The sequence below is a fragment of the Cinclus cinclus genome, chromosome 13 (genome assembly GCF_963662255.1).
Source record: "Cinclus cinclus chromosome 13, bCinCin1.1, whole genome shotgun sequence".
NCBI lineage: Eukaryota > Metazoa > Chordata > Aves > Passeriformes > Cinclidae > Cinclus > Cinclus cinclus.
This window is the reverse complement of record NC_085058.1, coordinates 10,275,954-10,348,042: the sequence shown is the minus strand read 5'-3', so window position 1 is coordinate 10,348,042 and position 72,089 is coordinate 10,275,954. Positions and strand designations below refer to the sequence as shown.

At 38.0% G+C, this 72,089-nt stretch overlaps 1 protein-coding gene across 7 annotated transcripts; it reads left to right on the top strand.

Annotated features, from left to right (window-relative positions):
* Positions 1 to 22,471: 22,471 nt before the first annotated feature.
* DMXL2 (Dmx like 2) lies at positions 22,472 to 70,678 on the top strand. Of its 7 annotated transcripts, none has more exons than XM_062501756.1 (44): positions 22,472 to 22,558; positions 30,745 to 30,870; positions 32,594 to 32,665; positions 33,349 to 33,427; positions 34,060 to 34,216; positions 34,595 to 34,661; positions 35,401 to 35,579; positions 35,899 to 36,082; positions 37,374 to 37,548; positions 38,332 to 38,565; positions 38,681 to 38,958; positions 39,138 to 39,834; positions 41,500 to 41,621; positions 42,666 to 42,755; positions 44,102 to 44,219; positions 44,946 to 45,065; positions 45,524 to 45,751; positions 46,483 to 48,162; positions 48,459 to 48,569; positions 49,316 to 49,485; positions 50,043 to 50,140; positions 50,302 to 50,467; positions 51,428 to 51,692; positions 52,340 to 53,427; positions 54,490 to 54,681; positions 55,410 to 55,486; positions 55,760 to 55,887; positions 56,521 to 56,769; positions 58,355 to 58,536; positions 58,849 to 58,979; positions 59,478 to 59,563; positions 59,800 to 60,001; positions 61,201 to 61,318; positions 62,105 to 62,167; positions 62,562 to 62,648; positions 62,728 to 62,849; positions 63,505 to 63,643; positions 64,036 to 64,096; positions 64,173 to 64,300; positions 65,911 to 65,988; positions 66,575 to 66,666; positions 67,224 to 67,276; positions 67,900 to 68,117; positions 69,209 to 70,678. In XM_062501756.1, exons 1-44 carry the CDS (start codon positions 22,472 to 22,474, stop codon positions 69,416 to 69,418), a joined length of 9,207 nt encoding a protein of 3,068 aa, XP_062357740.1. In that variant the 3' UTR covers positions 69,419 to 70,678. The 7 variants fall into 7 exon arrangements, with proteins under 7 accessions (XP_062357740.1, XP_062357739.1, XP_062357742.1 ...); XM_062501755.1 differs by having other exon boundaries at positions 55,757 to 55,887; XM_062501758.1 differs by lacking the exon at positions 62,105 to 62,167.
* The last annotated feature ends 1,411 nt before the right edge of the window (positions 70,679 to 72,089 follow it).

The window sequence follows — 72,089 nt, the reverse complement described above, 5'->3', positions numbered from 1 at the left end:
AAAACATTCTATATGGACTAAGAATGAAAATAATATGTCAAATATTTAAACTGATCTGGTATTTAAATAAGTTTCCAAAGCTTAATTAAATAAAACAAAACACTGTTGTTGACTAAAGCAGTTTCAAATCTTCCCGTTTTATACTTGCCCACTAACAAAAACCTCCACTTCCCACAAGTGAACATAGCAAGTCACTGCTGGAATATAGAACACTGTTCAAAAAGCTGTACTTTTATCAATGATATGAGCTGCCCACACACTGAGGGTGATGTCATTAGAATTCAGTCAGCTGTTTCATTACATAAAACAATACAGGATTTTTTTCTTAAAATAAGTGGGCAAATACTAGCAAGAATTCAAAGAGCAAGATTTTGGTACTATACACAGCCTCCTGTAGAACTCCAGATATTGCTGCTCTGGTGCTACACTAAAATAAACTCTTATGTTTACCTACACCTTTCCCTCATCTTATTACAAGTTTGATTTTCCTATAATTTCTACCTAAAGAGTTTCTTTGAGATTAATATCCAGTATTTCCTACAATTACACCTCAATAACATCTACGCAGACATTTTGCTTTAATTTTTGAAGAACATGGTCTGGCCAAGAGAATCTTCCCACTTGTACCTAACTATTTCAAGTGAAAATAAATGCAGTCCAAATAATTAAAAGCCTCTGCTTATGCCTACACTTACTCTGAGCATTGCTCCCATTTGACAAAGGGTGTCTCAGCAGCTTTCCTGCACAAATAGTTACAACAGTAATCCATGGGTGACAAGAAAATATAAAGAGGCCTTGAGCATAGCAAGCTGTGGTCAGTAAGACCTTTTGAAAACAATCAAGATTACTGTTGAAGTGTTACATTATAGTTTCCTCCCAGTTTGTGTATGTGTGAGCAAATTCTTACTTGCTAGCAAAATACCTCTGAAACACTGAGAAACACAGTATATCACAGAATATCTCTTGAAATAAGCCTCAAAGGGCCCAAATGATGGCATGGAGCTAGGATGAGGCACCAGACTGTTTTGCTTTATCAAGAACACTGAACAAAAACATGACCAAGGATTTCTGAGAAACATTACTGACAAAAAATGGGTTTTGTCAGGGTTTCGAGCAGACTGTTACAAGCTGTGGAAGCAAATGAATTTTTTTAACAACTATAGTTTAGGACTGTACTAATCCTTTTATTTATCCATATTTTTATCTTATTTTGCTCAAGCCAAATCCCCAATATGATTTTAGGAAAGTTTTCAGTGTCCTCTAACAGAGATCTAATACATGCTCAGTGCTGCTATACTCAGTATCTACCAAAGCTGCATCCCTGCAAAGGCCTCAAATTACCTAAACAGCTGTTACATGCAAATTCCCTGTAGAGGGGAGGCAGAGGGATATATTGTCATTTTGTATGAACAGGCAGGTTCATCTCACATAAACAAGAGCCTTACTACAGAGCTGCAGTCCCCCCAGAATCAAAAAGCAAAATACCCGCCATGTTAATAAATCCCAGATAGCCTATGAATCCCAAGAACTACTCTGAAATGAGTTTCCACCTTCACAGGAACTACATTATTCAAAGGACCTTGCACTTCTAATTTGTCATTGTAATGTGTTCTTCAATACCTTGCTCTGACATTGTGTAATTTGACAGTGCTACATGAATTGCTCTCCGAGGACAAGTTATCCAGTAATATTCCCAGTGCCAGTAGTTTAACTGCTGAACATGGCCACTTCCACAAGAAGGACAGAGCATGTAGTTATTGCAAAATAATTATTTCAATACTGGTTAATTTTGCTATAGAGAGTAAAAGTGGCCTCACTGAAGCTTAAATAGCCTCCATCAGCCCCTCTCTCTGACAGCCTCTTAAAACAAAGCTGAAACTGCTGAGACAGCAGTGATCAAAATTTATCATCTTCTGCAAAAGAATGTTCTATGGCTGAAAAGTCTTTGGGGATGACACTACTCTTTCCCATAAAATAGCACTTAAAATGCTTCATACAGTTGCTCCACAGAATAAAACACATCCTTTAAACCACACATTGCCAACAAATCACCAACCACCAGTAAGAGCACATGGCTTAAGTGCTTCACTGAGCAAGGAACGTGGAAAAGAACAGATCTGAGGCCACTAGAGGAAGCAGTGATGACAAAACATATCCACTGTGTCTGGCACATCCAGGGCCTTGCTCTTCATCTGGAACATGCTGTACTCTTCATTCACATTTCTCTTCTAACAACACACTGTTCTAGCACAGCTCTGGGTTGTGGTGGTTTGGGGATTTTTTACAGCTGTTATCCATACATTACTCTGATAATGACTTGACAAACAATGTTATCACACACATGTCCCTTAATGCATATTTTAACATAGTTTAACTAAGAATTAAGAAAGAGCTATCACTGCAATCAGTGAGAAATAAAACTCATTAGACTAGACCATTATGGATGTGGAAATAAACCTTATAAAACTGGCATGTAGCTATTCAATTATGCTTCAAAAAATAACAAAACTATAGTTATATAAAAATTACAGATAAATTTAGCAGAAAGATATTGACATTTCAAAATAACAGCAGTCAGAACAAATAAATATGTCTTCTAAGCAAAGTATTAGGGATTTTCATTAAACTAGAGGTTGCAAAATTATAGCTCAGTTCCCAATAATACAGTATACTTCTCCCTCTGCTGGAAAATCCATACCACTACACAATCCAAAACTGTACAAAGATGAAGTATTAAGTATTATTATAACATACTTCTCTGACTCCTCCTGCTGGGAGAGGTAAAGATTGTAATAAAATACAGCTCAGTGTTTTTATAGTGAATGCTGCATTGCCTCAATTTATTTATTTGGGTAAGCACTTCATTTTTGTGAATGACTTGCAATTTGAAGTGATGGGATTGCAATAGTTACTACTCAAACTCTTACTTGATGACAACTTTAAAAATTGTCATGCTTGAATTTTCATGGTTAAATTGTCTCCTTCCAGACAGATTATTTCTCAGAAAGAAGGGAAGGAATGCTGTATTTCAGCAAAATTCTATAAGCCCATATTCTTACTCATACTGGTAAAAAAATGAGTTGGTATGCAATTACTTTCTAAGAACTTCCACACACAGACGCATACTAGAAAAACTCATGATTTTAGCTTCTCTAGGTTCTGAAACTAATGCTTAGGTGCCAGCTGATATTTGGAGCAAGTAACAAGTGCAGCAAGCAATGAAACTAATTTGGAAATAACTGTTGACTAAGATGAAGGACTTATGGGTGGAATTAGTTTCTCTGTGGAAATATTTCACAACTAACATAACTCACACAACTATTTAACAATGCTAACTATTCCCCTAACTTATTAAAGTACAGAGGTTCTGGGGAAGCACTGCTGAGCTAGCCTCTTAACAGAGGAAATACATATGCATACATTATTTTTCAAGACATTTATATTGTTGCAAGTGTCTGCTGCAAAAATCCAGATATTGATGAATTTGAGTTGGATACACATCCGGATTTCCAACCATTCCAATGCCTCCAAAAACAATCACAAAATTTCACTCAACTCAGAAGAGCAATCAGAGAAGGGGGGGAAAAAAAAAAAAAAAAACCACATCAAAAAGCAATTCCTTAAATGTGCACCTATTTTGTTTAATAGCTACATAACACATTTTAGGATGGCAGTCTTCAACTTAGTTATCTAAATTGCATCATGATCGAGCCCATTTTCAGAAAAGAACAAACTCCAATGAGCTTCACAAAAGAGTAGCCTACTTGCAAGTCAAAAAGATAAGATCTTATTAAATGGAAGAGTAGTCCCCCGTGAAATTCTGAGAATTCCTTTCAATTAGCAAGGCCCAATTCAGACACCTTCCTGTGTTATATCTCGTGGGGTGGGGGGAGACAACTAAGAGGAAAAAAAATTGTTATAATTCCAGGTCTGCAGTCCTTTAAATCCTTAGGTTAGCAGCCATGGGTCACTGGTATGCAGCCAGTTGAAATAAAGCCCACTTTCCACCAGGTCTCTTGCTGAGAGGCTAAAAGAACAGGAGGACTTCAGCCCCAAGAGACAAACATTTTCAAATATCTTCATTTTTCTCTAGTCTCAATATTGTCTGCTGTTCACAATAAATAAATAAATAAATAAATGCCAGACAAATTCAATCTGGATCAACACAAGCCTTGTGACAGCCTCAAGTCTCTGGTCCAGGGCTAAACCCGAAAGCCACTTATAGGACAAAGCCGTCCCGCTCAGGGGGCCCCGCTCTCTCTGTGCCCCAGGCACGGCTCAGTCTATGAAGCAGCCAGTGTGTACAAGGGGCTGCGCTCTTCAGCCCAGCTCAGCCCGGGCTAGGTTTTGTCAGTGCTGCCCCAGAGCGGGGCAGCCACCTAAAACATCTCATCTCTGCTCCAGAAGCCTTAAAACGAAAAAGCTTCTATTCTAGCAATAACCATTAAACACTATAAAAGCACATTTTAAACCTATCTGACTCACTAGTTTTCTGTTGCAAGTGGAAGATCCTCACAAGGCACACAAAGTAAGCAGTTCTGAAGACTGGCGAACAAGCTCACCAGAACAAACACAGGCAATACTGAGCAGTCCCTGAGAACATCCAAGAACATTGGCACCTTTGCAATTAGCACTTCTTCAGTCCAGGCAATGGCTCTTAAGCAGGAGTTTCAAGCTGATGCATTTGGGATGTATGATAGACTAGAAACAGGAAACAAAACCAAATGAAAAAGTACTCACAGACTCATTCGACTCAGAAGTTAAGGGAACTTAAAAATTAATGAAGGAGATCTGAAAATTGGATAACATCAACAGAAACACGCAAAGTGAACCAAACCAGAGAGGAATTGGAAACAAATCACCCTGCAAGCTTCACACACAGCTAGCTGCACAATGTTAAAAACAGACACCTCTGAGCAGAGGATACTTCTGCAGAGCTGTTTCAGAACAAGTCCCAGCTCTGAAATGCAGCAGTTTGGCAGTTAGAGTTTACAGATTTAATTAAAGAATATAAGAAAATACAGTATATATTTTCTGCCACTTTAAAGTGTGATCACAAAAGAAGTTTCTATAGCTGCCCTTCAGGGATTTATTCCTTTTTTTCCAAAGCACCTCAGATTTGCTCAAATAAGGTATTATAATAGGAATCAAAACTCATTAAATAATTTCAGTGCTATGGTAAAACTGCCATATGTCTTTGACCAAAATGTGACTTAACCCAAAATCAAAAAAAGGGTACTTAAAACAGGACCTGGAAAATATGACTGGTCTAGGAATTGCCTGCATATACCTTTAATCACCACACTGGTCTGTCAGCCGCACTGAACTAATGGCTTTCACAAGAAAAAAAAGAAAAAACCCAATAAGCTACTTCTTCCAATGAAGTACACTGGTGATTTTCCTTTCTTTGTCATTCCTCAGCTTGTTCCCCTATAGTGCTTCCGAGGTTTATCATCTTTAAAAACAAAATCAATTTTCCTTTAAACCAATCTTTTTCAGATTACATAAATAGAACAGATGTCCATCCAAGTAATCTGAACATTTCCTGTAGACAGCCCCTTTTTAAAAAGCTTTACCTTAAAGCATGCCCGGGTGACTTTTTAATTAAAAGGGATGGTCAGTTCAATTTGGGCCCATTTTTCCAAGGATGCTTTTTTGGAGGACATAAAATAGCCATCAGTTATTAGAAGTTTAATCCATTTAGCAAACCTGTATAAGCACTCTATTGCAAGCATGACTCCTCTCAAGGGAATGTTACAGTGGCTGCCCTGCAATTCAAAGTAACAATTCAAATGTGCATTTCAGTTACACCTTTTGTGAAACAATATTTTTAGAGCTTTTAAAAGTCTCTAGGGTGATGCCAAAAACTCAAGTATAAAAGAATACTATCAAATTACTAATCAATCTTTTTTTATTTAAATAATCTTAGGATCAAGGTCCAATATAAAAAAAAGCTGCTGAGCTTTTTCCTAATATCATTTTTAGGATGTGATAGAATATGCCATAAAAATATGGCACATTAATGGATTTTGTTAGAACAGTAAGTTCTTTTCAAGAGTTTCAGTAAGTATTTTAAAATACTATACAAATAATAAATTATATGCTGAATCTCTGTTACTTAATAGCAGAATATCTCTGAAGTTATCTCAATTCTAAGTCCCATCATTTTGGTTTCGACATTACATTTTCACATCTGGAAATATTTTTTCTCCATAGCAGTACCACTGCACTCAGCTGCTACTCCTGGGCTGGGTAAATCTGTGACTATGCACTTGTCTAAATCTCATATTTTCTTTTCATACCGTTCACAGAAGTAATTCAGAACTAGTAGGGCTTATTGCATAATTATTAGCTCCAGTAGGAGATTGTGTATGCATAAAGAGACTTGGAGTTTTTTCTTTAAGGACTACTTCACATCTAAATCTTGAGGTTGATTTTTATGTTTAATTTCATCACTGCAAAATGACTGAAATGACTGCTGCATTTGATAAATGTTAATATTTCCTTCAAAAATATTTAAACCTGTAATTTTATAACTTAGCATGCTGATTCACTTTGAGAAATACGTATTAAATATAAATAAATACTTCAGAAATCTCTATCAATGACTTATGTTGTGAAACAGTTTCTATATATCAGAAATTAGGGATACTATTATTTGTAATTTAAAAATACTTTGCCAAGTTTAAACCATTTTCTCTGGAATTGCTCCCACTGAATATTATTGAACAACCATTAACTGTGAATAATGAATGAATATTTGAATAAATATATGTGAGCCTAAAGATTGATCAAGAACTGTGTGCTTTTCTTTCTCCTGCCTTTAATATGGTGTAATTGTTACCAAACTTGCCCCTTGACAGTATGATTTATTCTTCTGAGTTCAGAATGATAATAAGACAAATAGTTTCAAATAAAGGTAACCAATCCATGTTCCATGCACATGTATGTGTTTCTTCATACAATAAGGACTGGAATTTGGTGTACCTGAAGACAGAAATAAATAGAAATGTCCTATGCAGGACCAAGCAGCTGTTTAGAATTCAAGCTGAAATGACACTGTTGCATTGGCTCCAACCCAGCAGAAAAACCCCACCCATTTGATTTATATGCCACATTTGTTATATGCATTCTTTTTAAGCATAGGGCTGAAATTTTTCAGGCTTCCCCTATAAATAAAAAACCACCACACAGTCTCAGCCATTTCCATTATCTGTCTTCTGCTAGTGCCCAGAAACGTAAACACATCTCTAAAGAAAGATACCACTGCTTGAAAATTGGATCCTAGATACCAACTGCACCATCTCTGCTGGCTGGTGCCTATGTCTGATTTAGACTCCAAAAAAGAGTAACAACACCTAAGAACTGTGCTTTGAATGCTCATTAGTTAAGACTTAGAATATTGGTAGAGCCTAAAAAATTATTGAAATAACCCACAAGCTCCTTACAAAAAGTTATTCAGACCACACCACTCAGATGTGCTTTTCTTTTGAATACAAAGTGGTTGCTGCAGAGGTACTGTTGAAGATGCCTGCTCCTCCTCACAGCTGTTGTTCTTCCCACTCCTGTTCATGCATTTCTTACCATTGGCCTCTCTGATTGTGGATTCAGTTGCCAAGTCTCTTACCCACATTCCATTTTTCCAAATAGATGAAACTAGCCAAGGATTTTAAATACATCTCCTCAGCTGAAGGCTTTTCATACAAAAGAAGAAATGATCTGACAAGGGAATTTCAACTTTTCTTATCAGATATGATTTGAGAAGAGAAAGGCTCTTATTTAGAGGCATTAAAATGCAATTTAAACTTAGAAAGCACACACACAATCAGCCAGAGCAAACATCTTATTTCATTAATGGCAATAAGTCTGTGCTGCCTGAACTGAGACCTGTGCTCCCGTCCAAGCTCCGCCTTGCAGCTGATCTAGCTCAGCACAAACCTGCAGTCATTGGATAAAGCCAAAACATTTAATGCCACAAAACCAGGGCCTCCACATACCCATGCAGTCTTCTGGTTACATCAAGTTATCAACAGCAGGCAGATATACAATTTCTATTTCATAGAAAGATCTCCCTTGAAAGATCTGGCAATCAGATGAGATTTATACACAAGCAGAGCACTGACTGTCTTTGTAACACCAGGGAATGTCACACTGAGTGACAAAGTCCTGTAGCTGTCACTGCAAAGCATCATTGCTTCATCCTGCTGAGGTGCACAGCCATGTTGTTGCACTTGATCTTCCATTCCCTCAACTCTTGTCTTTAAGCCATCTCCCACACAGCATCCTCTTTTTCACTGAAGTCCCTGTTGTGCACAGGAGTCCTTACATTTGTAAGCTGATAGCCTAAGGCCATGTCTATGTCTCCATCACACCTGTGTGGATGCTGCCAGCTGTAACACAGACACCTCACACCTTCACAAGTGCAGCTGATACCAGCTTGGTTTTACATGACAGCAAAACAAAATACATTATGCAACTATACCACAAACTGCTAAAAGGCAGAAGAGGTTTAAGATGGAGAGGCTTTAGAGATTTGGAGCTGATTGACTATGGCAGTCTATCAGCTTTCATAGCCTGACTGAAGATATGCTCTTCCAAAGTGAAAGAGGATTAAATAACTCAGTAACCTTCAGAATATTCTTAATTCCAGTCTCCCTGACAAGGCTGGATCCCAGTATTGTACTAGATATCACAAATAACTAAGTTAAAATTTTAGGTTTTTATCTCTAAATTTAGTCAATAAGAACAGATTGTGTTGCTTTTCTCTATTTATATCTGTTTGTGTTGTTTGGAAAGTATGGGCTATGTTAACTGCTTTGTAAGTAACTATGAGTCTAACACCTCGTTTCCCAGAATAATTTTTCTTATTCCATGTTGACTGGCACTGTCAGAGCACTGCAATCTACTGAGCAATCTCCATGCTCATGATTAAATAGCTCATGGTATTATTCATTTCTCTGGTAGACATGATAAATATATTCTGTACTTAAAGGTATGAATCTGAAAAAAACATGATATTTGAATATTTCAGCTCAAGTCTTGATAAAGATAGACAGATATAAGAAAAATCAATCCCCTACTGGTCTCATTTCAATTTCATGGATTCTCCTCTGCAATCATAAAGCAGAGTAGTACCTGTCTGAATGAAAATATTACATGTTATGTTCTAAATTGTTCAGTGTTATACAGAAATGGACAGTAAGGGCTATAGATACTATGTGCTTTGAGAGACAAACTTTGAGATCTGAGTGACCTTCCAGTTTGTGGTCAGTGCACTTTGCTGCCCATTCCAAGACTGACAATCAGCCCCTTTTTAACAACATCATCTCTTGTGAAACACATGCTGAAAAATGCAGCCATGGTCTGTGGGATTTCCCTTAGCATCTCCTAAAAAGGGACTAGCACACTACCAGGCAAGTCTTCCCTAACAATACTAGGACTTGATCCTGATGAAAAATCAATGAAAACCTTCTCACTCTCCCCTACAAAGCCACTCCTTATCCCCCATCAGTAAAAGAAGAATTTTCCTTTCTCAGTTAGGGAGAGGGCACAGTTTAGGTCCACCATATCAAGCATGTGCACATTGCACTGGCCTGGCTCCATACTGTCTCTAGGCTTTAATATATTTATTCTCAAAGCCTGGGAAACACTGACATCACCATTTTACATATCATGGCCAGACATATGCACTTAAAAGTAAGAAAGTGATACAAATTTCCCTCAAGAAGCCTGAAGTTTACATCATTGCCTAGCTGTACATAGATAGGTTCAGAAGCTAAATTTCAATATTAATTAAGTTACCTTCCACCTCACATCCCCACCCCAAATCATCCTTTCTTCCCTCAACTCTCCAAAGCCCAAAAGGGTACTAGTAAGAATGTGTCATCATTGTGTCACTGGGGTACAAAGTCCTGCTCTCTGGTCTTCCTGCATCCTCTGCTGGAATAACTGTCCTTGTGACCACCTGTATGTAGGAGAGTAACTTTATGGTTTCATACAAATGATCAGACCTCCTGCTACAGAGTGAATAAAAATAATTAATCCTAACAAAATTAGTAGGACTGGCTTCAGGAACAGGTTTTGCTGGTGAATAAGGCAAGAATTGACACAAGATGACAAATAATTATGACCTATAACTTCAAAACACCTTGAAAACATTAATCAGTTGCTACATGCATTTGCAAAACAATCGAGGTGGAGGAATGGAAAAAGGGAATGAAAATAGACTAGAACAGGAAATAAGCTTTCTGTAAAGAGCTAGCTAAGCCATAGCAGAAGAGAAGAATAAATCATACATTAATACAGTGTACTGTTTTAAAATAATGTCAGATAAACAAGGGAGGTAGCAAAGAGAAAAAAAGAAGGAAAAGTAGTGCATTCCTCACAGCACAAAATTTTTCCTTTCTCCATTGTCATTAAGTCTGTGATAAAACAAAATCATTTCATAACATTTTTCCCTCCTTCATTCCATTATTTCAGCTTATTTAAACTTCGGAGCCTGAAGTACAGGCAGCATATATACCAGACAAACACCCACAGACTCAAAAGGTTTTTTCATGGGTTCTCTGACCTCCAGTTTTTATAAGATTTGATAAGTTTGGAATAAACTTTTTAATGTCTATTAGTCTATGACTGAATATAACCACTGGGTGTCACTAATGCTCTATCAAAAACGCAGCGCGTTTCTGCATTTCCCGGTGGAATTACTGCCACATGCTTTGGCAATCCCTGAGCCTTCATAAAATACCCACATATTTAGGGCCAGCATTAAATTTAAACAGCTGACTAAGTGGGAGTAGAGACTCTCAGGAGGTCTGTGCTTCCCTGAGAATCAATATTATCTCTGCCCCAACTCCGACTGAATAGGATTCAATTTAGTGAGCAACAAAATCCTGCCAACAGGATTGAACAACAATACATGAAAGTAACTGTTTCTGTGCAGTCATTCTGAGAACAGAATTAATTGGTGTCAAATAGAACAACAAAGCCAATGTGCTGCTAGGGTAAAAAAATCAAGAGATCCTTTGTTATCATTTTTTATCAACTGATACTAAAATCCAGCACTGACAAGAACTATTCACTGTGTTTTGTATATCTGTAGGGTTCATCTGTAAGCGAGGTTTAGAGGTGAGGTTCTATTAACTAGTTTGTTTTTGTTTTTTGGGGTTTTTTTTCCCCTGCCAGGGAATAAACTTTCTACTAGCAAAGCTATTTTGGCCTGAATAAAGCAAATTAATTAAAAGGATTCCTTTCATCAGGTTTAGGAAAGGGCTTTTTTCAAGTGTCAGGTTCTCAGCTTTCTAATCACTTAACAAATGATAAATCACTCAGGACAAAAAAAAAAAAAAAAAAAAAATCAACCTTTTTAAAGTGTTTTTGCTAGAAATAAAGGTACGGTTTCTGCCAGAGTAGAACTGTATTTAACACTCAGTTTTCCAAGTGCAATACTAAATAGCTCCTTTAACTTGGCATTGGAAGCATCAGCTGTGAAAACATCACTCTAAATATAAAACTACTGAGACCAAGTTTATCATTCAAGTTTAAGCACTTGCTTTTTTCATTAGTAATTCTGAATTTTATTCTTTGATCTTTTCAGTCTATAAAAAGTAGCGCCTCACCCTTTCCCTTGATTCTTGAAAATTGATTATTATTTAAAATGAATGAATTTTTTCAATTATTTTGCAAGATTGCTACTTGCTAATTACTAGCAAGGATGGACAGATAAGAATCCGGGGACACTAACATAGAAACTGAAAAATAAATATTTGAGAATAGAATAAGTGAGAACTAAGCATACAAAAAGGCTGGTTTGTGGGTATTTAGGCTAGCATAGATTGTCAGAATACCACCTTGCACACCTTGTCCCCTAAGTGTTTGCAGAGGAAAAGAATACAGCATTTTTCAGCCTACACCCTTTTGTTTTGATCCTTCTACTAGACATTCCATTCCTGGGCTACTGCTTGTTCAAATATGGGGAGGAAATGATTAAATGAAAGTTAAATTCTCCTTTGTTCAGTTACTGTAATCAAAAGATAAATCTAGTAAATGCTTAATATTTTTTAGGAGACATGTTAGGTTTTTCAAAGAGAAAATGTAAGGTCTGCTAAACCATAAGATGGAAATAAGTGAAAAGAATTATCAATTACGTCTCACTGGGTAAAGTAAGCAATCTGAAAAGCATCATGAGACATTTCTTATGTTCAGCTTCACATCTAGTGAGAGCAGTGGTGGTTTCTACCACTGTCTGGACCAATGAGTCAGAGGCTCCTCAGTTGCCATGACAAATATTTTACCAAATGAATCACAGAACTTACTCACAGCTAACGCCATCTGGCAGAGCTCTGAAACTCCGGTGGTTGTACTACCCTGTGGATACAACCCTTGCTAAATACAGTAGCAAAGATTATTTCCCTTCCCTTTACATCCAGGTAGGAACTGAGGAAATTTTTGAGGCACAGAAAAACAATGCTCCAAACACACTTGTATATTTTTGCTGCCTTTTTGCAGTTAATGCACTGTCCTCACAAATTAAAAAAAAAAAAAAAATCAAAAAAACAACCAAAGAACACCAAAACCCAACAAATTATTCACACTGTCTGCACTGGCTCTTCATTTTTCTCCCACTCCCATCTGTTCAGTTTCACTCAGCTGGAAACAAGAGAAAAAGCCAGCAACATTCAGCCACTCCACTCCTTGGGAGTTGGAGCAGTCAAGAGACCAGAATTTTAAAATGGGCTCATATTGTAGATATGTCTTTTAAATGCATCGACAAATTATTCATATATTGGAAATATGTATTTTATGACAAAGAAATTACAAATTGTATTGCCAGGTGAACAGGACTGTAAAAGGACTGGAAAAAAATGCAGATAACACCATAATTCCCTAAGGCTTTTTGGTTCTATAATGCAAAACATATAAACCCATTATCACCTTTCATGAATTAAAAAAAAATATTAAGAGCTCATTTTAGTCTCTGCAGTTGGAAGTGGAAAGGATTTCTGGTGCTTTTCCAGTATCAGCTCCCAGGTTTCCTAAGTTACCCCCCTTTAGAGGTAGGAGGAAACTACATTTCAAATAGTTCAGTGTCTAGTACTCAAAATAATAAAAATTATATTATTTAACATTTCTGTGTTTTCTAATTCCTGTTCAATAGTTGTTTTGATTTATTTTCCAAGAAAATGTTTCATTTTTCTTCAGATTAGAGATTCTGCTCAACACCCAGGTCTGTAAATTTATCTGGGTTCTTTACATTAGTACAACTGCACAGATGGAGAATTTACACTGGTGCTAGAGGTCTAAGCATCCAAGCATCAAATTAAGCTGTACAAACCATAATAAATAGACTGCAAAGTAGTTGATTTATTTCTACTGCATTTCATGGGGATGGCAAGACCAAACAATCCAATCATTTGCAGCGCTGATCCAAGTCTCCTAAGCATCTCTCCTTTTCAACCTTGTATGCATTTATTCAGTACCAAGACATAATGGAAATAATTAATCTTTGTACTGGAACTGGGCCCAATACAAGAACCAAATGGAAACCACTTGGCTGCTTTTGGGCTTATGAGCATTACTTTGACTCTTCAATACAAAGCAGGCTAAATTCAAGGTTTACCTAATCCACTGCTTTCAGGAACAGTCGAGTTGTACCGCAGTGCTACCAGTAGAAAACTGTTCATCCTGGATGTCTCCTGCTCCCTGAATCCCCAGAAAGAACAGGCAGAAGGTAACACATACCAACTATTCTTCTCATCACCAGCAAAATACTGATAGATTCTTTAGCTACATGAAGGCTGATGACTCCAAAACAAATTAATGAGGCACAAAGAAGCGTTAGGACAGAGAAAAACAGACAGCATTTGAATATCAGAATATAATTCCTACAGATATCATAGGCTGTGAATGATATCTTTCAGCACAGTTCAGTAGCCCAGCACAACTGGCCCAAACAGCTCTTTGCAATAGTCTTTGACACTAAGCAGTCTGAGACCCCCTACAAACAGACCACCCCATGGACTTACTTAGGTTGCACAGCCAGTACTCAAAATAAAAATGTTTTAAACAGGTTATTTGGCCAAGAATAATGGCAAACACCTGCCATTAACAAACATGGCAGCATTTGTAATTATTCTATTTTATCAGCTTAACACTAAAGATCAAAATACAGACTGTCTGATAACAATAACTACAAGGTCATTCTGAAATGATCCCTTGTGGTTACTTCATCAGTAAGATATAAAAAATACTCACTTTACAAACTGCTTGTCCTGCTGTCATAATTATTGCAATTATGTATTTGCTGGAATTGGGAAAAAAAAAAGTTGATGAGGTCTAGAAAAAAAGTACTGTTTACTTAGCTGAGGCTCCTTTACCTAAATTTGTAATATCCAAGGAATTTCAAAGTATTGTGAATAAAGACACTTGACCTGAATTCAGAAATAAACATCCAGAGAAAAAACAAAAGCAAGCTTTTCCACCGGTTTTAACATAAGAAAATGAAACAATTTGTTTGCTTTTCTTAATGCAGCAAACCTTTGTGAACAGATGGCAGCAGATCTGTGTGATGCAGTGGGCAGCATTTCCATATCATGCTGCTGGCAAATATCACCACCATTTAACTCATTTATTCCTGTGCACACCCTCACAACACATGGACACATTGCTATCTGTCAGAGGTGCTCAGCACCTGCCCCTCAAGAGTAATTAGTGCTCAAGTCAGGCTTATCCCTGGGTTGTACCTGATGAACAGCCACTTTTTTATCACTCCTTCAATAACTGCAAAATTTACAGTGCCCTCTGCTTTTTGGGCAAAAGCAGATAACCCAAATTCAGCTATTCTAGTTAAACAAAGAAACCAAACTGAATCAAAAAACAGCTGGCCTGTGCTTCAGACTGGTAAAATGAGTGGAGCCCCTTCTGTGAGATGAGGTGTTACATGAGGAATACAGTGAATAAAGCCTGTCCATGGCGCAATCCTCTCATGGACCTCCTCAGTCCCCTTCCTACTGCCCTGCCACAGCCCTTGCGACATCAGCCTTCTCTAACAGCATCACTTCCACTAACTGAAGGTACTGACATTCATTTCTCTCCTGTGCCAGACTTCCACTTCCACCGTTTTTCCAGGAGCGGGGGCCTAATTAAAGTCTCTTCTCTGTGCTGTCCAGAATTTCCACAGAATGTACAAGGGACTTCAGCATTTGTTCAAACTGAGTTAGAGAATTCAGGAGTTTAGGGAGACAGAGAGGGGAAATGGGAAACTGATGGGACAGTGGGACATGAACTACAGAAGTACAACAAAATCCCAAAGAAATATATATAAATTAAAGAAAGCCTGCACTCTTCCCAGCAGCCAATTCACTGGCAAAATTATTTGTCTATTTAGGCCCAGATTTCACCCTTTATCTTGCCCTAAGGTACATGACTGGATAGCCAGAGCGCACTTCCAGTGTATTTGTTGCAGAACTTAATTAACCATGGCCAGCATCACATTCATTCCTCATATCCTGTGTGCAGCTGTAGGATGAAGAGGACATCTTTCACAAGCATACATCTTTATTACAATCTCAGCATTGTCTGCAAGATCAGAACACACAGTTCACATCCCAAAATAACCCTAGAGAGTCTCAGTACCATATAATATGAGGAATCAAACAAATTTCACTTTTACGTGTACTGCAGCATCCTGCAGATCAGTTTGAAGACCAGGGAAAATCCACATGTTCCAATGTGTTGGCACAGGAACCAGCAATCCTCAACTGTCTCTGCATTGAGAAGCTCCAGTTAGAAAACCCTAGAGACCTCTTGCACTCCCTGGAGAGAAGGTACAAAGAACTGAATTGTTGCACATATAATCCTCTTCACCAAATATTTATTGTCAACAGTTACTTGCTTTTCATTATTTATTACAAGTAATACAAATCCTAAGTAATTCAGCCACCAGTTTGAAACTATGAAGTCCATAGAGCTTTGCATACCCCCTGTCAAACTTACTGCTACCTCTTAGAAACCTCACATGATTCATTATTTGTTTTAGTAACTGAATACATAGATAGCACCTTGTTCTCAAGATACGCTCCATAGATGCCACTTTTAGAATACTGCATATACCTGAAATATTAATTCTCTTTATATATTATTGCAAGAAACTTTCAAAGACTTTTCTACGGACACAAATTATGAGCAGGTGTTATACTAAGATCTGCAAGGCAGCCAAATTGGAGTGGGGAGTATATGGAATTTTAAAGTTTCTTATTTTAATTTTCCATTTTCCAGAAGATTTTGTATTTTCAACTTTTTAGTTTGACTGGGAGGCAGAAGATGTGGAGGAGAATATCAGACTTTCACACAGCCCTAGTTCTTATTAACTATGTGGTCTGGTTTATATCCTCAGCTTTATAAAAGTCAATTAGACATAAACTCCCTCAACATCTGAAAATAAATTTCCACAATAAGCAGAGTTGAGGAGATGCCTCAGAGTTATGATAGTGAGATGGAATACTGATAATCACTTCAAGTGATTCATAGCTGTACTGACAGACTGCCTGGAAAAGCATAAAGCAAATAAAATACTTGTGGTCTCCAAATTACCCACAGCAAACACATTCATACTGCCCAAGCCACAGCCCATAGAGATAAATTGCACTGTTGAGCTCAGCACAAGACAATGCCATTGGGTTAATCAGCAGTGGTTCAGCTTGAGTGTTTATGCAAGAGACAGTACTCAAGAGTTAATTATTAGAGCCTCAAAAAAACAAACTAAACCTAAGCAACTAACACACAGTGCTTCAGTTACACCTAACTGTGATGTGTTGCACAGGGGGCAAATTCAGTGTTATTTTGCACACTTCCTTTCATAATGCATCCCCTGTACAGACAAGAAAAGAGAGATGTTCCAAGGGGCACTTCAGAAGACTCAGCTAAGTACTCTGCATGAGGTGCTGTTTTCCAAAGGCTCTGCTGAGCATCTAAAGAACAAAGCAAATAAACAGTGTGGATACTCTTTCCACTCCTCTTCCTCACCAAATTCAAGCATAACTTTAGATTAAAAGACAGCATTTATTGGGTTTTAATACTGCAAACAGAAGAATATAATAAGAGGTTCACAGTGACTTTCAGCAGCTAAATGCACACATTATTTGCATCAACAGTTGAAAGGAAGCAAAACTGACAGCTTGGCTGGTTTTACTTCCAAATTAAAAATCATACGAAAATCCTCATAATCATAGATAAAATTATAACAGCCTTAAGGTAGTTAAGGTTTTACCAAAAGCAAGTGAGTATTGAAAATGTTGGATTAGGATGCATTAAGGTACCTGCAAAAAGTTTTGGGCAAAAAGCCCACAGCATGTAACATGCAGATCTGCATGTTGGTTCAAAAACAACCTACATGGGTGCTAGGAAAAGTCAAGAATGGTGCCACATGGAAAGCTAAAAGAAAATAGCATAAGAGAAAAATTCCTCTGTTACAGATTCTTAATAATGCTTATAAAGTGAGGATGTACTAGCAACAGGGCACCTTGAAGTTGAAGAAATACTCAGTACCTGAGCTACCAAGAAAGCAACACAAACCTAAACTCAAAAGAAGCTTTTCAAATGTCAGTCTAAAATATTTTAGCTAAAGTTTCTCAGAAGGGATTTTAAACTCAAGCCTTTCTCAGCCTTCACTGCAGCTTGTAAAACTGTTGGTGTTGAAGACCTGGCTGCACTTGAAAACAGTCACGAGGAGTTTATAACTGGAATCTTCTTCTGAGCTTCTCCAGTTCCTGAATAGGCATTTGCTCCACAAATTCATGCAACCCTTGCAACCTTTCATTACCTCCTTAAGGACAGAAATGTCTGCCTCTGAAACAAAGAGCCAAAATCCTGAGTAGAATGTGACTCAGAACACTTCTGGGACTTGTTCTGGGGTTTTTTTTCCCTCAATGAAAAGGCATGGGAAAATTCCTCAAACATCTTTTACATACACCTAGTGCCATCAGAAGAGTCAGTCTGAATGCTTATTTATGTACTAGCAAAGTTAGTGTGTAATTGACAATAACATTTGTCATTCTTTTAAGTCATCTTTTAGAGTGGAGGCTAAAGAACATGGGGCATGAACTAACGCACTCGAATGAATTGCATGTGGTCATTTGTGACTTCATTGGAGGGATTCTGTTTTCTAGTTGTTTGGGAGACAACAACAATAGAAAGGCAGGATACAAAAATGAGCACTAATTATTCTACCTAAAGAAAAATATTTATGTTAAAATAACAGTGCCACCTACTATATATTAGGCTTCCAATGCTCTGAAAATTATTCCGAGCACATTTGTTCAGTAAAAGGCTCGTTAAATGTCTCTATAGGATAAACATTGAACAGAGTAAGCAAATAAATTCAGCCAACAAAACTAGTTAACAATCCTATCATTAAAGTCCAATGTCATGCCACATGTCACTATTAGAAGTAATTTATGTTTATTCCATTTCTGTTTTTCTTAACGTTAAGTAGTTACAACTAAATTGCCAAACAACTCAATCCTATATTTTTGTTCTTTAAAAGTGGATTTGTGGACAAGGGGTCAGAAAGGGAAATATTTAGACACTTATGCACTGCCAAAAGCATTCAGCACTCAGACACCCCGAGGGAGGCAAGACTATCAGTTACCATAAGCCTTTAAAAAAAGGAACAAGCAAAAGCTGTATTGTAGAAAGGTCTTTTCAGGAGTACAGTAGAAGTGACCACCCCTCACAGGTGAATGGATACCTTTAAGGCTTCTGGAGAAATACACAGAGAATGAACAACAGAAATAAAAAACAGTTTACAAATTAAGATAATCCTAAACACAATCTTGTTCAAATGAAGATAGAGAGAAAAAAACACATTACAGCTCAAAAATTAATAGCAGAGAACAGATGTTGCATCTTATGAATTGAAGAATGTTATTTTCTCCAGGTTAACACCTGAAATTGAATTCTAGAGAAAAACAGACAAGCAGCTTTTCCAGAGGGGAAAATATACCTTGTTCAAGCATACCCAGTGAAGAGTTGAGACAACCATTTAGAATAATGAGGAAAATATTGACAGAACCACAAAAACACGGTGCTCAGAAGCTCTCTTTCCTGTAGAACGACAAAGGCTTTCAGAAACACAAACCCAACTAAGGGGCTGAAAGAAGAGATGTTTAAGTTTCAAGATACCAAGGCAGCATTTCACCTTTGAAATAAAAGGCAGTCCAGCACACATATTTACCTGGCATAGTGCCTCTTATGAGTGTTTCTTTCTCTAGACTGATCTCTCACCGTAAAACCTTTCGAATTTTCTGCTTTCCCATTAAACACCACACCTTTTGACAAAAGCAAAACACTCCTCCTATCTCTTACCCTAAGCAAAGCTAGAAAAAAATAGTAATACTTCCCTTTACATAACGATGGTTTCTATATCAAAACATCATATTTACTTCTGATTATTTTATATAGTACCACTTTCCTTAGCTAAGTGAAAATTCTACTTCCTATAGCAAATTGAACCAGTTATTTCTCTATAGCACCTGTGTAGTTCAGTGTTTGCTCTCCAAATCTGGATTCCTTTCCTCAGCCTCCCTCTCTCTCTCTGGAAGAAGCAGAGAAGACAACTGAAATTTCAGCCTTAGAATACCTCTGAATCTGTACCTGGAGAAGCAGAAAGCAAAGCTAGACAGGCACCCACTTACCTGATACAGACAGGGTCGAGAGATCACCTAACCCAATCTGCCAGGCCAAGCCAGGAGCAAAGTACTCTCAGCATTCCTAACACCTTCTTAAAACACCACCCAAGGCAGCTCCAGCTATAGCTTATTAGCATAAATTAAACCGAGGTTTTGATTCTCTGCAGCTGAAACTGTCCTGAGGCTCTGGAAGTTCCCTTCTCACAAAGTAAAGCCAAAACAGGGAATTCCTGGGCAAACAGAAACCAGCAGAGGGACTGCAAGGACTTTTGTTTACAGTAAAAAGAAAATAAAGTAATAGAATAAAGAAACAAGATGATCAAGAATTAAAGGGGAAATTAAAAGATTGAAGACCATTTACACATTTTTACTATTATTTTACATTTTGTATATGCATGTATACATGAAAGAAAGAGATTGTTTCAGTCTCAGGTATAGAAATCACTGTCACATGGATTAAAAATTAATGTGAGGTATTTAAGTCACTAATAAGGAAGAATGATTTCAGGTGGGTAAAATCATCTGTCAGCAAATCTCAGGTGAAAATATTTGTTTTCAGGAGAAATGTGGAGGCCTTATCTGCAGATACTTGCAGAATGACTCTCGCTCAAAGTTCTGTGCACAGAAGGAGCCGTGTCTATGGGTTCCCACAGCCACAAGAGCTACAGTCCGTCTTGCTCTCATCAGGTCACAGAACACCGAGCTGAAATCCAGAGCTCTCCCTCATCATGTCTGTACCCAGCAAGACTGAACCAAACCTGCAGGTACTCTGATTTCTCTGAAGACTTTAAGCCACTGCAACCAGGAAAACCCTTCCCTTTAGATCATGCTGTTCATTCTCAATACAGCTGCTAATCTAAAAGCCAGCTGCCCCTTTCAGGCATTAGTTGCGTTTTATTCCACTCACTCAAACAAACATCCTAAACAAAACAAAAAAAAAAAAAAAAAAAGCCCCACTAAGCTCTTTTTGCCTTTAAGTCCTCTTGTAGGCATTAAAAAAAACCAAAAAATCAACAAAAAACCCCTGCAATTTACTCAAAATAAAAGTCAGTTTTAAGCTATTATATGTCTTATGTGGAAGAGCCTTCAATCAGAAAAGTTACAGAATAGTAAGTTGAAGCACATGAACATTACAATGTGTTTTCAAGTGTAAGCAGGTCAGCTGAAGATCTGAATGTTTTTTTCTTTTTCCCTTTCCCCCCAGCTAGAGATGCTGCTGCCTTTATAAAGGGGTTGCTTCTGACAGGCATGGGAGGAGACAAAATTGATGTGTTTTCATGACAATGTTTTTACCATTCCAATGTAACTTGACTTGGTGTTTATTTACCTCCACAATTTGAATAGCATTTCATTTATGCAGTAAGGGATGTACACACCCAAGAAGCAGTATAAGGTAAGATGAATCTTGTAGTTTTGACTCAGGAAATAGTGACATAGGCTTTAAAGGAGTGAGAGTTTTGCAGCTTCAATTATTAGCAACAGTGACACTACTCTATTGACCTAGGACAGGAAAACGGAGAGTTTTCCTTATCTCATGACACACAGCACACAGAGTATTTGTATTTCCCTACTCAGAGTTTCGAATTCCATCCCAACTATTTCCAGGATCCAGTCTTCTCCACATCTCTGATACAGAGAAGGACAGACATACTTGAAGGCTTTAGTTTTCAAGAGTGTTTACCCATTATAACAAATAAAGCAACAAAAGCCTGGCCGTATTTTCTATGAGGTCACTTCCTGCACATGAAATTTAACTGCACACCTCAGCCAAAGTCACCCCACTGCGGGCAGGTGCCTGCCCCCGCTGCAGGTGCCGGTGCGCTCCGAGGGCGTCCATCCCAAGCTCTCCAGGATATGGCCAAACGAGGGGATGCTTAAGGGAAACAAACCGATCCACCCTCAGAAGCACTAGATATATAGGTATAAGTATATATATATACACACACAGACATACATATACATATGTATATGTATATATGTAGATATGTATATGTAGGTATATATATATACACATATGTGTATATATATACATATATGGGTGTATATATGTGTGTGTATGTACGTATGTCTAAGTACCGAGATGCAGACGTGCGAGCTGGGCAGCAGCGCGCCCGCACCTGCCGGGCTCAGGACCCCGCTCCCCCTCAGCGCCTCTCCATCCCAAACCCATCCCAAACCCCGCACCCGGGACACGCCTCCCCAGCCCAAACCCATCCCAAACCCATCCCAAACTCCGCACCCGGGACACGCCTCCCCATCCCAAACCCATCCCAAACCCCGCACCCGGCTCCGGGACACGCCTCCCCATCCCAAACCCATCCCAAACCCCGCACCCGGCTCCGGGACACGCCTTCCCATCCCAAACCCATCCCAAACCCCGCACCCGGCTCCGGGACACGCCTCCCCATCCCAAACCCATCCCAAACCCCGCACCCGGCTCCGGGACACGCCTCCCCATCCCAAGCCCTGCCGCCCGAGAGGCGAGCCCCGAGCCCCTCCGTCCCGTCCCTCCTCACGGCACCGACTCCCTCCCGGTCTCGGTCCCGGTCCCGGCCCCCCGCGCGCCCCTCACGCCCCCCCCCGCCCCCCCGGCCCCGCCCCCCTCTCGCGCAGAGGCGGTGCCCGCGCGCGCTCCCCTCAGCTGATCCGGGCTCTGACGGCGCGTGCGCCGCCGCGCGCGCCCCCTCCCCCCCCCCCCACCCCGGCCGCCCCAGGCGCGCGCGCCCGCGGAGCCATCCGGGTGCCGGCGGCGGGGCCGGGCCGGGCCGGGCCGGGCCGCCATCGCCATGCATCTGCACCAGGTGCTGACCGGCGCCGTGAACCCGGGCGACAACGGCTACTCCGTGGGCAGCGTGCAGGACACCCCCTTCACGGTAACGGGCGGCGCGGCCGGGCCGGCCTGGGCACGGCGGCCGCAGGCCGGGGCACAGCGGAGGGATGGAAGGACGGACGGACGGACGGACGGACGGACGGACGGAGGGAGGGGAGCCGGGCGGGCGGGGCGGGACCCGGCGGGTCTGGGGGCACGCGAGGTTCGCCTGTCACCCTTGGGCAGCGCTCCGTCCTCTCTATCAACCGGGGAAACCTCCGGGTCTGCGTCCTCGCTTTTCGCTGGGTGCTTTTGTCTGCCTGTCATTATTTTTTATTTCTTTTAATATATTTGTGTGTGTGTGTGTGTGTGCTTGTATCTCATCTGCAAAGCGCACACAGTCACTTGCCCTGGGGTTCTGACGAAGCCTGCCCGCTATTGATGAGCGCCTGCCTTCCATTACTGAGGTTGATTAAACACGAATTTGTCAAATACTCCTCTCAAACTGGAAAAGAAGCAGGAGAGATGATAAAGAGATACACTTCAGTGAATTTCAAGAGCCTCGTAGTTTATAAAACAATCTATTTCTCGTTCACAGGCTATTTTTGTTTACTGTCAATTTTTAATGCCAGTTTCACTCCTTTACGTTATGTATGCGTGGTATGCTTTGATTTTTGTGAGTGATCTGCTTCCGCAGGGTTTTCCTGCTGCCATCTAATCAGGATCTTATTCTTTGGGAATCAATTGTCTCACTGCATTTTCTATTAACAAGATTATATCCCAGGCACAAACCAATTCCAAGCAAAATGATGCAGGGCATCCTTTTTGGTGTAAGATAAATGTCAGCAGACTCGTGAAACATTTAAAGCTTACAGTGGATTATCACAGATGTCTTATTTCAGTAATGAATGCTGGAGAGTCTTAAGAAATAAAAGGTGCCATGTTTGTCTTTATTTTCCTGATTCTGCTGCTATGCAGCCATACTGGTATTAAAGGGACCTCTGTTACTTTTGACATTTATATAAGAAGTAATTTACTCTTATTCTAATTATCGTTCTAATGTGTTTCTTTTTACTATGACAATTTGAAAGGTCAATCAAATGGTATTATGCAACACAACTTTATGCAAATTCTTGTCATAGTTTTGATAACATCAGTAATGAATCATAATGTATATTGTGGTTTATACAAGAATTTTCCAAGTGCAACAGTAGCATCTTCCAAAATGATGCAGGATTACCTGTTAAGATATTAATTATGGAACTACACATAACAGGCCACACTGTCCTCTCTGGCTGCTGTATCCAATTTTTTATAATACAGTAAACAAGGAACTAAAGAGATAAAGTGTGTTTTGACAAGTGTATCTTCTGGACTTCCATACCTGTAACTTTCTTCTTTGCTTTTTCTTCATTCTCTGTATTCATGGTATTATTTCCTGCTCTTTTTGGCCTTGATCCTAGAGTAAACTGTACAGTTAAAAACCACCTGCAAACAGTTTGGGGTCTTATATCCAGATTCTTAGGAAATTAGTTACCTGTGTGACCTAGCAGAATCATAACCTACCATTGACTGCAGGGGATTCATTCAGTGCCTAACCTCAAGTTCTGTCAGTCGACATCACCTGTATGGACTTAGGTTTGTGCCCCCAGACACTGAGCTGTTTGAAGCCATCACTTCAGCTCAGATCCTGAGGCAGGTTTTGCAGTTCAGGTGACAGAGCCTGGCTCTGCACACCTGCTCTGAAGCCCCAGCACCTGTCAGGCACTGGCACAGAGCACCAGCAGAGCAGGGAGAGGGCAAGAGGGCAAGGGGGACGTGCACATCATGCTGGGACTCCATAGGTGTCTGTGGGAATGCACAGAGCTGTGGCACAGGAGCTGCTGTTTGTGTGCACATGTGCCCACTCAAGTTTTGTTTCATGTTTGGGCATTGAAAAAGCCTGAGATTGGTTCAAAATTGCTATAACTGATTCATCACAGGCACTTGGAAATACAGCTTTTTTTGTGTGCAGAAATGAATCACTCCTGTTAAAAATACTCTGGTTAACAGCAGAATAATGGCTTGGGTACATATATATATATATGTGTGTACCCACTAGTTAATAGTTTTGGAACTATTTCCCCTTTTTTGAGGAGGAGTAGGAGAAGAAGCTTCCTCTTAAGATGAATGTGCTTTAATGCCTAAGTCCATCAATCTTAGGATTCTGAGAAGAAACACATTTTCTACCAACCTGATTAGGGACATTGCAGTTCTCAGGTTCTTCATTCTTCCTGTCTTCTGTGGTTTGTCCTTGGCTTGTTTACATGACTCCTTGCTGGGGATAAAGGTAAGCTTTTAATTTCCAAGTCAGTGTAGCTAGAGTTAGGATGATAACACAATCTGCCTCAACTTCTTTAAAGCTTTGGTGAAAATCATCTAGTTATTCTGAGAATAAAATGGGGAAGAATTTTTCCATTATTTTTTTGTCTTCCTGCTAAAACAAGTGTTAGCAACTCCATAAACTATAGAGATCCAAAGAAATAGAGACAGGTGTCTGTAGGTTGGCTACAAAGATTTTGTCAGTGTTTATTCTGAAATGTGCAGGGTCCTTTCCTCCCTGAGCTCCCACATCTGCCTGCAGCAATTCTGACATATATGTATATATCTATATCTGTATCTACAGGTAGATATATAGAGATATCTATATAAATCTCCAGCCTTTCCCAAGGAAGGGGTGAGGCACAGAGATGTGTGGTATGCCTGGTAGATGCTGTAGATGTAGCATGGCCAGCCTGGTACAATGGGTGATACACAGGAAAAACTGTTGGAAGGGTGATTAGAAGCAAAATAGCTCCATAATGCTATCTTGTACCAGACAGTGTCCTCAGCCTCCTTCGTCTGAGCTCTGGAACAGACACTGCTTAAGCAAAGGGTTGAAGTACCGAATGACAGAAATTCTGGGAATAATTCTGTGCACTTTCCAGCTTGCTATTACTTCACGTTGTCATTTTAGCAAATATTGTTAACTGTGTTTCACAAGTGAGTTTACAGAAGGTTGAGGGATGAGCTTTAAGCAGAAGGGCCTTACAGCACACCCCCTGCCTGGACAGAACAGGTATTTGTACCTCACAGTCTAACTGGCAGCTAATAAGCTTTTAAAGGCAGTGAAATGAATTTTTCAAACCACAGCTGATTTCACTTAGCTTTTGTTCTGAAAGAGCTGGTTAAAAGTGGCTACAAGAGAATGTAACTGTTTTTAAGGTTAGTCTGAGTTTAAAAATAAGTAGGTAAAAATAGCTATGTCATTTACCTAGGGGCTGTATTCTGTAAGTATAAAAATTTCAAGTGTCAGACAATCAGGAAATAGTATTTACTTCTGCACTATTTGCACAAAATTCAAAACTATAACCATTCTTAATGAAAAATCAGAAGGTCAGATTTTAGTGGCATCTAAGAACTTCACTGATAAAAGTGAGAAAAAAAATCGTTTATTATTGTCTATTTTTGAAAAGGACAAGCTTCTTAAAATATTTCATGCCAGTACTGACACTTGGCCTGGAGCTGCATGTGGTGAATTTCAGCAGCAGTTGCAGATGAGTCTCGCACACGCCTGTAAATTTTTTTACCTCATTGAAACCAGCAAAATCTTCATTCACACAGAATGTCCACAAGATACAGCAACTGAGAATAGGTTTTCTCTCCTGTGTGGGGTTCTCATACTTTTTTTTTACTACTTCATCCTTCTTAAAACACTTATTTGCAAATCCCTCTCAGTTATTTATTACTATTTACATGTATCTATATGTTCTACACTGTTTTTATGTAAACTGGATTAGAGATGCTTGCTAACTGAATTCTTACTAAGTTGTTTGATCTCTACATGTTTAAGCATGTTGCAAAGTATTTAATAGTGAATTTGTCTGAGATGTCAATTTAGGAAAGCCTGTCTTATAGGCCATGAGCTAGTAGTAGGTTAGGAGTTGTTTCTCAGATGTTTTGCTAGTTTGCATTAGGTGTATGTAATTCTAGTAGTACTCACAGGGAGGAGGAAGTGTAAGTGTTGTGTCCATTGATGAGGGTTTGGAAATGGTTCAGGATTCAGGTGTCTTCATCTCTAAGTGGAAAGTGGAGGAACTTCTGCATCTTATGTTTGCTATCCATAGCCAGAAACTTACAGAAGAGAGTTGTTTCATTAGAGGACTCCTTTTTTGCCCAATACAGACTTTCAGGTTTCAATATATCTTTTAATATATGTAATTTTAGATTTATTAATTCATTTTTGAATACCACTGTGGGCTGATTGTGTTTCTTCCACAATGTTTACCATCTTGAAATCATCTGCATCCCTGATAGGATAGGAGCTTGAGGACTTGGGTTTTATTACACTTATGCCAAATTTGTAAAGAGTTGCAGGTTATAGGAAGAGAATGTTGTTGGGTTTTTTTGTACAGATAAAAAATACTTGTATAAAGAAAAACCAAGATAAGAATGTGAAGGAGTAGTTTTTTCCCTGTCTCTTAATTCCAGAAGCAAACTGGAAGACATGAGCAGAAAAAGACAGAAGCATGTGCTGCTTTCATATTATCTGAAAATTGAGGATATAGCATAAACTCTTACACTAGAACACAATGTCCTACTTCTGTGTGGTGCTGCTCCTGCATTCAATTAAAGCTTTGTAACTGTTCATTTCAGTGGTCCCAGATCTTGACAGATAGAGCAGATATTGGCAAACTACCTCTTATTAGTTGCTTATGGATCCTGCAAGTCATCCTTGCATTCTGGCAGTTTTGCAACTCCATTTAATTTTCTCCTTGAAATTACCAGTGACATTAGAAATGGAGGTTGGCAGATACTCCATGTGGGTGGTTCTTACTGCACTTGTTTTGTTCTGTCACTGCTCATAATTCTGTTTATTTAAGAGCTCTGTGCTGCTCTCATCCATTACAATATCTCAGTGCCTTATTTTTCATCTTTCCTGTCTGTATGGCTTACCAATTTTCTGTTCCATTTATCGGGCTAGGCAGATTGGCAGTCTGCTGCCACCAATAGTGTGGCCACTGTTTCTGTGGCAGGAGAGACCTGTGGTGGCACGAATGACCTCATGAAGACATTGTCAGCTGAATCCTTAAGAAGGAACTACTGATGTTAAATATTATGACACTTCCCTGTTCTTTGTCACTGCGGGGTGTTTCTTTTGCATTACCAGCTTAAGGACAAAAGAAAAGAGGATTTAACGGAAAAGTGTTCTCTGCAAGTATAAACATGTTCATATAATGAAGACATCAGAAAAGCTGCATAAAAGCAGCCAAATGGAAAACTTGTGTTTAAGCATATAACATAAAATATGAAAACATCTTTCAGTACATAAAAGTGTATGGTCCTTTTTCAGAGGTATGTTGTAATGACTTTACTTCATAAAATAATTTTGAGATCTGATATACTTTCAAGAAATAAGGCACATTCTCAGAACAAATATCTGCACTCAGCAAATGACCCCAGAACCAAGAGATAGCAGCACTTGCTGTAATCTAGAGCTGAAGGCTGGTGTCCTGCTGCTGGGAAGGGGTTCTGCCCAGCCCCCTCACCGAGGGATCCCCTCTGTTGGCACAGGACACTCAGGGTGCTGAGTCACTTGTTGGTGCAGCAGTAAACACGGGCAAAGACTAGGATGACTACAAGTGGCAGTAATAAGGTTTCACAAAGGAAAGAGATCTCTGTACCTTGATGAATCTTTTAAGAAAAAAAAAATCTACTGTAAACCACACTTCTAATTCAGAACCTTAACTTTGTTAAAATATGCCAAATAGTATAATTGGCTGGAAATTTAATGCTTTGAAGGTGGAACAAGTGCAGGTAGGGGACAGGAGAGATGGAAAAACTAAAATGTTTAAAGAGAAAGACACTAAATTTTTCTGCTTCACAGAATAAACAGACATAGTCAAGTATAGAATATTTTCTATTTCATGCATTATGAGCTGTACACGCACATACAAACGGGCATGTTTAAGAACACTAAGCATAAGGAAAATGAAGTTGATAAGTCTTTTCCTTTTGTAATTCCTGAGACACACATATATGACTCTTGCTAATAAAATTGCAACTACTGATAAGTTATGTATAATCTAGTTTGAAATTTGCAACTCAAGTTATGAATAGCTACAGTGAATAGGGGATTTGAAAGGTTTAAGTCCTTGTTTTAAGTGGATCATCACCTCTTTTTATTTAGATAATTTAAATTACATCTTTTAGTAGGTTTGTATTAGTAGATATGAGGAAGACTTTTGAAAAGATGAGTCAATTCTTTTCTGTTTTAATGGTCTCTCTTTGAAGTTTACGTAGAAGAATCAATTTCTTTTGAAAATTAGAATTCTGAATAAATTATTGAAACAAGAGGATGTGCTTTTATTTTCCTGTCTACTTCTAGGCATTCACATCCCGGTCTCAGTCTTCTTCCTTCCTGCTGAGGAGCCTATACTGTTTTGTCCAGCATTTAACACTGCTGGTGAAGCTTGTTCTATAAAGAATCCCACTATAAAAATAGGAAAGCAACAAAACAAAAGGACTTTCTGTTCAATGCCAGGACTTATTTCAGAATCTCATCATTAATTCTCTTACATTCTGGAAATAATCCTATTCAATTTTAATAATAACTCACGCCCTTCCAGACTGTGTCTAAATCACATAGCCTAGTCATCAAGGAGCTGGGATATTCTGTTACACAGATAATCTCCCTCTAGCAACCTTTTAGCAATCCTGCTTGCACTGTGAATCACTCCAGTATCAGTTCCTCACAGCTTCCCAGAACAGCAGTGTGGGTTATGATCTCTCAGACAACACTGCATCTCTCTGTTTTTGTGAGATGACCTTGGCAATCTCTAGACAATCCATCTTATCTGCAGTTTTCCTTTTTGTGTGTGCAGTTGTATGGTGTGCTAATTTCTGGGGACTGTGAGTTTCTGCTTTGCTGCTTGCACTGCTGTTCCTGTTTCATGCAGTGATGTGCTTTCACTAAATCAAGCCCTTTTTTTCTGCCTTTCTCACTTGTTGCTCCTTCCTGGGAGAAGTAGAAGTAGTCATAGAAAGTCACGAGATCTAAACTGTCCACTCTAATTCCAGTGGTTGTCTTGCCCCATTATCTTAGTGGGACCACTGAGGGGCACTGGTGGTAAATAAATACAACTGCCACACATTTACAATAAAATAGCCTTTACACTGATTGATCTCAAAGGAGAGGGCAAGGGCTGACTCAGTGTTTTGGAAATTATTGTGAAAAATCTAGTGGATGAGTTAAAAAGACAGGTAATTTTGTACCATCTGAAATTCACTGTGGAGGACTTGCACTCTCTGCTTAACTCAGCTGTTATAAAGTTTCTGTAAAGTATTTCAATCAGTGGGAAAGTTACTTTAAGGGAAAAGACTTTCACAGTTCTAACCTGGTTACTGTAAAAGGCTTAGTGGAAGTTGATCCTAGGGGAAGATTTCTGTGCCTGAATGTGGGAGCTCGGTGGGACAAATAATCTGGAGCGATTAAACTTTTTAGAACAGGTGAAAGGTTAGCTGACAGGTATATATTTATGCTGCCAATAAAAAGTGCAGTAAGTTATCACTGTTCTATAGCTACTATGTAAACAAATACTTTAGAACTTAGAGTGTATTGCACAACAGTATATACAAAAGAAATCTTTGTTGTTTTACACTCTTATAGTAATGTGCACTTCTTAAAACTCAGAAAAGCTCAGAAATGTATAGAAAATAATCCCCTAATAATATTGATTTTAAAAAATAATTTAAAAGGCAGACAAGGTGTAAAACACACATATTAACGAAACATATATGAAAATTCATTAGGAAATGCTCCTGTCTTGACTCCCTTGCTCTAAGAGGCAACGAGAATTGGAGGGGAGAAAAAAAAAAATCAACTAAAACCTAAAACAAACAAAAGAAAAAGTAAACTGAGAGCTCAAGTTCTCAATTTAATTTTAATTTTTAAATGAATAATTTAACCTGGATGTGGTTGTTTTTATTTTTTTACTGTTTGCTGTGATTTAAACCCCTGCAGAGTTAGGTTCTCCCTCGCTACTTTGTTTCTACTTGTTGCTCATTGAATTAGTGAGGGACAAACCCGCTACATTGTGATTTCCTGTTTCACTGGGATGTTCACAGCTTCCAAAAACATCAGTCCTGTAACAGGTGTTCAGTCAGCTTTTTAGATAATTTAAATTTTGTTTTGTTTTGTTTAATCTTGTTTCTTTTAAAAAATTATTTCAGGCGTATGGCTCTGGTTGTGACATTGTTATTCTGGCAAATGACTTTGAATGTGTGCAGATTATTCCCGGTGCTAAACATGGAAACATCCAGGTCAGTTGTGTGGAGTGCTCCCAGCGGCAAGGCAGGGTAAGGATTTTAATAAATCTGTATAGAAGTTTTAAAATTTGAGAACTCTAAATTAAATAATTAAATGGCAACATAATACATTAAGGGAATGAAACAGTAAATTTCACAATAAAGATCACGGTTTATGGCTCTGGGAATTTCTGAGTAGCATCTCTTGTGTTAGGTTTATTCTTTCAATTTATTAATAATTTAAGAAGAGGGTAGTAGAAGCAGGAGACATCTTGTAACAAAGGTTTTTGTCTCTTTCCGGGACCTGCAATAAGAAGTGTCACAAAATGTGGACATTACTTACAGTGCAGTGTCAGAGCTGCAGTGGTACTGAAATGATGGTTACTGTCTCCATTTTGTGTGCTTCCATCTAACTAAAGAAGAAATTGATAAATTGTTTATCTATACATATATACACACACGTGTATGTGTCTGTATGTCCTGCAAAGCAATGAAGTTGAAACACTTATGTTTCAGAAAGGCTTCAGCATTTTTAATGTGTTTGGAATTGCTATGAGCTGTCATAACTGCTTGGCCCCTTGATTTGCTATGTGGTTTCATTTTAAATCCCTAAACAATGCTAGAAAGACAGGTTAGAAAGAGCAGGGAAAAAAATTTTCTAGGAGTTCCAGGAATGCACTGGGCAAATTTTGTTTGTCAGTTGTCACTGCTGGCTAGAATTAGCTGGGTAAAATTTGGTACCAGTATCGAAGAAGCCCTGGTTAAGATTTGGGCAGATTTAGTCATCAGAGCCCTTGAACTTCAGCAGTGCAGTCCCAGTAGGAGTGGGAGAGATTCCAGCTTCAGAGATGGTCCTTACAATACCAGCACAAACTCCTGGGGGTTTGTGCATTCAGGACTCTGAACTCACAGTGTTCTTTACTTGGGGACTGACTGTTGCAACCTTCTCTCCCCCTCTCCATAAGGAAGAAATATGATTTCATAATAAATGTCGTGAAACTTTTGCATCATTTCTGTTTTGAGGAAACCAGGTCCTGGAGGAGAAGGACTTAAACAGGTTTTCTTTTAAAAATCTTTTAAATAAGAAAGAGGAATTTTGAAGATAGTTAAAAGTACTTAAAGGAGATGAGTGTTAGAAACAGGCCCAGATAAATACCTAAGAAATACTATTTTATGTTTCAGGATTTCTGTGAAATAAGTGGGTGAAAGAAACAGAGGGGTTCAATGGCATATGTACTTCCATTTTTCTATTCACCATTTATCTCCTCTAAAAATGTATTTGAATGTTAAAAATAGAAATGCATTTCTTTCTGCTTCTTGTAATTATATTATTTAGTGATTTAGTGATGCAAAATGGAATCCAGGGACACAGACACTAATAATTAATGCATTAGTTAGCTGTGAAGTACACAGAACATGAGCAGAAGCAGTGAAGGCATCAGCTTTCTCTTATGCATAAAGAGTAGTTGCCCTAGAAGAATATATCACATCTGACTGTGTTTGTGCCACTGAATGTCTACCCTGTTTAAGAGTTAAAATCTGAAAGGTGGGCTTCTTCAGGAGTGTGTTTTTCTCAACAGCCTTGAAAAAATATACCCATAACACAGTTAGTTACATTTGTATTAATTTCACTTTTCAAGAACCTTGGCACGTAGAAGCAGTACTGGAGGTTCTTTAGCTATGTTGGAATACTAAGGAGCCCTTGCTCCACTTGCCTCCTAACCTTACATTTTGAATTTTCACCTTTTTTTTTTTTTTAATTTTCTTTCCCCAGATTGCAGCATCATATGGAAACGCTGTTTGCATTTTTGAACCACTTGGTATAAATTCTCATAAAAGAAATTGTGTAAGTATGTATTTCATAATTTTAATTCTGCTTAGGCTCTTAGAAGAGGCAAGAGTCTGTCTGTCTGCCAGTTATTTTTATTATGTTATGTTGGCGCACAACAGAATAATGGATTAACAGTTTCCATCATTCCTATTAAAACTGGATGGGTAGACTCTTCCACTGAATGAATTGAACTGTGGACTGCACTTCTCCTAAGTTCCCAACCTCTTGTTCTCGAGTCTCATACTAGAATGACATGGTGACAAGCTGGTATTTCTTATTTGAAGAGGTTGTCAGAGGTGCAGTACAGAAATACAACACAGATTTGTGCAGTGCACCCAGACTTGTTTTACCAGCACAGCCATGGCCAAGCACTCGAGCATTAAGGATGTTCTACAAGCAGGTTTCACCATCTTAGTGGCATATACTGCCATCCCTTATGTGCCTGTAAATCTATGGTCACGGTAGTTCCAAGTAATCTACAGATATATTTGTATTTGGGACAGGTCCAGATCTGGTTTGCAGGACACCCTGGGGTGCATTTACAAAACAATTTAAAAGCATATTAAAACTAGATTTAGCGATCTACCACTGAATACTTTTGCAAGGCTTAATAGCAATTTCATATAGAAAGAAATACCAGTATCTCTATTTTTTGCTGTTGATGTAAGAATTGATCCTTGACTGTTTTTATACTACAGCAGCTGAAATGTCAGTGGCTAAAAACTGGGCAATTCTTCCTCAGTTCTATGACTTACAACCTGGCCTGGGATCCTCAAGGTAATGTATCATTTGTGAAGTATTTGGTCAACATTTGTAGTTAGAATGACTTGAACACAAAATATTTTTAATCTAATGAAGTGAGAGATTGAATATGTAGATTTTAAATTACCTCTTCTCAAGCAATGTTACATAAAATGTGAGGCTACAGTTAAACATTTGTTAAGATGCTGTGCCAAGTGTTTGAGTCTCTTATGTAAGATCTTAGCTTGGGAATCACACTGTTAAGTTGTTAACTGACTTAAATTATCACTAATAATCATTTAAATAGAATTTTAGCACAATTAAAGTCAGCAATGTACCTAGATATGGATCTTTATAAGATGTCTGTGTATTTATTTGAGATGTGAATAGTTATTAAGCATCTGCAACATTTATTTGCAAATACAATTCTGTGATTCAAAACCACCAAAAAAACCTTGGTATCGTTTCTTAAAAGATACTACACATTCAAAATGTTTTAATAAAATCAGCTGAGTGACATGACAGAATACCCTATCATATTTAAAATGGACTGAAGTTTAGCTTTCAACCTGTTCTGGATAATCCACAGCAAAATATTATGAGAGGCCTAATCTTCCAACATTCCTTCCTCATCCTGGTTCCATAGCTTTGGTTTCACTCCCTTTCAGGTAACAGGTTATTGACAGCAACAGACTTTTTGCAATTGTGGGCCCCTCCGTCTGATGACATTCTAGAGGAAGATGAAGATGATGATGCCAACAATCAGATCAAGGATGATAAAGTTCTCCCAGTTCTAAATGACTGGAAATGTGTCTGGCAGTGCAAGTGAGATAACTTTAGTTTTAAGACAAATTGCAACACCACCTCACCTATATTTTAAATTGTGCTATTAAATACCCTAAAATTCAAACAGTATAAGTTATTTCAAATAAAAAATAAAAAATCCTCTCTCCTGTTGGATCTAACCTAGGCTTGCTTAAACCAATTTTTGAGCTGTCTTTTCAATTAAGGATGAAGGTACTTTTATGCTCCTGCTATTCCAAAAGTATGCTTAAAGAAACAGCTATAAAATACTTAATCTAATTTTTACTGAATTTAGTATTAAATTTAAATAATGAGCAGTAACACTGAATGAACTGAATATCTATGGAAAAATATTTTAGAATAAATAGGCTGTACTTAACTTGCTCCTGTGTTCTGTAGGACTGCAACATCAGTACATTTGATGTCATGGTCTCCTGATGGTGAATATTTTGCAACGGCTGGGAAGGTAAGGACAAAAAAGAATAATTGATTTTTGCAGTATTTTTCATTTGTTTGACAAAAGTAAATAATATGAATAGTCCTGAACCACACATTCTGTTGTAGTCTCTTAGCAAAGGTAAATTATGATCTCGTGTACTGCTGTATTTTTGTGTAATTATGTGAATTTCAGCAACAAGAAATTTGATTTAGGTATTCTTACTCCATATGTGAATGACAGTGATATAGACTTCTATTAAATATATATACACACATTTGATTTTTTTAGATGTAGTATACTTAGATGAATTTCCCGATATACAAGAACAATTTTTTCTACTTCTGTTGAAAGTATTGAGATCATCATGATAGAACACATACACGTTTAAACTGGTATAATATGCACATGTCTGAATAAATTAGAGAAGGTTTTTATTTAGTAAATTCTGGGTTCAGTTTTCAATTCTATTTCAGTTTGCAATACTTTTTGTCAAATCACTATTCAAGCTAAGTTTTCAACTCATAATTCTCTTTAATGTCACCCTCTCATTTGAATGATTTCTTTTGGTTTACGAATCTCAATAGATAATAATAGATAGTATTTGCTTGCACTTACTGTTTGTTAAACAGTGAGATGAATTTTAGTTCTGAGCCAGGCTTTCATGGCCAATACCAGAACAGCATTTTGCTTGTTGCTTACAATTTTATTTTTGTTACATTTTTAATCACAGCTAGCTAACCCCATGGCTTTTTTCTGCTTTACCTAGGATGACTGCCTTTTAAAGGTTTGGTATCCTATGACTGGTTGGAAGTCGTCTCTCCTACCCCAAGAGAATGAAGAAAAGAAAAAGTGCTCTGAGGATGTGCAGTTTTCCTTTGTTTATTTGGCACATCCCCGAGCAGTGACAGGATTTTCCTGGCGGAACATCAGCAAGTACATGCCCAGGTGTGAAAGCTGCCTTTTTTTCAAAAGCAAGCAAGCCTTTGATCAAGTGTTTTTTTAACATTCTGCTTAATGTTTTGCCATCAAGAGCATGGGATTTCTCTTCTTATACTTTCAAGAAACAAAGCATACCAACATCTTCCCATAAACTTCCATGTCACCAAGTTTAATAACGATGGTCATGTTGACCTTCAATTAAGGGAGAAGCAGAAATTCAGATAAGACAGTAACTACTCAATTCTTGCACACTCCCCTAATTTCTGCTGTGTCTGTGTAGGTAGTTGAGTTACCCAGGCAGTAATTCTGCTGTCTCTGCCATCAGGGGGTTGGTCTGTAATGTGTTACTCACGTCATGCCTGGATGGCATCTGCCGGCTATGGGCAGAGACACTGTTACCCGAAGATACTCTCCTGGGGGAGCAGATCTGTGAAACCACCACTTCCAGCATCAGCAGCACCCTCTCTCAGTCTGGAAAGCAAAAGGACACTATTCAACATGCACTAGAGGTACATGTAAATACTTAATTTGTCAAATTTTTATTTCACGATTCATAAAACTTCAAGTATTTAAGGATATAAAGCTCTAAAAATGTATATTATGTAATCCCCATATGCATAACATAATAGCCTAAATTATTTCACATCAGGTTTTGAAGTCCATTACTAAACACTGAAAAAGTCAGAGACTGCATCTCTACATCCAATCACCATGTTTTTAAAACTCAATTTACTTTTTCTATAGTTAACTGACAGTGATGGGAAGAGACAATGTTTAATGTGGAACAGTAGTAATGGTTTCATTCTGATTGGATCCGAAAGTCTGCAGTTATGAAGACAATGAAAAGAGTAAATAAACTCTTTCAATTTCTAGTTACTTCATTCAATAATTTTGTTTCAGTGACAGTCATATTCTTAGAGAGACTATTAAGTTTACGGTAAGAGCAAACTTACCTGTAGAAGCAGCTGCTCCTGGTTAACCTTAACAAGCTCCTTTCTCCCCGTGAGAAAGTGCATACCAAAGATCCTCTGCAGCCATAAATACCTATGTGAGAATGCTTCAATTAGCTGTGTGAGAGTGTCCAAGATGAAAGAGCATGAAACATCTGTTCTGCCATTTAGCTGTGTGATTGGTTAGTCTCCTAATCACTGGCCATGTAGTTGATCCTTCTTGTACACAGAAGAAACATATAAATACTCAAATGTGTTTAATGAAGATGATCCTGTTAGATGACAGAGTGGTGGTCTGTTGTCCTCAACTGCTACACTATCAATATAAAACCAAGGAAAGTAAAGAAAAGAAAAGAACACCCCACAACTCATTTGTAGACTATTACAATCAGACCAAGTTTTTCTTCTTAAATATCATGGCCATCAATAAACAGGGTGCTTGGGATCAATTACACTTTGGGCTGTTAAATCAGTGTTGTGCTTTACACACTCTCAAACATTTTCAGTCAGACAGATATAATTCGTTATACAATTATATAGCAAAAGTTGCTGCTTTTAGATTGTGTGAATCTTGTTGATGAATGTTGTGCAAAATCCTGTGTATTTTTTGATGTTGTTGAGTAGACATTAAAGGAACTTTTAGAAGACTATTAGAAGAGCTTTACCTTTGGGTAGATTTGATGGATATGTGTTACTAATCTGTGTTGAAATCTATTTAAAATAATCCTTTTGAAAATAGTCTTAATTTCTTTAGTAGAAAGAAGCTTTATATAAGGCTTTATATAAGTGTCACTTTTTACCTTACTGTGTTTTTTGGTATTTATTAATTTATTTTTTATAACTACAACAGACAATTCATCATTTGAAAAATATGAGAAAAGGACAAAGGAGATCTTCAGTTCTTGTTACCCACACGGATGCACGGGCAGATCAGCAGGGCACTCATGAAGTTCAGCGTCACATTTCCCATCAAGCAAATGCACTTGGTCACTTCCACATAGCAGCAAGCATCAACCCTAATACAGGTGAAATACAGCCACTTATTAGACTGCATTAATGTATTTGCACAACATGAAAAAAATAAAGGGAGCTGAGATGCACATTCTTTGCTTTACCTAATCAAATAGAGGGAACTTGTTATTTTTCTGTTGTTTGGCATAGAGTTTTTGAGACAAATGAAGCTAAATTTATTCTGGATACCTTCAGCACCTTTATTAGCAAATGAAATTCATCTTTGCAGATCAGAAGGCAAAAGAAGCATAAATTTTCAATCTGATTGGTGTTTGATTCTTGAGTTTGTGGGGCCATGGTGTATGATGAATAAAGTAATTGCATCCTACAGAATGGAGTGACTGAAAAAGAGCTGTATCAGTGTCTTTTGGTGGGAAACCAGCTGCTTTTTATAGAATAATGCAGAATATTTTTAAAGAAGGAAAAGATTTAAGTGCAGTGACATGCTTTAGCTAAAATTCATACATGAAAGTCAACACTCCCAACATATGAAACTGAGCAGTTAGAACCACTAAATATAATTTACCATTCACATAAGAATAACTTTTCTTGTAAATTTATTGACCTTCAAATATATTTACTGTTTTCATTACAATTGGATGTAGAATCTCGATCTTTACGTTTTTTGATCTTGAAGGCAAAAATGATGTTATGCCTAAAATAAGTGAAATGTGTGTGTGTGTACATACATTTATGAATAGAAAGATGAGTGCTTAATATGTAGCTTAATGCATAGCTTTATATACTTTTATATAATTTAATAAGTAGCTTTTTTATTTGTTTAAAAATGTCCACAGATATTCCTTCAGTGTTGGCTGGAACCGCTTTTAATATAGATGAAGGAAGTGGAGGCTTCGTTGTCCACTGGCTGAATAATAAAGAATTTCATTTTACATCCTCTATTGAAGTATTCATGCAGCATCTAAGACAAATTTCAGAACAGCAACTAGAACAAGATTTTGATATGGAAGCTGAAGAGGAAGAAGAAACAGAAGAAAAAGAGAAAGGCTTACATATGAAGTTAGATCATGGTTAGTAATCTGGTTAGTTCTGATCAGCTAGTACTACTAGCAGATTAAAAAATACTGTGTTTGAATGGGAACTGACAGGCAAATCTTTGCATAAAATGGCACATTTTTGTTGCAGATTTGTCTATAGACAGAGAATCAGAGACAGGGACTGGTACAGGCTCTTCAGAACATGAAGATGGAGAAAGAGAGGGAAGCCCCAAAACATCTCTGCTAGCAGGCCCACGCCTGCCTCTTCCGACAGTTTTGTTAGACCGGAAAATCGACTTGCTCCTAATGGAATGGAACAGGAATCCAGATATGCTTTTTACTATCCATCCTGTTGATGGTACCTTTCTGGTGTGGCATGTGAAGTATTTAGATGAATACACTCCAGGCATCTTTCGACAAGTTCAGGTATGGTATATTTGAAAACTTTTATTATTTTTGATGTTAGCAAACATCGTCCTTTGCTTTAGAGCTGAACATCAGTAGGAATTTCATGTTAAGTACTTCCTGTAAAACAACTAGCATTTATTCAGGCTGAAGCTGAGTTCATATATTCTGATTATTTCCCTCTTTTTCTTTTTTTCTAGGTTTCATTTTCTTCCAGGATTCCTGTTGCATTTCCATCTGGAGATGCTAGTTCCCTTAGCAAAAATATTATGATGTATGCCTGCCCTGTTTTTGTAAAAGACAACAGCAGGGCTGCACAGCAGAAAACAATGGACTTTCCAGACAATACTCTAGCAAATAAAGGACCAAGCTTTGCCCAGGACAGTGCAAACGTGAATATAATTTCTCCTGTGGTAATGATGATTTCCAAACATATAGATGGCTCTCTAAACCAGTGGGCAGTTACTTTTGCTGATAAATCAGCTTTCACTACTGTGCTAACTGTATCCCATAAGTTCAGGTACTGTGGACACCGCTTTCACCTCAATGATCTGGCCTGCCATTCTGTTCTGCCATTGCTGCTGACATCTTCTCATCACAATGCTCTGTTAACTCCTGAGTCAGACACTTCCTGGGACTCCGACAGGATAAACAGGATGATGGATCCTATTAAACATAAGAGAGGTTCTTCTAAGCAGCAACTTAAAAATGCGGCCACCCGTACATTCCATGACCCAAATGCAATCTATAGTGAGCTGATCCTGTGGCGAGTAGACCCCATAGGACCTTTATCCTACACTGGAGGAGTGTCTGAGTTGGCTCGAATTAACTCTCTTCACACCTCTGCTTTCTCTAATGTAGCCTGGCTTCCAACACTAATTCCCAGCTATTGCCTTGGTGAGTATACCTGGCATGTGTCCATATAGAGTTAACACTTGAGTTGTAGAATTAATTTGTTAAAATAAATTACTGTTTTCTTTGGAGTATATTTACATTAACTTTTCAAAAAATTCCTTTTATTATGCAAATTAAGCATTTTTACTTCGTTTGTGGCTAAGCTACTGCAAAACACTTGCTGTGATCTGAGTGTGTCTGCAGTTTCTGTGTATCAGCTGACACTCAGGAACCCCTTTGTGTGAGTGAGCACTCCTTGCTCCGACAGAGAAGAAAACGCTGCCTTTCCCCAGTGCTTCAGGCAGCTTCCTTGAGTGGTTTGATGTGGTTTGCAAGTGCAGGTGTGCTGATGGCTTAGGGTGCTGGCCATGTGCAGCTGCAGGGGCAGCGGGTTGAACAGAACTAGTATTTGGACCACCTGAACAAGAGAATTATTGGAAAAGATTTCCAGCCAAAATTTGCATTATCAAATTGCTTCAACATGCTGGCTAAAACTGCTTAGGAGGTCCTGAAACAATACTGAAATTCTTCAGACCACCAGAAGCCCAGTTGGAACCCAAGATATTTATAAATAAATAGACTACATTAACTTTACAGAAATGCAAACAACACTTTTTCAGAGGTCAGACTCTACAACATATGATGTGTGATGCCCTTGGCCAATTCTTCAGTTTTTGTTTTTAATTTTAGGGCTTTCTGTTGCAATTAATAAAACTACTTATGCAAATTTTACTCTATCCAGCCACACAGATACTTATTTTCTAATTATCAGAAAGATGCTGTTATAGTAGTTGTCATCTTTGGATACAGTACTAAAAGCCATTTGTGCTTTGGGAGTAACAATAAATTTTATACTAATGCCAGGTTATAAATGCATAATATGTTTGATTTAAAATAAAACAAATTCATTTTCTCTACTTACATAGTAACATTCTGGGCTGTCTGTATTGCACAAAGTGTTCTAAACACAAATGATAAGCTGCATTCTTGTAGTTCAGAGGAAAATGTATATCAGAAAAGAACATCTCATGTCAAGCCTGCTGTATGTACTGTGGAGAAGCAAAAAAAACAAGAAACAAACCTCTCACAATTTTTCATATTTTATTCAGAACTGTAGAAAGATCTATTTCTCCCTCCACTTTTATATCTGCACTTTCAACTGCAGGGCAGAAAGGAATATTCATAGAGGTCAATTTTATGCAAAGAGCCTAGAGTCAATAAACAAGGAAGAAACTATGGCTGAATAGTTCCCCCTTAGACTCCTACCCTGAATTGTCTGTGACAACCTTGGGAACGTGGAATTGGCTCTTCTAAGCAATGCCCTGGAGGTGACAGTGAATCAGATGTCACCAGAGTAAGGAATGGCAGCATTCACTTGGGTGTGCTGCAGACTGGGGCTTGTGTGAATAGTGCTTGTACATGAGTATGAGTTCAGCTTAGGTTATTGAACCTTTTCAGGAGTTAAGTTACATTCTTGAACAGAAAGGGAATTATTTCAAAGTTCAAAAGATGATAAATTAATGCATACATTTGCTTAGGTTTTTTGCTTCAATGCTTTATGAAAATTATATTTGAAACATGTTCATATACTTAGGATTGTAACAGACTACCAGATGCTATTGATGCCACTTTATTTTCCTCATTAATTTTTTTTGTGTCTGCTATTAGGTACCTATTGCAACTCTGCTAGTGCTTGCTTTGTTGCATCAGATGGCAAAAACCTGAGGCTCTATCAAGCTGTTGTAGATGCACGGAAACTTCTGGATGAATTATCTGACCCTGAATCATCTGTAAGTTTTATGTAGCAATGGTTTGAAGTTGTTAAAATACAACTGACACAACTCACTTTTTCCCCCTTTCTGTGATTTGTCTTCCTCTCATTCTGTGTGATTTTTGTACCATTCCATGTATATGTACTACATCTTGCATAGCTGCATGTTTTGTAGCTGTCTGTAAGCATTAGCAGAAAAATGCAGCTGTTACTACTAAAAGTGTCTGCACTGAACCAAAACTTCCCATACAAGTTTCCCATGGTGAGAAAAGGAAAAACAGGATTTCTTAGTTTTTTCCTCTCGTAAAAGGGGATTCAAGAGCAAGAGGGAAGGTGAAAAGAGAAGAGCAAGACTGAGGTGTATCCACCTAATTTACATCTATATATGAGGGAGGGCAGAGAAGGTGGGATATAAGGGAATCAGCTAAGGGTTATATTAGCTTTCTTTTTTTCCTACAACCAATTTTTTCATTCTTTTTACCTTTCATTTCTGTGACTTTAGAAAAAGTGAAGTCTGATCTTGTACTGTTGCTGTATAAAGAAACACATCTTTAATTTTTTCCCATTCTTCTGTTATTTTATAAACCATGCTGCAAGATAGAGCCTGTCAATATTCAGATCAGTCTGAAGAATCTGTTATAGAGCAATAACTATGAACATTCCAGCAAAAATCAATAGAGCTTTCAGCTTACATATAAGCTGGACTGATGTTGTTTTCTACATGTTGTGGCTAAACCTGAAGCTTGAAAATAAGTGAAACGATATATTATTTCTCATTGTACAGATACATTATGTGGTATTATGCAAGGATAAATCTTTAAATTAGCAATATTTAGCTTCCATAAAAACTGGTGTTTCATCCCCATGAAGATCTACTGACTCACAACGGTGCACATGCTTTGATAAACACATTATTCATGAGTGTCAAAGTGACAGCTGCAAGAACTCTGTTATGATTTGTGCCAACAAGAAAAATTGAAGCATCAGTTTATTATAAGTAATGGCAATTTTTTTCTGTCCAAAGGAAAAATATACTAATTCTACTCATTTTTCTCTGTTTCAGAAACTTATTGGGGAGGTGTTTAATATTGTGAGCCAACAATCTACTGCTCGACCAGGATGTATCATTGAGCTCGATGCAATAACTAACAAAGTAAATAAATGGTTGACTCTTTAAGGGTATCACATCAGGATGTATAATAACTTAGTTTGCTCATTAGCCTAATCTGTTGAAAAGACCTAAATGAGATGACATTTCTCTATGGTGACAATGACTGCCTTGAATTTTGGTGACTATTGAGAATTCCTTGAGCATTTTACTAAGCCAACTTTCTGTTAGCTGCTAAGAGCTCAAAGCTCATTTTTAGAGTAAAGCTATACTTTCCAAGCATAATTATTGAAGAAAACAAAACTTTAGTAAAGAATGGTTTCCATGGTATCATAATTTAGAGTAAATAATTACAATCCCCTCAAACCCAAACAAAACTAACTTTTAAATGCCCAAACCTAAAAATTAGATCTAACAATCCAAAATGTAAGAATGCTAGCCAGGTATGACTTCAAGCTTTTTGTACTGTAAAATAAATTTATCAATTAACACAGCTATATGTCTCAGTCAATGAGCAGGCAGGATAACTAAACCTTCTTCTTACTCAGTTATTTTGATGATATATGCTCCAGTGCTGTTTTCTGTTAGCAGCCTGTGAAAACAGTAAGTTTTACCAAATTTAATTAGAAAATTGTGGGCTTTTGACATGTATTAATAAGTATTCCTCTATTATCCATAACTTTCTATGTCTTTCATGTATCAATAGCATAGAATCTTCAAATTTAAGTTTAGATTTACAAAATATTTTCCTAGAATTTTTATAAATGAGAACAAGGAATACCATCTTGTTTCTCTGGAAATAAAAAAGGTGTTTTGCAGCATAAATTTTCCATCACTGTATTTTGAGAATGTATTTTTCCTTACCTGCAGGAGAAGATTTCACTATGAGCAGCCTTCTCTGTCATGAGTTAGAGTTACTGCAAAGAAATATGTTATTGTCAGAAAAGGCAGATGTTAAGATATCTGAGAGAAGGAAAATCTACAATTTTTTCCCTTTTTCAGGCTTCCCAAGCAATTCACTGCAGACATGTCTTCCCACTGGAGCAAAAGAAAAATCTGAGACTTTTTGTTGCTGTTATGTATTCAACACCAAAGAAATAAAAATTAATCAGATATTAATTAATCCGTCAGTAACTGCAGCAAAAGTGTAGTTACAGAAGTTTTCTATCCTGGCAGACCTCAGTGAAATTATTTCAATATACAAATGATGAGTTCCAGAACATGCTGTTCTTAATATGAAAGGAAAATATTTGGGTTTTCTGATGATAACTGTAATCTTTATAAAAGAAAGTGTTCCTCATTGGTAGCTAGATTGCACAGAGGAAATAATTGCACTCATACCAAATTTTGCTGTACTGTTGTGGAAGCATAACAATTGCTCAATGTTTCAGTGTGGCTCAAACACACAATTGCTTCATGTCTTCCAAGAAGACTTCATTTTGGGATACAAACCACATAAGGAAGATGTGGAAGGAAAGGAAACTGAGATATTTTTCCAGCCATCACAAGGTATAGCATAAACTATAACTAATATGAATTAAACTGGTACCAAAAAATGTTCTTCAGGTTTACTAAAATCTAGCTAGCATGTGGTAATTTACTTTTAAATGAGAATCTGTAAAATTCAGTGAAATGGCTGTTATGTATTGCTCATATGAATTGTTGCTAAATGGTGTTAAACAAAGATATTCTAATTGCTTAGAATGAAACAACTTACATGACAAAGTACGTTTTTCAAAGTGCTTATGTTGTATATAAAAATGTGAACAGAACCAGAGCACATTTTCTGCATCAATAGGTAGTTGCAGGTGATTAATAGAATGAAAATCACTGGGGAGTTTGCTAGTAGACTTAAAACTTCAGAAGAAAAAGGAAGAAAGCAGGCAGGTTGAAGAGTCTTTATAATCTGGCAAAATAGTTCAAACTGAATGGGAAGGCAAATACCTAATAAATTAGATTTGCCATTAATATTCAGATTGTAAGTCAGTATCTATTTTTTAATTCTTCTGTTGTCATGAGCAATCAAAATGTCAAAGCATGCTACCAATGGTACTGTTTCAATATTTTCTTTTATAATCTAAAAAATTATTTCAAAGATAAAAACGGGATTTTTTTAATTTAATAGTTTTTAGAGAATCTTTTGCTATGGAAAAATTATTTAGGTTGAATATAAATTTCACGACCCTGTATGAATACATATGTTTATATATTATGTATATAATGTGTAAATTACAGGGTATCGTCCACCACCTTTCTCAGAGAAGTTCTACCTGGTAGTAATTGAAAAAGATAGTAGTGGCTGTTCTGTTCTTCAAATGTGGCATCTTCATCTCAAATCTGTGCAAGCCTGTTTAGGTGAGTGAGTGATTGTAATTTTCTTAGGGAGAGACACTTCTATCATATTACTTAAGATAAAACAAGCTTTGGTGGTTTATTAGAAAACAAATCATGTCACCTTTGCCAAGCAGAAGCCTAAAAATCAAGAATCTTCAGAGTAGTATATCAGTGTAATAGAAGCAGTAAAATTCCTTACAAATATTGGTTGCATTCTATACTAATCACAATATAAAAGTGTGCTGAGTAAGGTAAGCAGTGGCTTCTTTATTTCAAACTATCAGTATTTCAGAATTTTATGGATGTCTTAAATGAATAGTCACAACATGCAATAAAACTGACACAGCCTGCACACATCATATAATTATTTTGTGTGCAATTTGAGCTCTTGTAAAAACAAATTAATTTGATTATCAGATATTCATGCCCTGTCCTTCCAAACAATTTTTTAACGCTGCTGGCATTTTTTTTTAATATAGCAAAACCAACTGAAGCGTCTTCAGCAGATTATAAGCTTAGTGTACCTGATCAGAAGACTGTGGATTCTTCTCCAGATGTATCACCTGGCATAAGTCCCATACCACGATCTTCATCGATTGCTAACCTTCAGACTGCTAGTAAACTCATTCTGAGCTCCAGACTTGTGTACAGCCAGCCCCTGGATCTTCCTGTTGGTGTGGAAGTAGTAAGAGCAACTCCTTCAGCAGGTAACTTGAACAAGTTTTTCGATACAGTTGGTCCACTGATTTATCTCCTAGTTTATGTAATTATATCTCCTCAGCCTGTAAGGTTCTGATTTACTGATGCAGGAAACACAGGACTGAAAAGGTGCTTTCAAATCATCATGGCCATGTACGTTACTCTTCTGTAAATGTATCAAGCCCCCACAGGAAAGCTTCTTCCCAAAACTTGCTGCTCAAATAGTTGGAAATTTAATTTTTAGTCTTAATCTATTAATGAGCAATTTATACCTACTTGTTCATGTGTTAGCATTCCTGTGTTTGGTATACAGTGGGTTTTTTTACCTGATGCACTTGCACCTTCTTCTGTTTGTCTTTCTGTCTCTCCTGTTGTTATTTTTTTTCCCTTTCCATCTTAGGTGTCCTTTTAGTAGGCTGTATGAGCCTAATCTTAACTTCCTTAATCTCATCTGATTAAGGTTTTGTGTTCTTCTCATTGTTCTAAGAACCCTTCTCTGAATTAGTTCAGTTCCAGTTTATCTTCTTTGAATAGTGACCAGAAATGCAGATGACAGGTAATGTTGAAGCTGCAAGACTATTAGCAGATATATTATTTGCAACTATCCAGATCCATTAAGAAAAAAAACCACCAGCTTGTAAAGTTCTCTAGTAGTAGTTAGACAGTATTATGTCTGCCATAACCATATAGGTATTTTGCTATCAATTACTAAAAGTAAATATGTTTGCTCTAACTTCAGGTCACTTGAGTTCCTCATCAATATACCCTGTCTGCCTCGCACCTTACTTGATAGTAACATCCTGTTCAGACAACAGGGTGAGGTTCTGGAGATGCACTGTAGAGACAGACCTGAACAGCAAAACTGAAGAGAAGGAGATTTACCACTGGAGAAAATGGCCTTTAATGAATGATGAAGGGGAAGACAACAGCAGTACAGTGAGCATAGTAGGAAGGCCGGTTGCTGTTAGCTGTTCTTACACAGGACGCCTTGCAGTAGCATACAAGCAACCCATACAGCATAATGGGTTTGTTTCCAAAGAATTTTCCATGCATGTGTGTATACTTGAATGTGAGTCTACTGGAGGATCAGAATGGGTTTTGGAACAGACAATTCATCTTGATGATTTAGTTAAGGTTGGAAGTGTACTTGACTCAAGGGTCAGTGTGGATAGTAATTTATTTGTTTACAGTAAGTCAGATGCTTTTTTGAATAAAGACAAATACCTGGTGCCCAGTATCAAGCATTTGGTGCATTTGGACTGGGTTTCAAAAGAAGATGGCTCACATATACTGACGGTGGGAGTGGGTGCCAACATCTTCATGTACGGAAGGCTTTCAGGGATCGTAACAGATCAAACCAGCAGCAAAGAGGGAGTAGCTGTCATCACCCTGCCGCTAGGAGGGAGCATAAAGCAAGGTGTGAAGTCAAAGTGGGTGTTGCTGAGGTCCATTGATTTGGTTTCATCTGTGGATGGCACTCCTTCCCTGCCTGTGTCTCTGTCCTGGGTGAGAGATGGAATCCTGGTGGTGGGAATGGACTGTGAGATGCACGTTTATGCCCAGTGGAAACACGCGGTCAAGTTTGGTAATGGAGAAAGCGATGTTTTTACTTCTGAAGAGTCAGCAACACAAGATCCATTCAAAACAAGTGCGGTAGTGAAGAAGACCAGTGTAATTGATGGGGCAGGTATTGTGGATGATGTTTTTGGCACCCCAACTGTAATTCAGGATGGGGGCCTCTTTGAAGCTGCTCATGTTCTTTCACCTACTCTACCCCAGTATCATCCAACCCAGTTGTTAGAACTGATGGACCTGGGTAAAGTTCGCCGAGCCAAAGCCATTCTGTCGCATTTAGTTAAATGCATTGCAGGAGAAGTTGCAATAGTCAAAGACACAGAAGCTGGAGAAGGGACTGGTCCTAAACGCCATCTTTCTCGCACCATCAGTGTGAGTGGCAGTACTGCCAAGGATACCATTACTGCTGGGAAAGATGGTACCCGAGACTACACAGAGATAGACTCAATTCCCCCTCTGCCGCTGTATGCACTGCTTGCTGCAGATCAGGATGCCACTTATGTTGCTGAAGAAACTTCTAAAATACCTCAGGGCTCTGAAGACCATGCCAAGAGAAAAACAGAGGATCAGTACTCAGATCTGTTCCAGATTCAACCTGTAACAACCGAAGACTTTATAGATTTTGAGCCTGAAAAGAGGGAGAGTAAATCCAAAGTTATTAATCTGTCACAGTATGGGCCAACTTACTTTGGCCGAGAACACGCCAGTGTCCTTTCAAGCCACCTGATGCACTCAAGTCTGCCAGGCCTCACTCGACTGGAGCAGATGTTCCTTGTAGCTTTGGCAGACACTGTGGCCACAACAAGCACTGAACTAGATGAGAACAGAGATAAGAATTACTCAGGTTAGTAACCGGCATATTATTGAATTGACATTCTTGTTCTTCTCAGCAAAGGTAAACTTAGTCCTTGGGTATTTTGGGATAACAGCTGAAGGCTAGCATCACGTATTCAGGTTAGATACAGTAGGAAAGAAAAATCGATGTAAGTATCTACTTGTAGTTCGTGCGTAATAATTAACTTGTAGTTCAGGTTCTTGGTAGCCTTAGAAACATACATTCCTCACACACTGTTGTGATAACTTGTATATATGTCTACTGTAGTCAGCTGCATGTTCAAAAATGTGTTTTATATGGCACAGGAAGAGATACCCTGGATGAATGTGGCCTCCGGTACCTGCTGGCCATGCGCTTGCACACCTGCCTGCTGACATCCCTGCCTCCCCTGTACCGTGTCCAGCTGCTCCACCAAGGTAACCCTCACAGGGAAGGATGGCTTCACTCACAGGATCTGGCCACCTTTGATTTATAATGTCATGTTTCTATTACATGCATGTTAATTTTCTATTTCATTAAGGCCAGTCTCTTGCAAAGGCTTGGTGCAGGCTTCCCTACATGTGCTGTAAATAGCAAAAAAATGTATAGCTCTAGGGTAGAAGATTCTGGCCTATCTAGTTTGAGGCATGAATAAATTCCCCAGATAAAATGCAGATTGTATATGTAATTCATTGTTTCTGCTAGAAAAATTAAGTCATTTCCTTACATGAGCATGTGTTTATCTTAAAGAATATTTTATTAATTTCATCACAGCAGGGTAGGTTTGTTTTTTTTTTTTTCTCAGTCTGAGTAAATGTGAAATACTGAAAAGAAAAGAAGCTACCACCTAAAGAGCAGAGAGAAAGGTTTCTGGCCCAAAATGGTTCCACTTCTGTGATAAAAGAATGTTTTTCCTTCAGTCCTTCAACATATAATTCTTGTGTATTTATGAATGGGGTACTGGAAAGTGATGAAAGAAGTACAGATGAGAGGACATCTCTAAAAAGCAAAATGATATTTCAGCTGTTCTTTTGACAGCTTTACTTCCTTTTGAGGGAATCAGTGTCTCTCAGATGTACCCAGCTCTTGGGCTAGAGACCCCACTTTGCATCCCTGACATACTTCATTTGCTTATTAGCAACTCTTACTCTTCTGAATTGTATTGGTTTATGTTATTGTTTAGGCCTGTCAACTTGCCATTTTGCCTGGGCTTTCCATTCTGAGGCTGAGGAGGAGTTGATCAATATGATTCCTGCTATCCAGAAGGGAGACCCACAGTGGTCTGATCTGAGAGCTATGGGCATTGGTTGGTGGGTCAGGAATATCAACACTCTCCGAAGGTGCATCGAGAAGGTACTTCTTCCTGATTACACATTCTAGCTCTGTGCTGTTAGATGTGCCTACTCTACTAAATTTCCAAGTCATCTAATGTAAAAATATAGTTTTAAATGTTACAGTTTAATCAAAGAATTGAGGAGCAGAACAATTGTCCTAGTACTCTAAATCAAATCCAATTACATTAGAGTCCTACATAAAACCCAGTGTTCATTCAAGGAATACTGTTATTAGCTTAAGTATTTTTAAGAAATGGATTGGCAGAGGAATTTCATCTAATAATATGAGTTACTGTAACAGTTTTAAAGAAAATATTTTTATTTGCACATTCCTAATGTCCCACTGTGCTTGAGAGGAGTTGCTATCTGCAATAATGCTGTTTTTCTGACTCTTAAAAGCATTTACAGTGTAAAGCTCTGTTACATAGGAATAAAACATTCTCACAGAAATTACTTTGCTGCTTTGTAGAGATAATACAGTCCACCTGGCCATCCTCTGTGACAAAGCACACAGGTTATTTAGCTAAAAGCAGCATTTATATTTTCATTTATAACAGTAGGCTTTATTCACCACAGGTTGCAAAAGCTTCATTCCAGAGGAACAATGATGCCTTAGATGCTGCACTTTTTTACCTTGCTATGAAGAAAAAGGCAGTGGTGTGGGGTCTGTTTAGGTGAGTTCTGCTAACTTGAAGTTTGATTGAGTCTTAATTGAACCAGGAATGCAAGGCCGAACTCATTCAAGAGTAGAGTTTAATTTCAATTAATGTTGTTCAAGTGATAGTATGCTAAGGTACATAATAAATAGCTCTATACATTGCATTTCTTTATACAGGTCCCAGCATGATGAAAAGATGACTGCCTTTTTCAGCCACAACTTCAATGAAGACCGATGGCGTAAAGCTGCTTTAAAAAATGCTTTTGCTTTGTTGGGAAAACAACGTTTTGAGCAGTCAGCTGCATTTTTCTTGCTAGCAGGTTCACTAAAAGATGCTATAGAGGTATCTGCTTTTGAGAAATTAAGTTTCAGTTTCTAATTAGACCTATGTACTGCATCCGTACAAGCTGTTCTCTGATGAAGTTTTCACAAATTGTGGCAGCACAAATGGGATGGTATGTCCACACAGGACCCCCTTGTGCCCTGCAGACATACCATTTACCTCCACACTAATGTGAAAATCAACTGGGAAGCTGATTTGAAGGCCAGAATAATTGTTCAGATACACCATTCCTCAGTGGAAGCACTCTTGGGAGTACCAGCTCTGACCCTTCTGGCAAAATTTTGTTTGAACTGCACAGTTAAGTTGTAGCACTCTGTTCAGCCCCCAGCTATTCTACATGACCTATTAGTACAACATTAGGAGAAAAAAAAAGAAGTCAAGAGTTCTCTTCTGACTCAGTGACGGGATGCCTTTTTAGTAGAGCTATGATGCTGCTTGCCACAAGGGAGGTGGGAGCTGTGAGAAGGATCATAAGCTAAACAGTATCTCTCAGGAGAGGATGGGAGTTAGAGAGCCTTTAGAATACCTGCCTGTTCATTTACAGTATGTCTCCACTTGAGAATGCATTTTCCTCAGAGATGTAATTCTGCATGAGATGGTGTGAAAAATATCTCACCAGTGATCTAATGACATCAAAGTTGGAGGGTACAATTATCCTACTACATAGAACAAAAAAATAGACATCTTTGTCTTCTTCCATATTAATTTTTAATGTTATGTACTGCTATGCATATTAAAATCCCTAAAATACAGAAAAGTACACCTCTTTCTAAACAGACAAAAATGTTACTTGGATATATATGACTTACCACACTTTTGACCGGAAGATTAATTTATACTTCAAAGAACAGATAAGAGGAGAAAGAAAATCTGTTCTGTAAATGTATATTGCTATTCACTTTATTTTATAGAACTCCCTTTCCCTCATAAAACAACCCTTTTCCCCATTGCTTACCATAGGTGTGCCTTGAGAAAATGGAGGACATCCAGTTGGCCATGGTCATTGCTCGTTTGTATGAATCAGAGTTTGAAACCTCTGTCACGTACACCTCCATTCTCTATGAAAAGATTTTGGGTTGCCAGAAGGATGGAACTGGATTCAGCTGTACTAAGTTGCATTCTGATCCGTTTCTGAGAAGCATTGCATACTGGATAATGAAAGATTACACAAGAGCACTGGATACTTTATTGGAACAAACACCCAAAGATGATGATGAAAACCCAGGTAAGGGAAAAAATTTAATCTGATAGGACAAACTTATTAAGAAAAAGAAGACTGGGAGAGATGCTTTAAAACAATATAAATACCTGTTTTCAGTTCTTTCCAAGGATTGTCTTCAACCCTCTAACACCAAACTTAGTTCCTGCTGTCAGCTAAATTCAGGAGAGCTGTCTTTGTTTGGCACTTCCATACAATACTTCTCTAGTAATGAATGCTGGTTGGTCTTTTTCCCAGCGGACTTAAATTCTTTTCTTGCTTCTGGAAGTTAGCAGTATTGTAACAGGATTTCCTATCCCATCTCTTCAAGATTAATGTTAAGTGACAGGTGGCTACATAGGTTTCATATTCCCTATAGGAATTTCTTGGGGAAATCTCTGCCTGGATGATCATCTCAGCTGCCTTTTAGCCTAGCTGGTGCAATGTAACTGCAAGACAAATGATAGAATTTGTATCTTTCTACTCATCCAGCTCATACCTTTATTCTTTTTGTGGGAAATAAGTAATTATTTCTTTTGATTTTGGTAACTAGTTCCAAAATTGTCTTTGTTTGTGTGTTTTGATAAATCTCTAGTGCAGGAAATAACTGCAAAACAGAATAATGCCATCTAAAAGGCATTTTCAATAGATGTCATATCTGTTTAACTCCTCAGTTATCGTTAAATCCTGCAATCCTGTGGTGTTCAGTTTTTACAACTATCTTCGGACCCACCCTTTGCTCATCCGAAGGTACTTCAGCTCACCAGAAGGAACTCTGGCCACCTTAGGTCTAAAAACTGAGAAAAGCTTTGTTGATAAAATTAATCTTATAGAAAGAAAATTATTCTTCACTACTGCAAATGCTCATTTTAAAGTGGGCTGCCCTGTACTAGCCCTTGAAGTCCTTTCCAAAATTCCAAAAATAAGAAAAAAGTCTACCGTAGCTGGAGAAAAAGATTCATCCAGTCCTTCAATCCAGGCTGATGTTTCAGATTCCAAAGCCCTACATGATAGTGCTGGAAGTGGTGATATAGACTGGTCAAAACCCATTTCAACTTCCTTTGCTTTGGAGAGCACTGGTGAATCTGCAGCACAATTTGACTGGAGTCAACCAGCAGTAAAATTTGATGATGAGCCACTAACTCTTGATTGGGGTGAAGACAAAAATGGGTCAGATGAAGAAGACAAGGATGTTGGGATAATGATGAAAAAGTCCTATTCTAAGAGTGAAGATGAGAGGACCTCAGACACCAGCATGGCTCAAACACCACATGGGGAGGTTTCTGAGGCAGGAGACGCTGAGGTCGATGTTATTGCTGAGCAGCTGAAGTTCAGAGCCTGTTTGAAAATCCTTATGACTGAACTGAGGACTTTGGCTACGGGTTATGAAGTGGATGGAGGAAAGCTCAGATTTCAGCTGTACAACTGGCTGGAAAAAGAGATTGCTGCTATGCATGAAATATGCAACCACGACGCAGGGGACAAAGACTACTATAAAACATATACCAAAGTAAATGGGGATCTGCTTGACCCCGAAGATATTATGGACAAGCCAGACATTGGCTCATATGAACGGCACCAGATCGAAAGACGGAGGCTACAGGCAAAGCGGGAACATGCTGAGAGACGCAAGTGGTGGCTGCAGAAGAACCAAGCTCTCCTCAGAGTTTTTCTCAGTTATTGTAGCCTTCATGGGGCACAGGGTGGAGGTTTAGCATCTGTAAGGATGGAGCTGAAGTTCTTGCTGCAGGAGTCACAGCAGGTAACGCAAATTCAATTCAGTTGATGAATGTGAACAGTTCTAGACTGTCAGTTATGTCAAATACATGAGTTTGTGCTAGATAGATTCTGCTAATGTTCTGCAAGTCTAATGGTCATTATGATTTTAATATTCTTGGAGAAAGAACTTGCTATTTAAGTGTGCTGCTTTTCCCAGTGTGGATTATTTGGTTCTGAAGAATCTGCTATATGACACTGAGTATCAGGCTGCTTATGATTATGGAATCTAAATGTTGCTGGTTTATGTTTTAGCTGCAGTGTTGTATGTGTTACTATGACATAATTTTGGTCACAATTTCTAGGTACCTATATAATAAATTGAATCACAGTTCCTGAAATAAAACAAAATCTCATTCCTAAACCTCTGCAGATCATGCAAAGGAGCTACAAAGAATGGGGTCTTAGTTTCAAGGCTCAAAATAGAAATCAAAGAGGGTACTACTCTCTTTACTCTGTTATGACATATTCTACATTTCATACAAAAAGACATCTCTTACAGCAAATGTCAATTACTGCACTGAGCTACAGCAGATAATCTGATACTGGGCAAGTCTTTTACCATGCTCTAGTCCTAGATTTTTCCTATTTCAAATGGGGACAACAGACAGCTGTTTTGCTGGTACTTGGCTTAGAATGTACATTAAAGAATTTTTAAAAGTTCTGTTTGTTTCTCCTTAAGAAACTCGGATGAATACAAATTTGGCTTTGTTACTAAACTCAGACCAGTGACTATTGTATCGACTTGTGCTACATTTTTAGTTAGTGTTTCTTAACAGACAATCTCCACACTTCCTAATGAACTACCCGAAAACATGCTTCCTGCATGAAATCAAAAATGTGCTCCAGCAAAACTGGCTGTCAGGTGTGGACTTTGTTATTATAGCAAATAATAACTTGCTTTTGAAAGCAAAATCTTGTCTGTACTGAGTAGCCAGCAGTGGAAGACAATAAATAATCTGGAAAACATATTTAGGATGTAAAATTATTTCTATTTTTAATTTTTTTCAAAGCAGTTATTTTAAATATAATCTTTTCTTTTAAACAGGAAACTACTGTAAAGCAACTTCAGTCTCCGCTTCCACTACCCACAACACTACCACTGCTTTCTGCAAGCATAGCATCCACAAAAACTGTGATAGCTAATCCTGTGCTGTACTTGAACAACCACATCCATGACATACTTTACACTATTGTGCAGATGAAATCGCCACCACATCCTAATATTGAAGATGTCAAGGTAATTCATAGCTTTAATCTAAGGCTTCATGTTTGATGAAATGGAAAGATAGTAGGAAAAGACAGGAATGAGCACAAGGTGAGTTTAACAAGTGCTTTTTTAACAGTTAAACAGTACAATTTTCTTCACATTGTGGATTTCATTGAACTTCCCCAGAAATCCTTGCATTTCCTCTTTTTAAGAGCTGGGGGACTGTTTTTGTTGCATTGTGAGGCAGAACCAGTTATTTTGTTACTCCTGGAGACCAATGGAATTTTTAAGCACATAACTGAGGTAAAAAAAGAGATTTTAGATAAAACTATTATATCATGACTACACAATTTTTTTTGTATTTTATGTATATTGTGTAGCTATTACTACACTGAAGTGCACTGTTACACAGTACCAATTCCAGGAGGCATTCCATCAAATTCATTGTCATAACAGGACATGCTTAATTGCTGCTTCACTGTGCTCGTTTAATGATGGCTGTTCTGTATTAGAATCAAGTTAATTATCTTGATATAAAATTAGAAGGTGTTAACTGCCATCAAGTTACCTTGAACAAACAGTTGTGATTTTCTAAGCACTGTACTGTAAACTTATAGTAACATTCAGTTACTATTTCTTGCACTTGGTTTAAAATTAGGGCAGTCCTTCAGAACACATTTCCTATACCCTTAGGAAAGAAATGTATTCCACTCACCTTTTATATGAAACATATATCTTATTGGTTCTGTTTATTTTAGGTGTACACACTTCATTCTTTAGCAGCTTCACTTTCTGCATCCATCTATCAAGCACTATGTGACAGCCACAGCTACAGGTAAGGAGGGAAGTTTTTATACAGTCCTACATTTGCGGTATACTTGGTTCATCTTAAATGGAAATTCTTCCTGTATGTGACTTAAAAAGGGATTAAATGTTTGTGTATGGGTAAAGATACTTGTACACATTAAACTTCGATATGCCAAATTGATTTTACACAGATAAAATAACACCAATCATTCAGGTTTTTCAATAAACTAAGAAAATATGATGTCACTCTCACCTGGGGCATTCACTTTCTCATCAGAAAAAATTTATTTGTATGTAGCAGTCAAACAGAAGCAAATCAGTTTACTGGGATGGTTTATCAAGGACTGCTTCTGAGTGATCGACGCAGACTGAGGACAGAAAGCATTGAAGAGCACGCGACTCCAAACTCATCTCCTGCTCAGTGGCCTGGTGAGACTAAAAAAAGGTTACTTTTAGCTCCACTGGACCAGCTCCATGTGGCAGAATTATTTCACTGTCCTGTATGAGGGATGAAATAGTGGATTGTCAATGACAGATGTTTTTAACTTAGTTCTCAATATAGTACTAGCCCTTCACTTTTTCCCATATCAAAGCAAATAAGAATAAACTTAGTGCATTGCAAACATCTTGCCTAAAGAAGAGACCACGATCTTTAGGACAAAGTGAATGACAATTTGTCACCCCAAAATGTTTTCTTCCAGTCTGCCCCTAGCAATGCTATCTCTGTTGTCTCCACAGTACTGTCCTACATGTATGCTGTACTTGGTATAGCTATGAAAGCAGCTAATTCTGATGTACGAGCATAAACTGTGGAGATGGTGCAGGAATTTCATAGGCAGTAGTATTTCAGAGAGGTGCAATGCAAAAGTAAGTCCCAGACCCCAGAAGGCTTTTTATAATTCTAATCTTTATGATTTTAAGAAAACAGTTAGTAGTATGTTTCATCTGAATAAAGGCATTATGTGGCTACTAGTGTTGACCATAAAGTGTAGAGGCAAAACGTTTTCTTTTTGTCCGTTCGTCATTTTACTCATTTAATCCCAAAATTTTTCCTCTTTGCAGGTGTGAGTTCCCTTATCAACCTCTTAAGTTCAGCTCAGGATGAAGACCAACCCAAGCTGAACATCTTGCTGTGTGAAGCTGTTGTAGCTGTGTACCTGAGTCTGCTGATCCATGCCCTGGCCACCAACTCGTGTAACGAGCTGTTCCGGCTGGCAGCGCACCCCCTCAACGGCCGCATGTGGGCTGCTGTCTTTGGAGGGGGGGTGAAGCTGCTCGTGAAGCCCCGCAGGCAGTCTGAAAACATCCCAGGTACTCTGCTCTCCAAAGCTCTCGCTAAGAGTGTGCATTTTATACCTCTTACTAACCTGCTAGGAGAACCTTCCTTCTTTTTAAAGACCAAAGCAGAATTTCCAAAGGAACTACTGGCAAGGAAACAGTTACATTGACTAAAAAGCTGAAACGAATAATAGCATTGCAGTTGTCCTTTGTAATGGCATCCAGCACATTTTGAATTTGCCAAGAAAACTAATACAGTAATAACAGTACTATTAGGTGCTTACTTATAACATTTTTCAGGACTTTCGCCATTATTTTTAGGGAAAAAAACCCCAGGTGATATAAATCAGTGTTAATACCTATGGGTTTTTGTATGGAAGACGAGTGTTGTTATTTAATGACTGCAGTAATTAGGAAACAATATTTCTGAAATCAGTTTCTATTGCAAGGTAGGATTTCACCTAGCACAAGACAGCAGAGAAGGAATACCAACTTCATCTGGCAGAAAAACAGCTTGTGCATATGTAAGCTCCAAATAAACCCAGGATTTTTACAGACAGATGAGCAAGTGTTAATATGCTGCATGAGGAAAAGCAAAAGTGGAGACTGAATTCAGACTCTGGTGACAAAGACGGATACAACACTTTGTGATAAACTTCAGCAATACCGAAAATCACATCAATTATACTTTTAAATCACCAGTAGGCTTGAAACTTATGCAAAAATTAGACACTCCCTCCCCAGAATATAAAACTAAACAGTAATAAGGCATTGCACCATTATAAATGTCCACAACAGGTATTTTTCATTCATGGAATAAGTTAAACTCATTTAAGGCAGTTATTTTCATAAGGTGATAGTATGAATACCTTCTGTTAGTCGTGTTCATTTGAGATGTATTCTGTTTTCCTTTGACCTTCAAGCTGCTACAGCTTCTGATGTTTCAGAGGATGGCAATGAAGGTTTGTAAAGACTTGCAGTGTAGATGAGTGTTGGTTGTGGCTTTTTTGACAAACAGAATAGTTTTTAAATACCTAGCTCCCCTGTAATAAAGTAAGTGTGATCTTCAATGTTGCCTGGCCAGTAACACTTTGAAAAACAAATTCCACATTAATATTTTGGTTACTATTAAGGCATTTCAAATCATAACTTTAAAGTAGACTTCAATTTTTAAAAAGCCTGTCTTTCTATTCAAATTTTCTTCACTACCCTAAGAATTCCTTGGTTTGTATTTGAGTAACTGCTGATTGCGCAGCATACTGTTCAGCGATATTTTACATATTACTTTATTTCTCAACAAAGTTTCTGAGTTTATTTCTTTCTTGAGAAATTTTTCTGCTAAAACACTTTTTAAAAGTTCCTAAGAACTTAATCCAGTATGTAAATGTAAAGTAAAATGTATTTTTTTGTAATATAACCAGTGTCTAAATGCCACGGTTATTGAATTTATCATAATGAAACCTTTTTATGATTACACTTACTTTATTTAGGCTGGCTTTAATTCTAAATCAGTAGAAATTAGTACCAAAAAACGGTGATGTTAGTTGCTTCAGTTATAAAATGCAGACATTTTAAAGATGCAATACTAATATCAGCTTTTTTAATTACCTGCATTTAGCACCTCCTCTTCCATCAGAAGAAATGGACAAACACCGCCGTCGGTTTAACATGAGAATGCTGGTGCCAGGACGACCAGTGAAAGACAGCAATGTACCACCACCTGTACCTGCAGAAAGACCCTCTTACAAAGAAAAGTTTATTCCTCCAGAACTCAGCATGTGGGACTATTTTATGGCGAAGGTAATTGAATATTCCATTAAGTTTTAAAGGATAAAAAAAAAGTGAAAATTTTGAGCACTCTTAGTAGCAAGATACAGAATGTTATCTTCATAAGAAAAGATAAAGAGCCTACAAGTCTTTTACTTCACTTTCAAAGCATGCCTCTCATCAAAAATCGTGATTAACACTTTCCACATTGCTATTTATTTATATTTTTAGGGAGATTGACTTATAGGTTATATTGCTGTCATTTAAACTCTGTGAGAGTCATAAGTGAAGTCAGAGAAGAGATGAGAATACTGTTTTTATACAGACTTTTGCTTTGCATTGCAGCCCTTTCTCCCTTTATCAGACAGTGGTGTTATATATGATTCTGATGAAAGCATTCACAGTGATGAGGAGGAGGATGATGCTTTCCTCTCTGATGTGCAGATCCAGGAACACACAGATGCCAATTCTTACAGGTCAGCAGAAATTGTCACTATTTTAGAATAATTATGTCATACCCTTACCTTTGCTTCCCAACTTTTAAAAAAAAGTATGGCTCTTCTGCACCAGCCAATGTAAGTAAAGCAATTTTAGTACTGTGGGCAGACTTGTCTGTGGCAATAGGATTACAGAAATTACACATTCTCATCACAATAACAGTTCCCCATTTACTTGCCAGAAAAAAGGGATTAGGAAGTTAAAGTTGTGTGGTTTGCAGTTTTTTTGGGGAGGGGAAAACAACTGAGGAACATCCATTTTCATTTTTAAGACTCAACAAAAGGTGCCACAATGCCAGCTCTAGAATAATGGTTTAGACTGCTGATTCAAGCATGTAATTTTTTAATGAGGTGCAGATTAAATAGAACCTTTCTACAGTGTTTTTCTAACCTATGTATTTGCCTCAAGAAGAAAAATACTCTGTAAATAACTCTTAATGTTTTTTTAACACTACTAAATATATTCTTTTTATACAGCTGGGCTCTTCTACATCTGACAATGGTAAAATTAGTTCTGCACAACATTAAGAACTTCTTTCCCATTGCTGGTCTGGAATTCACTGGTATGCTAAATCCTGCTTTACATTTTAATTTTCTGTAAATGTGGCTTTCTGTCAGACTTCACCTTTAAATTCTAACTTTAAAATTCAAATAATTAAATACTATATTTATTACAACTGCCAACAGGTACATTTCATTTCAAGATTTTTTGTGGATGGTTGGTTATTATGGGGGCTTTATACTCACTGTAACTTAATTTCTTTTCTCTGAGCCTTACTTTATTAATATTTCTGTTTAGACCTGCCTGTAACATCTCCATTGGGCATTGCTGTAATAAAAAATTTAGAACACTGGGAACAAATTCTTCAAGATAGAATGGACCAGTTTGAAGGCCCACCTCCAAACTACATCAATACTTACCCCAGTGACCTTGGTGTAGGGGCAGGACCAGCTATTCTCCGCAATAAAGCAATGATAGAACCTGAAAACACACCATTCAAGTAAGTATTTTTTTCCTAACAAAGACACATTCTTCAATCACAGAAATTCTGAAGAGCATTTCCTCATGTTAAACAGCCAAACAAAGGTTGTCTAGCTCTTTGGTCTAGTCGCCAGTGTTCTGCAGAAACCATTTTCCCACATCCCTTTGTTCACTCTTACGCAGCTGCCTGTCTCCCGCAGCAGCCTTTACTCACTCTGCTGCACCTTCCACAGCTGCAACAAGAAAGGGAAATGAGAAAAGAGCAGAGGTTGTAGGAGTCGAGGGCAATGGCTGCTGCTGGGAAAGCCCTGTTCAAGCTGTTTTACTAATCCTTCAGTAGCAGTCGTCTCTCACCCAGTCCCAGCAACAGAAGAGTTATGTAATACATGCAGATGTCTGGGGGAGGAGAAGTTGTACTAAGGTCCTTTTAAGGCTAATCCTCCTGTGTTTAGACAGTGTCATGCCTGGAGGTGTCTGTAAATGCAGGGAGTGAACTGTGTTTTCGACTCAAAAATAGTTTGCTTTTCTCAATATATGAAATCACAACTAAGTCAACAGTGCAAAATGAGTCAGCAGTGCCCTGGCAGCCAGGAGGGCCAAGCAAGTCCCGGGGGGCACCAGGCCCAGCATGGCCAGCCTGGCAAGGGAGGGGATTGTCCTGCTCTGCTCTGCTCTGGGGCAGCCTCACCTCCAGTGCTGGGGCAGTTTTGGGTGCCACAGCATAGTAAGGATATCAAACTGCTAGAGAGCACCCAAAGGAGGGCAGTGAAGATGGTGAAGGGACTGGAGGTGAAGCGTGTGAGGAGCAGCTGAGGGCACTTGGTCTGTCCAGCCGGGAGGAGACTGAGGGGAGAGCTCAGTGCAGGTACAGCTTCCTCCTGAGGGAAGAGGAGGGGCAGGCACTGATCTCTGCTCCCTGGTGACAGTGACAGGACGCAGGGGAATGGCCTGAAGCTGTGTCAGGGGGTTTAGGTGTGTCATTAGAAAAAGGTTCTTTCTGGAGGTTCTAACCACCTTTCCCCCAGAAAGGTGGTGGGCACTGGAGCAGACTGCCTGGGGAAGTGGGCACAGCACCCCCAGCAAAGTTCCAGAAGTGTTTGGTCAACACTCTCAGGCACACGGTGGAATTCTTAGACTTGAGTTAGACTTCAGTGGTCCTTGTGGATCTCCTCCAGCTCAGGATACTCTGTATTTCTTTCCTTCTTCTGCTTTATCCAGATCAAAGGATTACTCAGCTCTTCCAGCAAAAAGGCTCTGGCATTTTCTTGTGAAGCAAGAACTTCTTCAGGAGACTTTCATAAGATATATATTCACAAAGAAAAGAAAACAGAGTGAGGTAAACAAAGGATGCAGCTTTTTTTTAGAAACAAAGCTCAGTTATAACTGTTCCTCAGTCTCCTCAGTATTTAATTTTTCTTCCCATATTTCATTGACATTTCAGTTTCTCTCCTTTAATAATGTTTGGATTTTTTTCAACTCAACATGACTCTCATGTTGTTGATTGGGATATCAACTGAACCAAATATTTTTTAAAAAGACATATCTCACCTTTATGTATTTGAATACTATCCTAATAAACAGAACATTTGCAATAACAGTAATAAGCAAATAAATTTGAATATTATTCTTTTTTTGGGTGTGTCATACTGAAAAAGAAATTTAAATGTGCTATTCATTTGTGTATATGTATATATGCATGAGTAATATATACATATAAAAGTAATATTATATAGTAATATATAATATGGGACTTTACAAATTGTACCGGTTATAACTGCTATGTTCTAACTGAAAATTTAAGCCAACACATAAATATCATGGGAAATAAATATATGATTTAATATCTTTTTTTAAATTCCTGTAAGTATGGAGTTTGTGTGTGTATTACTCCTCCATTTATTTACTATATCATACATTTTGTGTTCATCTAGGAGGCATTACATTTTAAGTGAATTTGTTTAGATTCCTGTCTTAGTTTCTGTGCTTTTATAAAAAGTTAAAAATACATTTGTCATCATTTACTGACAGAGTGGCCTTTAAAATCTAGTTTGGAATGTTTCATTCTTTTTTTATATTTGTTTGTGCATGTGTTTTGTGTTTGTGACTGTGTGATGTTATGTAGTCTGTAGAAGATCGTGTGGAGCAGGTCAAACAAAACTGCGTAGCAGAAGATCACAAAAACAAGGTAGTATCCCTTCTCCCAAACCTCTAGCACATTCTTAAAAGTTCTGTGGAACTGGCTTTTCCTTTCTAATGTGACTAACAGAAGCTGTGTGTTCTGTGTAGTCTGTGTGATGGGCTTTTAATCCATGAACTAACTTCAGATGTCCTGATAATTGGGATAAGTGAACACCTTGTAAATAGTGTTGCACACACAACTTCGTGTTTCTTACACTCAAATATCACTTTTGGCTTCTAGAACACCAAAGAGTATGAGAAGTCTAAAGTTTAGCTACTGAAACAATGCTAAGGCCACTGAACTTTTCTTGCATGAATTTTGTATAGATTTTTGCACTCTGAATGTACCTCTACAAAATGGATTTTCATGCTAATTGAAGTTTTTTATGAATGTTTTGTAGGTTGAAGCAGATCTTGGATACCCTGGAGGAAAAGCAAAAATCATTCACAAAGAATCAGATATGATAATGGCATTTGCAGTTAACAAGGTAAGCCTCAAATACTACAAAAATTGTAATAAAATATCTTAATTATAGTTAGTATAAATCTTGTATTTGTGCTGCGTAGGCAAACAGCAATGAAATTGTTTTGGCATCTACACATGATGTTCAAGAACTTGATATTTCAGCTCTGCTGGCTGCTCAGTCATTTATATGGATTGGGGAAGAATATGACAGAGAGTCTAAAAGGTAGGATTGTTTCTTTGTGGTTATATTAATAAGAGTATTGATTTTCTGTGAAGCTGCTTCTCTATTACCTGTGTAAGCACAAATGGAGCATACAAAAAATGTTAATTACTCTTCTTCAGTACGTTTCAGGTTGCTTTGCAAGTGAGGGAAAGCAAGAGAATAACTGCTGTCTTTAGGCACATGTGCACTGCACAGTGAAGTAAAATTCTATGTGGTGCATAAGATAATGAAGGAAGTGCTACCTTGGACACCCTGCAGTTCCCTTGCATCAGTGCAGTGTGGAGGGCAGCAGTGGTAGCTGATGCTGGTTGTTCCTGTCCTCTCCCTTCCTGTGCTGAGAACTGTGGATGGATCAGCTGCAGCAAGAGCTCCTCTGTGCCAGCTCCCTGCACACTGCATACACTGGTCAGGAACAGTCCAACAATATTCTTCTCAAGGAAGCTTATGTTCTTCTATTGGGATCATCTCTTGAGATTAAACATGGGTAGATTCGGGGCACGTGGAAAGAATTTGTACTGCGTAAGTGCAGGAATTATCAATTTAGAGTCTCATTATTGTCACTTCTTCTACCCACTGCCATTAGGCTCTTGATAAGTAAGTAAAGATCATTAGGAGCAAAGAAGCATTTGTTTAAAGCAGAGCTGTTCTTTTACAGTTCCGATGACGTTGACTTCCGTGGTTCTACCACAACGCTGGCTCCTTCAACTGCACCGTCGTTTGGAGTGAGTCAGATCCAGCCATCTCCATCCATGCCCTGGCTAGGCACTGGGCAAACCAGCACTGGAGCTGGTGTGGTGGGTACTTCTGTGTGTGCAGCTCAGGAGAGAGGGCTGTTTATCATCTGTTATTTAGTAGAGACACCTAGAGTGCATTATCATCATACTGTCAATCCAGTATTGACATAAAAGGCCAATAGTGACCAAGACCTGGCCACAAAGAAGGCCAAACTAAGCATTTTCTTATATACTGTGGCACAGAATTATTGTGATATAGAAAATAATGGGACAATGTGGGTGGTTTTCTTTCTTATGGGAACTTTGATATAGGACCGTTCAAATAATGCTAGCTTAATAGATTTTTTTTTTTAGCTAGGGGACACTCACCATGTAATAGCATAAACAAAACTGAATAGTGTGTTTATGTCTTTCTTCAAAATTATTTTCATTTTTCTTTGTTCCATGTAAAGCTGATTAAAAGAAATCTGAATAACGTCAAGAGAATGGCTTCACATCCAGTCCATCAGTATTGTAAGTGAATCACGAGTATGGAATTGATAGTTTTCTACAAAATACCATACTATTAATGATCATCTTTTAATCTTAGATCTTACAGGTGCACAAGATGGAAGTGTCCGAATGTTTGAGTGGACAAGGCCACAGCAGCTGGTGTGCTTCCAGCAGGCTGGGAATGCCAGGGTGACAAGGATGTATTTCAATGCCCAGGGAAATAAGGTAAGTAAGTACATGTAGGGTTTTGCAGGGGTTGGACTTTTTGTTCATAAGGAAATGTTTGCTTGTGCTGTGACCTCTGAAGCAGTTTTAACTGCTGCCATGCAGAACTGTTAGGGTTCCCTAGAACAATGATATTGTGTCGTGCATTTTGGCTGCATGTGGGAGCTTTGTAATAAACCCTGACCCTTATTCTCCTTTCTTTTCTCTCAGCTCCACACTGCTATCCCATATCCTATTTACCACATTTTCACACTGTTTGTTCTTCCTCTTCAGAAATCTGTGTTCCCATGTGGTCACCTTTTTAAATTAAATATTTTTTTTAAAAAAATCTTCAGAGATTCCTTATTTATAGATGCACACTTGTATCAATAATAGAATCATTAAGCTGGCAAAGACCCCCAAGATCATCAAGTCCAGCTGTCAATCAGTACAGGCGCAGGCCTTCAAGAAGTGCCTCCCACTTTGCATTCTGGCCAAGATAAAGTTTTCACAGAATGCATTACCTAGAAGAACCTGTAAGACAGGGATCATTCAGCCCATGAGTTGAAGGCTGTGAGTGTACTCCACTAGAGTGGAGAGCAGAAAGAGTACAAAAAAACATATTTTGGCCAGAAGTGACTCTGTAAGGGATATGAGATGTAGAAAGAAGAGTGGAGAAAGAAAGAAACTGGGAGAAATACCGACCTCTTCAGTTTTTCATGTTGCCCATTCTATTATTTTAATAGGTCTTGCCTGCATTTTTACTGACAAAATATTTAACTTCATTATAGTTAAAAGCTGTAAGAAGTGAATTAAAGGTGTTTGGGCATGACTGTACACAGCTATGAAACAGCATAGGGGAAATCATTGGAAATATGAAGTATCTCTCAGCATATCTATTTTCAGGTAGCATAGAATGTCATTTAAACTTATTCTAAAACTGAGTTTTGATTGTGCTTTGAGATATTGCAATCTTACCATTATGTGGGAGTCAATGTTAAATCATAAATTAAGATGTACTTCTTGTTGCTGTGCTTCACATGAAGGTCATTCAGGCAAGGACTCATGAAACTCAACTAAAAAGAGAAAATATAAAAATTATGTCTAATTTTTTCTAAAATTATTTTGTAAAATACTTACAGAACATGCTGCATAGAGTATACAGTATTAAATGTTATTCATTTTGGTTAATAAATATAGCTCAGTCATTTTACCAGTCATGACTACAGTCTTTCCACAATTGTTCTTAGCATGCTTTTTATGGCATGCTGTCATGCATCTGAATTTTTTAAGCACTTTCAAGTCGAGTCACAGAATAATGATGCCTTTGTTAGCTTTAGTATCTAACATTAGGATTTGAAAGATAAGCTTCCACACTTTCTCCATTTCCAGAAGAGAACTGAGTATGCAGGGCAGCATCGATCATTAAATAATTGTTAAACAATCAGCACTGAAGTCACTTGGCTTCCAAACTATTTTTTTTTTACTTGATGATTATTGTTACTGATATTCAATTTGCAGGCAAAGATTTGGTGGTTCAGGTGGGCTTTTCCCTGAAGTCAGCAGTTTAGTGTCATGAAGCATCCAGTAACCACCATGTCATGCTAATAAATGCAGTTTGTTCCTTGCAGTGTGGTGTTGCTGATGGTGAAGGTTTTCTAAGTATTTGGCAAGTAAACCAAACCACCTCAAATCCTAAGCCCTACCTGGTAAGTAAACAGAGAATTTTTTAATTGTTATTATTATTGTAAAGGAAAGCAAAGTCTTTGAAACTTGAGACAGGCCCAGAGTGTATGATTTTAATAAGACATATTTGATTTTGCTGTTTTTTAATCGACACACTTCATCAAAAAAACTGCAGAGTTTCTATTATACATCTTTGGTAAACCAATTGCACAATAACCATGAGCTACAGTGTAATTGCAAATACCTCTTCAACATTACCCTTGTTTAAATTAAAAATCAGAGCCACAACTAATGACTTTATAAGCCCAAAACTTAGTAAAAATACGCTCTTCAATATATTTTACTGCAGCATGAAGACCCTGCTTAATTTAAATCTCAGGCTGTTGTCAAACACTATATTGTGGATTTGTTCTTTGTCACTTATTGTAGCATCTTTTCATTTTATACTGGATTTTAATCCACTGTTCCATTCTCAGTTCCAAACTGTCAGTTTTTAAGCTTTGTTTCAAAGACTCTTCGCTATCACTGACATCAGACTGACAGTAGTTACTTTTGATGCAAATAACAGCTGGTAAGATTGCACTTTTCTGTTTGTTTTGTTTTTAATAGAGTTGGCAGTGCCACAGTAAAACCACAAGTGACTTTGCATTTATAACCTCTTCAAGTCTAGTTGCTACATCGGGACAATCCAATGATAACAGGTGTGTTTAAAGGAACAGTGAAGAATTTCAAAACTGCTTACTCATCTCCCTTAGCTTGCCAAGTTCTTGGGCAGTAAGGTGTGGATGTCATTTTAAGGCTCATTGTTCTAAGTTTTCTTATAGCTTGAAGTTGCTGGATAATTTCTTTTAATATCATTGCTTCAGTTGCTTGTTTCCTAGTTTGTGTGAGGACTGGTCAATAGTTCTTTCAGGTTGTATTCCAAATGCAACTGCTTTGACATGATGCTGTTGCTGGGGGTAGAAATCTGTTCAGCAAAGTAGGATAATCTTTTTCTCTGAAAAGAATAACTCCTATAATTATTTGACACAGCCTTTGATCAGTACACATTCCAAAGGTAGAAGATACAGTTCCACTAAGAGGCATAAAAGAGCAAAGAAAATAATTAAGACTCTTAGTTCTTTGCAGATGCTCTCCAATGACTACAGAGTGATTCTGCCTTCTAGACTTACATAAAATGTGAACATTTTCAGAGTCATGTCACCCCATGAATCACTTGGCAATGGGCCATAATGATTTTGGTTTTTTCCTCCCTCAGAAATGTGTGCCTCTGGGACACCTTGGTTTCATCTGGTAACAGTCTTATACATGGTAAGCACTGTGGTGAAAAATGAAACCTCTGCTTCTTACTGACTAAGGAAATACAGCTTGTGTGTGTGCTTGGGGCAAGGGGAAAACCTTACACTGGGGACCAGGTCTAAGTTTGTGTTGCACACTAATACATGCACCAGACTGGTTCTGCATGTGCTCTAGCATGATGTTAATCTGCTCTATATGGAAAAGTATGAAGAAAGAACATCATACAATTGTTTGGGTTGGAAGGGACCTTAAAAATCATCTCTTTTCCCTCCACTGCCACGGGCAGGGACATCTTTCACTAGACCAAGTTGCTCAAGATCAGCTATACTATTTTTAAATCAGGAATTTAACTGAACTTCATATGGTGAATTTTATATTTTTTCAGATTTTATATTCAGGTATGAGCCTGTATTCTAAAGTAACTTAAACTGCATATCTTGCTTTCATCTGCATTAGATCTATGTATCTCTTATGAGAGCATTAAGCTGTCAGATAATAAGACATTACCCATATGAAGGAATATGACTGCAAAGTTAGAAAATATTCAGGTAGCAATTTATAGAAGAAAGACATTTAAAGACTGAGAGCTACTTACAATTTCAAATCTATTAAATTCTGACATCCTTCTTCTTCAGCCTTCACTTGTCATGACCATGGTGCCACAGTACTTCAGTATGCACCCAAGCACCAACTGCTCATTTCTGGAGGTAGGAAGGGATATATCTGCATCTTTGACATCAGACAGAGGCAAATCCTTTTCACCTTCCAAGCACACGAGTCAGCTGTTAAGGCCCTTGCACTGGATCCTTCTGAGGACTATTTTGTTACGGGCTCGGCCGAAGGCAACATGAAGGTAAGGGATGGAGGAGATGGGTGCTGGAGGAGGGTGTTTGGCTGAAGTAGTGTATTATAGTCATATGTAAATAGCCAGATAAATGCAGTAATAAAACAAAAACATGCCCCAAACCTACACTTGATGTACAGCCTGCTTGCTTTACATTTATAATGTAAACTGAAATGTACTGGTAGACTTCTAAAGCAAGTAGGTTTTATCCTCCACTAAAGAATAGTCTTTTTAAGGTTGTGAGACTGATTTTAATTGGATAAAGCAGAGTGCACAGTTCTGAAATCTTACCTTGTTTTTCTCTCACTTAAAAATGTTCTGACTTTATTGTTGGACATTCTTTGTAACACAGGGGGCGCTCAGCAACTTCAACATTGTGTAAAGTTTCTGTGTCACCAAATTTTGTTTTTTACTCCTGATGCTGTAACCCCATACAGCTACTGAGAGATCAGAGTAGCAAGAAACAATCACCAACGTAAAAAAAAAAAAAAAAAAAAAAAAAAAAAGCCAAACCAGAAATACAGTTCCTGTTTTAAGGGACATTTTACCTGAATACTAAAGAAAGGAAATACAACATGGTAAAGAGAAGGTGAATACAGTTTCTTTCCTTTTAGCTGTAGGATTGCTTACGAGGGGCTTTCATGGCCTGGCCTTGATGAGGATCCTGCTGCTTAGGACACAACAGACAGCTGTGCCTCCTACCCCTCTGCATGCTTTTTAATTGTGCAGCTTACTCTCTGCAGCATTCCTTAGCAGGAAAGCATTTCCAGCTGCTGCAAAGCTGACAGTAGTCATCTTGGATGAAAATGCAACCTGTCCAGTTCTGCAGCATTCATGGGGGGAAGCTGGGAGGAGGACTCTGATCAGGTAACACAGGGAAGCTTCACCCTGCCCAATACCCACAGTAAGGTCCACAGTAAGGCAGCCTTACACTGCATCAGGAGCCCCTCAAGACTTGTTATAACTGTTGCAATGAGGCAACCAAAAAACCATCCTTTATCTTCACTGACTAGAGTTTAGAACAGCCAGGAATCTGAAACAATAGGGGGGAAATGCAAATATTTTAATATTAATCTCCTTTTCTCATTCTTTTGATACAGGTGTGGAGACTGACTGGCTACAATTTAATTCATTCATTTAAAAACGAACATGCAAAGCAATCCCTTTTCAGAAATATTGGTGCTGGTGTCACCCAGATTGAGACTGTGCAAGGCAATCGTATCTTCTCCTGTGGAGCAGATGGCACACTGAAAATGAGGGTTCTTCCCAATGCTTTCAGTGTACCTTCAGGCATTTTTGACATTCTGTAGTGTTCTGTGAGCTAATCCTGGTTTCTGGTTATGTCCCTATAAGTAGCTAAAAACAGTGATATGCACTGTGGAAAGAAAACATTGTGTTTCCTTTCAAAGCAGTTACTGCAGCATTAAGTATTATGGGGAGAAAACCAACACCTTTACAACAGGTATATTTTCAATATGCCCATAAGGATCACGAGGGTGGAAAGGCATGTACTGGATTGTAAAAGCAAGGAATTCAAGCCAGTGCTGTTGGTCCTGGGGGGGGGGGGTTTATTGCTCAGTAACCCACAAGCTGCATTTCGTGAGTGGCGTAAAGATCCTGACACTTGTCAGTCACTTCACAAGCACTGTGGCTCTACAAGTCAGGAAGCATTTCTGACGTGATTCTGGTTATTTTTAGTCCAGTTTTTCCCACTAAATGAAGCATGTATACAACTTCTCATTGTAAAATAGTTTAGTTTTAATTAAGGGTACTCAGTGTATTTGATTTCTGCAGAAAGTGTAATGGATGCAAACGCCGTGGAACGTGTGCAATCAAGGACGTACTGTGAGAGATGTATCATTTTATGCTGAGATTTTTTTCCCAGTTAGTATTATTGCACAGTTGATACTGTAACTTGCACATCAATACATTTTTAAATGCGATGGGGTTTAATTTGCACAGTATTTTCTTTTCTTTCTGAGCTATGTTTTCTATTGGGCACCTGCCTTTACTTTAGGAATGTATTGTAAGCACTAAATGTTTGTAGCGAAGACATCCAGCATTCTAGTCAGCTTTCAGTTTCAAAAATCATTTGTCCAGAAAATACTTCATTAAATGAAGCTGTTAAGAGAGTACCAATGGAACATATAATGCCACATTTCAGATGAATGTCAGGCTTTATGTGGCCAGCTAGTAAATAGTGGATAAAACTGGTAATTAAATTATTACCAGAGTATATTGTGTATAAACTATGCAGAGTTCAATATTGTTTGCTTGTAAAATAACTAGCTACTGTTGTCAGATGTATTTTTCTGTTGTAAACAAAAAAACATGTTCTTCAAGGACTGGAATGGATGTCTGTGTATTTAAATGTTAACAAACTGTCTTATTCCTCCAATGAAATTTTGATGTCTGTGCTGTATTGTAAGATATACTAGAATAAAAAGCACCTTTCTCCAAAGGTGATTTTAAATTGCAGCTTGTGAAGTAAGAGAAGTATGAAAAGAAGGAAGGGTAAATGTCACTGTTTAGTTTTCCCTTTGTAAGTTAAATAAATTACTTTTATTTCATGGAACAGCCCATTCTAGAACTCTTCCTTATATTTAAACAGATTTATCTAAATCTCCAGTACATTGAATGGATGCTTCATGAGTTAGCTTTAACTTGACCTCAGACTTTACTGAAATAAAAAAGATTATCTGTTTACATTTTCTTTATAGCTGTTCTTGAGAAGTACAAGGTAAACAAAATTAAGTTCCATAGCTGCAAGAAGAAGAGGAAGGAGGTAGAATTTCCTGGCCTTCCTTCTCCAAGAGGTTGATCCAAGTGTTACAACAATATTATGCAGAAGTTTACCATGCTTTGAGATAGGTACATTTTCTAGAAAATATCACATCCGACTTGAATTGTGTTTGCCCAAGTATAGTGCTGACTTTGGGGGTATTTTAGCTGAAAACGTTTACTTTATTAGTACCACAATCCAATTTTCAGAACACCACCACAGTCAAACAAACATGGAAAAAAGCTGCCAACCAAAACCCCCACACCCCCCACGAAAGTCACAAGCAGCCCGCAGAGCTGTAGCTCTGGAGAGTGAAGTGTCACACTCTTTATACAGGTAGAGAGAGAATTTTTAGTCTGTGAGTTTTGATGTATATGCTAATTCAAAGTATTTATTATGACTTTTTGTTCCTTCTGCATCTCTCTCCTTAGCATGCAAGGCCTGAGTGATAACAGCAAGTATTCTGAGGAGAGCCCAGCCTTCCCTGGGTCAACACTGGAGCTTAGCTGAGGCAGAGGAATTCTTCCAGCACATTTGCTGGACAAGGTTCTGCAGGCACAGACATTCCCAAATTCATTAATCCCTTTGACAGGGCCTGGATCACACAGGTATTAAACAGCTCAGTGCAGTTCAGAATTTAAATAACACTTTGCTTCTAAATATTAGGGTGCACTCCATGAACTTTAGCAATATGCACAGGCAGCTTAGAAATTCAGGTGGGGGTTTTCCAAGAGCATGATTTTGAATCTTGATAAATAAAACAAAAGTAGAGATTTCTGTTCCAATGTTAAATTTAGAAATCTGAAATACCAGAATAAAATTAAAATCAATAAGTTCCTATTACTTCTCACCTCTAACTCTCCAAAATTTGAATGTGAATTGGCAGTCTCTGACTTATGGTTAACAACAGATGATGATGATGATTCTAAAAATAGCAGCAAAAATAGTATTCTGAAAAAGTATACCCTTCATTTTATGATTTTATTTGTATGGAGGAATGTGGGGACATTTTATTTTAGAAATATGCCTTACTGTAATTAAATAGTTATAAGCAAGTTATACTGGTATAGTTTGCATGGCAGTGAGAGCCAAGGAAGAGTCTGCAGCAACACAAGAAACTCAAATGTTGTTAAAAATGAAATTTTAATCATGAAGGTTATGTCTTTAATTTTAAAGAAACACAATTCATATGTATTCAG

Excerpts from the sequence above, each read along its gene's own strand:
- DMXL2 (XM_062501755.1), top strand. The coding sequence starts at position 22,472 with ATGCATCTGCACCAGGTGCTGACCGGCGCCGTGAACCCGGGCGACAAC. Across the intron at positions 49,486-50,042 it reads TCCGAAGGTGCATCGAGAAG|GTTGCAAAAGCTTCATTCCA; the intron begins GTACTTCTTCCT and ends TATTCACCACAG. Across the intron at positions 53,428-54,489 it reads TGCTGCAGGAGTCACAGCAG|GAAACTACTGTAAAGCAACT; the intron begins GTAACGCAAATT and ends TCTTTTAAACAG.